This window comes from Lytechinus variegatus, chromosome 1 (genome assembly GCF_018143015.1).
Source record: "Lytechinus variegatus isolate NC3 chromosome 1, Lvar_3.0, whole genome shotgun sequence".
In the NCBI taxonomy this organism is placed as follows: domain Eukaryota; kingdom Metazoa; phylum Echinodermata; class Echinoidea; order Temnopleuroida; family Toxopneustidae; genus Lytechinus; species Lytechinus variegatus.
In genome coordinates this window covers 81,083,687-81,146,994 of record NC_054740.1, presented here as the reverse complement: position 1 = coordinate 81,146,994, position 63,308 = coordinate 81,083,687, and the positions used below count along the sequence as shown (strand labels likewise).

Sequence of the window (63,308 nt, the reverse complement as noted above, 5' to 3'; positions counted from 1 at the left end):
GAAGGTATCGCGGTGTATGCCGGATGTGTGTGTTTTTGGAAGAGGGCGTTTTGGGGGGGGGGCGTGAGGGAGAGTGTGTGGGCACGTGTGAATTTGATTTGCAGAATATCCGTCCGAATAATTTCAGTCATCTAAGGCATAGGTTGCCTTTCAACACCCTCCCCCCCCCCCCCCCTCCAACGCGCCTTTATATTGGTTACTGTTCAAAATTATTTCTTTTTTTCATCGCCCCAAAACATTTGAAAATGAGTAAGAAAATGAAAAAAAAAACTACCCTGCATGATATTGTCCACTTTCGATCTCCTTACTACTGTGTTGAGCCAATAGACGCATTTTATGCGTTACGAAACTCCCTGTTTTCTGAAAACACTCTGGTGGCCATTAAACATAAGCAGTATCTTACTACTCCACGCACCTGTCCATAACATTCAGTGGCCGACTTAAAAGAAAGCCTTCTAGACTGACATATTTATGTTTTAGGGGTGGATCGAGAGTGTGGCAATTAGGAGTGAATGGGACCAGTGGAACTGTTAATTTGGCCGTCCCAGAATATCTGTAGGGTTTATGGTCATGATCGTACCTTGCCCTTTGTAAGGTACATTATATATCCCACGTGAATACAGCTGAATAGGCGATAGGGCAATGGAAATCGGGAAATTCAACCATGGAAAAGAAAAATAAATAGGTCGAGTCTGCCTTTGTTCTATGTTCGCATATCTATCCATCTTTTTGTTCATTGTTTTTGTTTGTTCATTTTTTTATGCGTTGATGTACATGTATACTTTACTTATTCATTGATTTCAAAGTAATGTTTGACCTATTTGATATTCACTCCGATTGATTTTTAATCATTGAACTGATAAGGTCCTGTCCAACTTTAGTACTCACGTTTACAAAGGGGATCCGAAATCAAATTGGCCCAATTTGTCGTGGAATAAATACAATATTTACTACCTGTAATGAAAAAAAAATGTGGCAGCAGTTTGAAAAATCATCATTTCAAAAACAAACAGTTTGTTTATAATATATTGAAGAAAAAAACAGAAAACGCTTTTATGTTTTAAAAGAGTTAACTCTGCTCGAAAATCACAACTTAGTATAAATCCTTGTTATGGAAAAAATGATAAAAGGATGAGCAGCAGAAAAGAGAAATACACCTGTCTCATCATCTGATCTGAACTGGCAGTAATGTAGCACCACTGATTTCACGTCAACTCCATTAAAAGGTAGTATTTCTCGTTAAAACAGTATTCATTCACAGGCAGTGTGTATTCATAAGAAAATAAGTCACTTCATATTACAATGATCATATTTTCTGATAATGACGATTATGGTTGATCGTGATGGGAAAGTAGGTGGTACCTTTATGCTTATGTTCTGACCCATTTGCCCACATTTTATTGACAGTGTGACACTGAACGGGCATTCATTTCTATTTTTTTCTTTTTATTTATTGATTAATTTATATTTTGTTTTTTTATTCGCACCAACTCTCTCTCTCTCTCTCTCCCTCTCGGTATTGGCGCATCCCTCTCTCCCCATTTCTCTTGTATCTCACTCACACGATCTGATCATTATCAAACAAGTATAACATCTCAACGCGCATAGAGAAATAAAAATTTGGCTTTGATTTATCTGAATCGGATTTTACAGTAATATTTTTTTTGCAATAAATTCATCGGCAGATAACTGAACGAATATAATCATGATAATCATTTCTCCCATCATGTAGCGTGAACTACCGATGATAGCCACCAGAAAATATCAATAAGTAATCATTTTCGCCTCCTTCCTAGAGTTTTTGTGGAGAGGAAGTATATTTTCCTAGAAACTCATCGGATCCGGATTTAAATCTATATAAAACATGTAGAATGCCCCGATTAATCAAATGCATATTTATTTATAACCAGCCTTTAATTTATCAAATTTCGGTTTCATATTACGATAGTATCACCGGAACACTTGGGGATAACTATACGAGTTCACTGAACGGGTAAATGAGGCAATGATCGACATACTTTCAATTGGTGTTTCCAGTTATCACCGCTGTCATCCTTGCTTGGGGGAAAAGCATGCTGTAATGAACAAAATTTTCATCATTTTTAATAACTCTTGATTTGATGTATCTACAATATAAAAGTCCAGATACTAGTTTGCCATTACGATTGCACATTGCTTAACGAATGCTAGCATCCAAACACACACCCACCTTTACCATCACTCACACCCTCACTCACCATCACCCACACCCTCCCTCACCATCACCCACACCCTCTCTCACCATCACCCACACCCTCCCTCACCATCACCCACACCCTCCCTCACCATCACCCACACCCTCCCTCACCATCACCCACACCCTCACTCACCATCACCCACACCCTCCCTCACCATCACCCACACCCTCCCTCACCATCACCCACACCCTCCCTCACCATCACCCACACCCTCCCTCACCATCACCCACACCCTCCCTCACCATCACCCACACCCTCCCTCACCATCACCCACACCCTCTCTCACCATCACCCACACCCTCTCTCACCATCACCCACACCCTCTCTCACCATCACCCACACCCTCCCTCACCATCACCCACACCCTCTCTCACCATCAACCACACCCTCTCTCACCATCATCCACACCCTCTCTCACCATCACCCACACCCTCCCTCACCATCACCCACACCCTCCCTCACCATCACCCACACCCTCTCTCACCATCACCCACACCCTCTCTCACCATCACCCACACCCTCTCTCACCATCACCCACACCCTCCCTCACCATCACCCACACCCTCTCTCACCATCACCCACACCCTCTCTCACCATCAACCACACCCTCTCTCACCATCACCCACACCCTCCCTCACCATCACCCACACCCTCCCTCACCATCACCCACACCCTCCCTCACCATCACCCACACCCTCTCTCACCATCAACCACACCCTCCCTCACCATCCCTAGTCTTTTGTTTTCCCTCAAGCAAGAGCACAGTCAGGTATTTTTGCAGTAATCAGACTTATTTCCATTAGGAAATAATGAAAAAAGAACATTGGCATATTTGTCTACACAACAATGAAATAGGTATAAAATTTTGATATAGTTAGCATATGCGTGTATATTCATATTTATGTATTATATAAATGTAAATTAAGATATGATAAATGGAGTTGTCATAAAATGTTTTTTTATCATCATAAATATTTTTATACGTAAGCAAATCAATGAAGTTAAACTATAAGGGCATATCTACAAAGCGATTAGCGTTTGAAGCCTTATACTCATGCACTTTTGCAAAGTAATAATGACAAATATATCCGTGCACTTCGGTTATTGGATTTAATCTCATCAATAATTGGAATGATACTGGAAGGACGGTATAGTTAGTTTCTACTATAAATCTAAAGAAGAGACCGAGGGGCATATCCAGTGCACCCCTTCCATTCAGGCATACGGTATAAAACGTCTAATATTGGTATGCTGCAAAGTTAGATTAAATGTTTACATTTTTTAAATTAAATAATTGGGTTATAATATGAATAATGGACCATTTATTTTGCTGAATCATAAACGGTTTATTCACAGTAAAAAAAAATAGCACATTGTTTAAGTCGGTAACAACAACCTGTTCAGTTTTTTTAATTTGTTTGAACTTTTAAAACGACATGTTTAAAAAGTCAAAACAGTTGTTTAAAAAGTTTAAACAACAGTTGTTATATTGACGGGCTTAAGCAACGTGCTTAAAATTTTAAACAACGTTTTTACAGTCTGTGTTCAATGTCCAACTTCGTAAATTATTTTAATTAAAAAAAATTAAAGCCCATGTAGGAACATGATGTCCACGTTCTAATCATACCCATAGATAGATATAGGTTCTGTTTGAGTAAAATTTGGGGAAGAAATTGTCCATAAATCATTAAGTAAACACTGATAAATATACAAGTTGTCTATGACAAGAAATTTGTCCGAACTCTATTTTTCTTTTAGTCACTTTAACTACAAAAAAAACATGTGAAGGGCTCCACATAAATGTTCAGCACTATATTTTCAGCTGTATTTGGCGTATGAAGGGTTAGTCGATTTGACAGTCTCATAGGCTCAATACACCAACCTAGAAATGTTCTTTCCGATGAAGTTTTTTTCTTGATTCGTGTTCCTATGGGGTCCTAGAACAAATTCAGCTTGGTTGCCCAAAGTTGCCGTTTGGGCAATTTTGCTAATTTGCATAAATCCAAAATGGCCGCCAGATGCCATCTTGAAAACCTAACTTTTGAACCCCTGTCCACAAAATGATGAGTAATAACTCGTTTTAGGGGTTTAGAGATGTGTAGAACCGATTTTTGTAATCATTTTTGCAATATAAGGTCATCTTCAGGTCAAATCCAAGATGGCCGCCATATGCCATCTTGAAAAATTGACTTTTGTTCCCCTTGCTCCAGAATGACGAGTAATACCTCTATTTAGGGGTTTTGGGGTGTGCAGAATCAATTTCTGCTTTCTATTTTGCAATATAATGTCATCTTCAGGTCAAATCCAAGATGGCCGCCATATGACACCATCTTGAAATATCAACTTTTGAACCCTTTGCCCCAGAATCATGCGTAATAACTCTATTCATGAGTCATTAGGTATGTTGATTCAATTCATGTAGTTATTTTGCACAAAGGATAATCTTCAGTTCAAATCCAAGATGGCCGCCAACCGCCATCTTGAAAACTTACTTTCCGAGGCTTATACGTGTTAGAACTAATGTAAAGGGATTTCAGTAAGAATACTCATTTCTTTTATTAATTCTCAAGTTTTTGTCCCAGAATCATGAATAATCCTTCTTTCGTGAGTTATTTGGTATGTTTATTCAATTTCTGTTCATAATTTTGCAATATAGGATCATCTCCAGGTCAAAATAATCCAACATGACCACTAAACGCCATATTAAGAAAAAACTACTTCCGAGACTATTGAACCTTGAAGAAGTGCTCTCCCTAATAAGGTTGTTGTTATGTATTGGAGCTCATGTAAGGGGATTTCAGTGAGAATGATTCATTTCTTTTAATCACTCCATTTTTAGTTCGAGGTCAAGTCATGTCTAAGATGGTCAGATGGTTGATAGATTTCGTCATTAACCGCTTACTTTAGAATGAAACCATTCAAGGTTTTGGCTATGATTTCGGGAGTTTTTATCCTTTTTTTCAAATTCTGTGCAACCATACTTTTCCAGTGAAATGACTTTAAAGTATTATCTAGAATTAAGAAGTGATTTCTCCGTAACTTTTTTTTTCAAAAAAATTGATTTAATTATTAACTTCCTTTATAATTATTATTGGACTTTTCCTCCTGACAAGAGCCATTGACTTGGTCAGCAGGAGTGCACTCTTTAGCCTCCTGCAGAAGATAGGCTCCCCAAAACTGTTCCACGGTCAGGATTGTTCTCATTCGTGAATGTTTTACGGAAACGATGTCGCCCCTGCCTCTCAAGAAGTGGGAGTACAAGACCTAGTCATACATAACAGCTGCCTGTCCTGTGCATGTAAGGGGTTTGGACCATCCATCAGACTTTGAGACAGTCAGAAATCCTGATAGACTCAAGACACCGACTGTCCTCCAGATATGTATATCAACAGCACACACTCGTCTGGTTGTGGTGGACTCCTCATCTACCTTGGACCGACTATATGTCTCTTGCCCCCTTTCACAGGACAAGCATATAAGCATCAGGATTGTAAAATCTGTCACAGTCATGGCCAAGCTCCTGCACGGAAGTAAGTCCTGGAAAACGTACGCCGACCAAGAAAAGTGGCTAAACACCTTCCATGTCAGCTGACGTATCATGCACGTTAAATGGCAGGACAAAGTGAAAAATACAGAGGCCCTTCAGCGTACGTGCTGGCATCAAAAGCTTATTCTCGCTCCTTAGTCAAAGGCACCTCAGGTGGTTGGGGCATGTTTGCCGCATGAAACCTTGGCGAATCCCTTCTTGGATTCGCCAAGGTAAGGTAAGCTGTGTGATTGGTCTCACCCCATCAATAGATCACACCATCGTTATAAAGACACCTGCAAACGTGACATAAAACTTGCCGGCATAGACACTAACACTTATGAAGGTGTAGATGATAGTCGCCATTCTATGGAGAGCTACTAAGTACAGGGATCAAGACGTCAGAAAATAATCGGAATGCTAAATTGGCAGACCAAAGGCCTAGGAGGAAGGCTAGGGCAGCATCTCTATATAGACGTGTCTCAGCGCCATCCTCCTTCATCTGTAAAAATTTGCTCTAGAGACTGCCACTCTAGAGTGGAGCTCTATAGTCACTCTCGAAAATGTAAGGCCTAGCGCTACACCATCGTCTTTTAAGGCGAACTGATGCCTACCAATCATTGGACACATTGATTTAGAAAAAATATTGATAAAACACTTTCAAATTCAAATAAGACCCTAAAAGCCTCTTCAGTACAAAGGTATGGATGGACCTTAAAAAATACACTCGAAATGGATCATAGCCCAAACCTAAAGAGGATTCATTCTAAGTTGAGCAATTAATGTTGAAATCTGACATCTAAGATGTAACTTCACCTTGACCTTGAACTTGAGAATTAATAAAAGAAATGAGTATTCTTACTGAAATCCCTTTACATTAGTTCTAACACGTATAAGCCTCGGACAGTATTTTTTCAAGATGGCGGTTGGAGGTAATCTTGGATTTGATCTGAAGATTATCCTTTGTGCAAAATAACTACATGAATTGAATCAACATACCTAATGACTCATGAATAGAGTTATTATTCATGATTCTGGGGCAAAGGGTTCAACAATTGATATTTCAAGATGGCGTCATATGGCGGCCATCTTGGATTTGACCAGAATATGACATTATATTGCAAAATAGAAAGCAGAAATGGATTCTGCACACCCCAAAACCCCTAAATAGAGGTATTACTCGTCATTCTGGGGCAAGGGGAACAAAAGTCAATTTTTCAAGATGGCATATGGCGGCCATCTTGGATTTGACCTGAAGATGACCTTATATTGCAAAAATGATTACAAAAATCGGTTCTACACATCTCTAAACCCCTAAAACGAGTTATTACTCATCATTTTGTGGACAGGGGTTCAAAAGTTAGGTTTTCAAGATGGCATCTGGCGGCCATTTTGGATTTATGCAAATTAGCAAAATTGCCCAAACGGCAACTTTGGGCAACCAAGCTGAATTTGTTCTAGGACCCCATAGGAACACGAATCAAGAAAAAAACTTCATCGGAAAGAACATTTCTAGGTTCGTAAAATGTCAAATCGACTAGGTGCTCACTGTCTTGAAGTAAATCTACCATATTGTGCTTTGAAGAAAGGAAAGTATTTGGAAACTTACAATAGTCAACTCTTCCCTTCTCACAATTAGTTCTCCTTTAATTATCTTTAATTATCGAGCGCATACAATATCTTGTAGTACAAATAAAAAAAACTTCATGCTATATAATATTATAACAGTAATTGTAAGAGAAATTATGTTCATTCATTTAGTTATTTTTTCTTTCAGGATAATGTGAGAAGAGAATATTCCAGAATGTCTCAGTTAAGTTTTGCTATTAGTATTACGCATATTACATGAGGCAGAGTAATGCCTGGTAGTTTTGTAATGTACAATCTTGGCAGACAATAGAGAAAACTAGTGAGGAAAGGGACAATAGGATTAGCTATGTTGTTTACATTGTTAATTTCACTGAGGTCACTGAAGAGTCGTCTAGCACAAGTAGAATTGGACTGCTCTCGAAAAAGCAGTATGCACTTTCTAAAGGCAATACTACAAGCTTCCAGAATAGTGCAAATTTGTATATTAGCTAAGAGGTTTCTTCATCTGATCATAACTCAGGGTTTCAGGCTAGATTTCATGTCAGAGTATAGTTTATCTTCACCTGGAATACAACATTAATTTGTGTGAAAATATTTGCACACCATCAATGAACTGTTTGCAGTTTTTAGAGTGTAATTATAATTTCTTATCGAGATCATCAACCTGTTTTAAAGTAAATTTGTCAAACCATGTATTACTGAAATCGACTGTTTGTCAGTCTTCACGGACACTTCGACTCACTGCAGTGACTCTAATTTTCCATCGCATTTCGACATCAATTTCATCATCGCCAGCTTTGTGGACTTGAGGAACTCATTGCCAGCTAATTCGAATTATTTGGATTATCATAATTGTTGATTTATCAGAACTGACTCTTCAAGATATGTAAGATAATGTCTTATTTTGTCTACCTTTGATAACGAAAATCAAACTTAGAAATAATCTAACTTGTTATTTGTTGCATATTAATTTTGATTAATATCGTAACGCATGGTACTTTTCCTGTTTCGGCGGACATTTTTGTTCACATATCTATCCCTGTTATTTAACCTTTCTTTGATTTGTTTTTTAAAAAATGAAAATCTGTCGATTTTCTATTTCCCTCGGACAATATTGGATTATACCTCGGTCTGTGATCTATATCTTTTGAAAACTTATATTTTCGTTCATTTCTTTATCACTTTTCTTACAAAAATACACGGAATTTCCCGCTGGTACTGTTAAGAATTTGCCACCAGCTCACCATCATATATATGTTCCTCTCTCAGATTTCATGCTACAAAACAAGAATCAATAAATCCTATTCGATGGCCAATTTCTCAAGTTCCTTTTCTGAAAACCTGCATGGCTTCTCGCCGGCACGTAGCAAAACTCCATGGCTATGTTTTAGGTGTTCAGTTTCTCATTTCGATAGGTAACGGAGGTAAACGACATATGAGTCGTTCGGGAAAATGTAAAACGGCAAAGTTTGATCGATTGAATCTCATGGCAGAATGCATTTTAAGGGCATTTCTAATTTTTGGTACCAATATTGCCATCAGAAGTATTAATAGGACACTTCAGTGTTTCTTCTGTTAACTGGAGAACCCTATGACTGTATTTTTTTCCTTCGAAATCTCTCCTACTTAATCGGAAGATGGGAATTGTTGTTTAGGAATCCAAATGGACTGTATTTCAACATTGTTCAGGAGGTCTGCTAAAAGTCTACTCCTGGAAGTTAAAAAAGTCTTGACATGGTATTTCCATCTTTGAAAGTGTTACCGTATTAATCAAAATTCAAAATTGTATCCATATATCTCGCAGAAGTATATGCCAGAACAAGTAAGTCTTGACATGGCATTTTCTAGCTTTGAAAGCCTTTATGTATCAGAATTCAATTTTCATGTATTTATCTTGGGGAAGTATATGCCAGAAGCAACAGGTCTTGACAATGTATTACCCATCTTTGAAAGCATTTTCTTATCAAAATTCTGAATTCCATCTATTTACCTCGCTTAAGTATATGCCATCAATACACCGTCAATCGTTATTTGTGACGAATTTATAAAGGGATCACGATTCAGTGATTCTGTGCCATTCTTTATTACCAATTATGATATTAACATGGGAAACGTGGGAAAATAGAACAATATATTTCACTTTAGAGAATAGCGAGTGATTTATCAACCTTCTTCGTCGGTCAAAACTCGAACAAAATCAAAAGAACTAAAAGTTTTCAAATCATTACGTTGTCTGTAGTCATGTATTGATATTTGAAAAATGAAAATCAATATTCTGGATGAAGTATGGAATATTCATCATAGTCATATGTAGTGACATTTAAATTACAGCTTATAGCAATTAAATGGTGTATTTTGTAATAAAGGGGACATTTATAAACTCCAGTTCCTTGTAGGCCAAACCGTGCAACTTACCTCAAGTATAAAACTCACCCATTTTTCACAAAATAAACTTTCTGGCAGCACAAAGCGCGTTTAAAGGTCTCCATTGAAGTTTGGTTCTCGCTGATGTAAAGAAAGAAGGTACATGATACATATTTTGAAAGTCTTACGATTGCAAATGAATATATGATGTCTCACAAAGTTGGTTTCCGTTGATGTAAAGTGAGAAAGTACGTAAGCCTTCAAGACGCATATTTATGCTGTCTGACGTTTTGCGACTTTATAAACAGGTTTCACAAGTTCTTCTTTTTCAAACTGAAAGTTACCTCAATACTGCTAACTACCTCCTTATACAAGGTAAAAATCCGATTTATTCAATTGTAGAACTATCAATGTAGTGTTTCCCGGTGTAGCTCCCTCGGTAATGCCCGAAGACCACATTGCATCCCAGTATGAACATATCGATCAATGCTATTTGAGTAGAAGATTTCAGCATGTTTCAGGTAATCACAAGAAATACATTTTCAGTAGAAGACTAACACCAAACTAGCTATTGGTGTTCAATTCCTAGTCAAAATACCCCCTTGCGATGATGCAAATAAGATGTAAAAATAAAATATGAAAAAAGGCCGTTGAAGAAGAGCTGCAACACAACGTACGCAATGTATCCACCCAGAAAAAAACATGAAAAGGTATTTTAACACAGCTAATCATACCAGGATTATTTTCTTTTTCCCAAAACAAGCATCACCTTTCCTTGCTACAGAACATGAACTTACAGCTATTATCTTGTTTCTAGGGGTGAAATGGATTTCTATTTACTAATTTAACACGCAGTGTCAAAAAGGTTAGATCAACTATGCCACAACAGTACAAATATACTTTAAACGCATATGTAAGCATCGAATGTTTCCTTTAGTAATGAGCTGCTGCAATTAGAAGTGACATATCGTATGCTCACAAATATATTTGGGCAAACACGGGGAGGTATATATTATAACGCCAGAGAGAAAAGATGCGATGAATATGATACGCTGAATTAAAACTCACCATGTGATGTGAATGTTATGGGTGTCCTATTTCCATTTGTACGAACTCCAAGAGGTGAAAATTGCACGTATGCTTTTGAAATGGAATCGATTTCTTTATTTTATTTCATTTTTATTGCTACCTGTTGTTGTTCGATTTTCATTATGCGTGTTCAATAAGTATGATATTAAATGAACTGGATATGACTTTAAATTTCGTTGTGTATCTGTTTTTTTTTTGCAGGGACATAAAGCACAACTGAACAATTAAGTTCAGTGCATAACTGTTACCAACATGGGATCGAGTCAAAATTTTAAATACAATGTTAAACTTCAATTTAGCTCAACATTTCTTGGAAGCGTTTCATTAATATTTGTTATCCGCCAAGTTGTCAGATTGACAGCTTTCCTTGGATTTCATTGGGGTTGAGGCACAGGTGTCTTACTGTACTATGGTAAATGTTGGTAAAAAAAGACTTTGCTGGATTTTAAAACAAATCCGACAAGTCCTTGCGGGACTTTCGGCACTCCCATATAACACTGTATATAAAGGCCTACATGTGACACCGGGGCCGCAGAACGGTGTTTAAAGTGGGGGTTGACCCAAAAGTGAGATGGGGGCTGACCATGTAAAATCACAATCAGATGGTTATTTTTACGTTTTTGTACCCAGTTTTTGGAGAAAAAAAGTAGGGGCTGACGCACATCTAGCCCCCCTCCCTCCCATTGTTCAAGCGGCCCCTGTCTGTGATATATACCATGTTCTGAAATATAATTTAAAAAATATGTCATGTTATTCAAGCTCTCTCCCTTTGAGTTTTAAAATTGCCTTTATGGTGGTTCTTCGCCGTTACATATTCTCGGTGACATTGGTAATTGCACGTAAAACGAAAGTCATCGCAGCATTCCTGTATTGGTCCGTCTATTACGTGCTTGACCTGGCAAACGGACCATCCGATTGCGGATGGACAAAAGGAAATCTAGGAGATTGCCAACCGACGAAAATAACCGATTGATAAGCTGAAGAAACGTTTACAATTGAGTGAATAACACACCCACCTTAACTGCCTACATCACTCAGCCGAGCATTTTCAATTATTTATGTACTCATACACCCAAAATGTTTGTATGAATGACATTCAGAATCAATGATTCGGATGTAAACGGGCAAACCCATCCCATCAATGAAAGGAAACGTCTTTAATTCACTTAAGTCTTTAATGCAAAATATCTTGTTAAAATGCTGCTGTGAATCAAACTGTCAAAATGTATTCAGCGAAATAAAATGCAACCACGGCTCAGTCACATATCACTTGTCTAATTCGATTGATTTTTTACGCATTATATTTACGTTGCGAACATTACCTGACTTTGATCTCGGTGGAGAGGAACACACCAAAACAAATGTTTCGCTTGCTGCCTGCTACGAAAGCTTTAAAGTGCAAAATTTTCTTTAAGAGATGGAGAGCTATTTTGCTACTGCCTTGTCGAGTTAATTGCATTGTAATGTCGACAATGAGACATCTTGCCAATTCTACCAAGTTGTATATCGACATGGGGTGTGACGAGCTGTATCGCGAAGTCGACTTTACTTTTAATAAATCGACTAGGCAACAATATCTTGCCATATCGTTACATAACTTTAAACAAGTTGACTTAGCAAGATAATGTATTTTCCCTGTCGACAAAGCAAGATATTGTATCGGCATGGCAAGATGACAATATCTCCCCATCTTGCCAAATGAAAATATTAAAGAGTTAATGAAGGTACTATAATAATGATTGTGGTGATGATGATATGGTGAGTAGGTGTATAAATAGCTCAGTTGGTAAAGCGGGGGTCTGTAATCAAGTCACCTAGGATCGAATATTAATACGCTCGTTTCTTCTGTCAATGGATTTATCCGCATTATACCTGGCTCCTCGGAAAAGATATTACAATGTCGGTCCTCGATCCTGAATGCTTACCAACAAGTAATAATGCTTTCTTATTATTCAGGTAATTCTGATTATGAGAATAACCATACTGGTTACCAGTATAATAACGAAATTTAGAATTTTTACTAATAAACAATAAAAAGCGTCCATGCAACATGGAGACGTTGCGAATGGATGTAGAGATTTGCCTCTCTGATGGTGACGTTAACGGTAGGTCCCAGACGTTAAAACTTGAGTGGTACACTTCTCCAGCTCAAACTCAATCACAATAAAATCAGGAAAATGATAATAACGAATATTAGTAGTATAATAATGACAAAAATCGGAAAGGAGAGGAAGACGAGATGTATCTTGATTAATATAATGCTTCCATAACGTACAATGCTACAGACACTTCCTGTACTGTGGATGCTTTATTATAGACATATAGGCCAACATGATTGACTTCTATACAAAACATGCATTTTTCATGTCACAAACGTCTTTAGAATATAACATACCCTCAATCGAAGGTAGGCCTATTAACCTTTGGTCGCATGGATATAGACGAAGAGTGCGGTAGCTCGCTTCTATTCGATTATTTCGTTTAGTATCATTTATTACTTGTGGAAAATATAATAGGCATCGTCTATTTTCTTTTCTTGGAGGGTTGTGGAATAAGAGCGTGTATTCCCGTTGGCCAAAACGAAACAATGCGAATTAAAAGTGATATCTACGGTATCCGCGAGTGATCTATAAAGCGCTTATGGAGACGTTTTATAACCTCATAGTTGGCATGGTTGGTATTAGAAGATATTGCGTCCTCGCATAATGTCATCACACTGACGACAATAACAATAAGCAATATTGGGTAAAAATGCTCCATGAGGGTAATTATGTGTCCAACCAACATTGAGCATTTCTTTGGGGCATTTTTTGAAACGATGATTCTTTGAGCAAGATTCCGTCTACTACAAGGATATATATATAGAAAGAAATATGAATTTAAAAAACATTTAATTTGCCAAAAATGTGAGGTAATGATTAAGTCATTAAGAAAGTAATGCGTAGAATGAACTTATAACAGTTCTAAACAGTGCAGCTGAACTTCCCCATACAAAATCTGTGCTTTACAAATTTAGTCTTATAATTATAATTATTTTATGAATATCGATCTCGTGGTGAGTATTTTCAGATGTGAAATTCCAAGTCATGATTCCAATGTTTATTTTCAAAAATCATAAAAATCGTAGGCCTATAAGTCCTTTGTTATAAATTCCTCAGCATTTTCAGACATTTTGCTTTCACATCATCAACAATTGCCATGCATTATCCTTCACATCCATCTTATGTAGCGTGTATATGCCCTATCAATCAAATCTCTCGGGCATTCGGTGTATCCAACTGGAAAGACAGGTAAACCAAGCATAAACTCAAAATGCGGAAACACAGAAATGGTTAGTGAAATCATCGTTGTATAATGTTTACAATATTAGTTTTCGAGTCAGAGGTCGAGGCGAGTACTTTGTGAAATATGCAAACGGACGAAACAAATATGAACTAGGGGCGCGAAGAGAAATAATTTGTTAAAGAAATGAGATCTTTTTGGTTCGGAAGTGTCTGGAAGAACGTTCGGCGTGGAATAGCATGAATATTAACCGAAATTGAGACATGTTATTTAGGCATTAATAGGTACTTAGGGTATTGATGGAATGAACCTCGATGGAAAAGGAGAGGTGACCTTACCGTTCATGATAAAAACGTATCTTTAGGTTTCTCCAGCTACAAGTAACTCCAAGCTAAGTTTCGACAGAAGAAAATTATAACAACACCAATGAACACAGTCAATGAGGTACAAGCATACTTGGTTATCAAGAGTCAGGCAATTTTTGCAAAAAAAAATCTCCATCTATAAATCGATGTATGTTTTTGCATATTTTGAGACGGAGAGATAGAAATAAAGAAAAAAGGTCGTATGGGAGATTTAAAATTAGTGGAGGAAGATTATGTACAGTTATGATTGTGGGCAATTTTTCAGGATGCACCTGAACTATACCGTGTATACAACAAGAACAAACATGCCAGAAGATTTAGATCATTACCATGGAAACGCACAACTCCTGGTTATAACAAAAACACAACGACTTAAGTCAAGAAGCAGATGGATTGGTCTCACAAACCTCTCCGCTGGCGGTTTGGTGCATTAGGGTCTAAGCAAGTATTATCCCGAACTTTGCTTGATGTGTAAAGATTGGAAGTGGTGGCTAGTTTATTTTACCAGGCTACCCAGAAAGCATGGAGGCAAGCCACTAGAGGACCCTAGGCATTAGGTCCTCTCCGAAGGACGCTTGATCTCGAACCCCGGTTCTCAGGTGACGAATGATTCTTTACCAACTGAGCTATATAAGTCGGTCGTCTTAACAAAAGGATGCCGTAAATGGTAGATATCTAATCGAATATGATTTGAGATTTATGCCACTATTTGATTTGTGGCAACTATGTGGAAAGCTATAGTAGACAACTTGAGATAAAATGCACTCTATGTTATTGGCATTGTGTCATCAACGCGGAAAGCTTCACTAAAATCCACACTAAAACCAAGGAGATATATCTCCTTGCTGAAACTTCAATTCGACACTACGGTTACAATGTCAATCCACACTGAGGTAAGGCATAGTTCAAACAGGGAGCAATATATCCACCGTTTGCACATTTATAGATGGACATGCTAATGTAATGTTATAGTCTATTCGGGTGATTGGGGATTGTTCCATCAGGTAGGTATTCTACGATTCCATTGCACCATAAAAAGGTACTTTGAAATGAAATACGTCTGTTTGGGTGAAAGATAAAACTAGCAATGACCTTCAAGCAGATCATCAGAAGTTCCAGTAATTCTGATTTATCTAGGGTATCTGTAATTAGGTTAATAAATTTCTTAAATCGACTTATTTTGTTTGCTATCAACAAGTTTCAGTGTCAGAAATTGTGAATCGGAAAACAAAACATGATATCGTAATTGCTTCACCATAGTAGATGTATTATCATGTAATCGAAACTGCCTCCCACACACAGGCGTGGTCCATTTGTTACTCCCCTGTAGAGAGAGCCCCCCCCCCCCGCCAAGACAGTACTGAATGCCATTTCTGAATGATGGCACGCAACCACCCCCCCCCCCCCCCCGTTCACCCTCGCCCCTTCCTTACTCAAATCCTGGACTGGCCCACGACGACACCTGCTGGTAGATTATCATGTTTCTAAGTAGGCTTATTCATATCTTCTGTGTATCATTTTCCTCGACTTTCATCATAATTCCAGTGGGTTTTAGTTTTCAGAAGCGCTTTTTGACAGGTTTCAAGTAAAAAGAGGATGATATCGGCTTGAGTGGTATTGTTACAGCGCCTTTGGCATTTGTTAAAAATTGAAAATGGCACTGCATAATGTTTCAAACACTTCTTTATCATTTCCGTTTTATATATAAATAGAAACATATTGCGATTTGATAGGAACAGTTGACATTTCCTCAGCCCCACCAGATATCTAGCTTTAACAAATGTATACCATACACTGATTTAAAAAAACTGATTTTACAGGGGAAAAATGAATATTTTTGCAGAAAGCAATAACAGAATCATTCCGTAAATTCATAAAACGGGAATTTTTCTGCAATTTAACAGAACGGGTCTGTTTAAAAAGGGGGAAAAGGTGTTTTCTTCAAGGAAATTTGTCAGGTTCCATACATCAAATACCAATTTCCTGTAAGATTACGCAATCTGGCAACATTACAGGTGTTCTCGAGACTCTGCTTCAGGAACTTCTTTTATTTTAAGGATAAATTTTCTAACAGTGTAGGCGGACCCAGGGGGCGGCGGCCGTGGTCGTATTCCGCTATATTTAAAGCGAATAATTCATTTTACGCTGTATTTTTTTTTATAGAAATCATATTCATGACATAAAAAATTAATATTTATCTACATCTCTTTTTGGTCCCCCTCCCTCTCTCTCTCTCTCTACCCATTTCTCTCTATATTTTTTTCATATGATACTCTGTAATTGAAAATATATGCAGAGCACACAAAAATCCTGAATTTCCCTGAAGCCTGAAGAGTGAGAGGGAGGAGATATTACACACACTCACCCACCCACGCACACCTACACATACGCACACTCACCTTTCAATCGCATCGAGGGGTATGTACTATCAAAGGAGCGCAGGGTGGTAAGCCAATAAGGGGCGGCCAACATAAGGTAGTACGGTGGTATGATTATCATCTATGAGAGAGGGGGGGGGGAGAAAGGGGCATAAGGTGGTAAATATTTTTTTCATTGTCATTAAGTTGATACCTTTTTTTAGGCCTATGCCTATAACGCTACGTCAATAATATGAAGTACTCTATAACATTTCATCAAAAGTACGGTTTGTATTCTTCGAAATGTGTGTTTAATCTCGAATATATGCCCCAAAAATGCGAAATCTAAAATAAATCTGAAGTTGTTCAACCAAAAATTATTGTCTCCCTCGCTTCACTCGCTTGTTAACTCACCGAATTTCCGGACAATATCCAGATCTCGACCCTTTCCCAATGTTTCCTCTTAATTTATTTTTGCCCCACTGATCAGACCACCTGCCCCCCCCCCCCATTGCCCCCTGGTTCTACACCACCAGGGGGTACTTTGTTTGACAATAGTTCCCGGTGTGCCTCTTTAGTATGATTGTCGCTTCAAGCAACATCAAACAGAATGACAAACAGGGATGGTTGACACACTGAATCGTGATGTGAAATCTATCCGTCAAGGCTTTCAATCCCTTACTCATGCCTTTGAACTGAAATTAAGAAATCTATTCCCCGATTCATTCAGCTCTCAAAGTTTTCCACTATTTTTCATGCTGGTATAGTAAGGCTCAAATCATCAAAACATTTTCTTGTCCCTGAAGCATTTTCCGTCATAATGAATGGGAAAATGTAATAAATAGTTTTCCAAAAAACAAAACCTAATCCTCAAATCTTAAAAAAAAATAATAATAAATGGATGTAAAGTCATAATAATTTTTTAATAGTTAGCCATTTTATGAGCCTACTTGAACAAAAAATAAGGTTTTATTGATAAAAAAAGGGGGCTGCACAATAAATACAACTTAGTTATAACCCCCTTCCCAAAAACAAAAGATATCACTTTCAAAGTATACAGACCATTTTTGTGGGGGGTATCATTCCTTTTTCTGGAAAACACAAAATGATAATAAATAAACATTGGAAAAGAATGAAAATGAGGAAAAGGGAGATGAAGAAAGAAAGAGAGAAAGAAAGAAAGAAAGAGAGAGAGAAAGAAAGAGAGAAAGAAAGAGAGAAAGAAAGAAAGAAAGAAAGAAGTAAAGAAGTAAAGAGAGAAGTAAAGAAAGAAGTAAAGAAAGAAGTAAAGAAAGAAATAAAGAAAGAAAGAAAGAAATATTTTTTCATGAAACTCTCCGCCGAATGTGAGACTATTAAATATGCCCTTTGGAAAGGGCCTATTTGGATAAGTAAAATTGTTTTAGTTTGCGTTTGAAATATCTAGGCTGAGATATTTTTATACATAATTCCAATACCATCTGTGTTCGATAAAGTTAAATAATGAATAAAATTGCAATACAGATCACAGTATACGTTACGCCAGTTGGGTTTCTCAAATCAATGTTTGATCTCATTTCCCCCGTTTGTCTTTTTTTTTTTGCATTGACTTATCTTTATTTCTTTCTTTCCCTTCGCTCTGGGAGGGTTCCAAGGCGGGCAAGGCATCTCAAATGTTTCTCTGACCTGGTTTGTTTGAAGACAAGAAAGACATCGGCAAGATTGGTCACATTTTTGGAGTTCACCTTCGCTTCGACGGCCTCTCCCGTTCAAACAGGTCATGGCTCTCTCGGCCTAAATAATGCCCTTTTCACATCTATAGAATTGCCTGGTGTTTTTTCCCAAGAAGTGTGATTTCCCTGCCGAACATTATTTGAATATCGTCGTTTGCGAAATATGAAATTGATGAGTTCTTATATTTATGCACTGACAGTAGTGTGTTCCTAAATCATGTGAACACACAAAAAAACTTCAAGGATGGGACAAATAAATATGCTAAAACGACGAATACCATACCAACAACAGATTGTCCTCGACACAGAGATGATTCCAGTGGCCGTGGCCGAGGCATTTTTCTTAGATATGTTTTTTTTTCCTGCTAGATCGACAAAAAATGAATAAAGCGACGGAGCTATTCCGACGATACTCAGCAACAGATCGAATACAGATATATAGAAGGAATAAAAAGACGGATCAATGACGACGACACCCGGTAACAGATCCACATCGAATCGACAATAATCTAGGTTTAAAAAGTAAAAGCAATAAAGCGAGAACAGGCAAACTGTATGCCAACGTTACACTTAGCACTATAAGTAGTTACCTGTTACGTGGTAAACTGACTCATAAAACTCAACGATTATTCATAGTTACACGACATCTTTGAATAATTCCCCCGGGGACCAGTATTGACATTGTTAATATGAAAACTTCAAATGAATATGACGTGGAATCTGACACATTTGAAAATACAAAATTACAGAAATATTCAGCCACCCCTCACTTCCTCCATCCCCATTAATTGTGTTACTCTTTATTCCAACCTCACCTACATATTAATATATCGAAGAAAAAATATGTTAATATCAAAGAATAAGGTAAAGTCAATGTTTGTGCATGTGATTTTATTTTGTTACGATGATTTTAATCAATATTCAAGAACTGAAGTAAAACAAATGTTTTATTCGATGCTGCTATTTTGCATTTTTAACATTTCCAAATTTCTCCATTTCAACATTTACGTACTAGTTTAATATGTTCCAAACACAATTTCTAAAAGACTCTTGACAATTCTAGCTTCATGTTGATTAGGAGATTGCAAAGATTCACTCTCTGAAGCGCGAACCAAATCAACCACGAATGAATCAATTATGTGAAATTGTGCAGGCAATATATACTTGATTATGATTATTTTAGACCCTGAGCAATGATCTTCATTCTGTCTCGAGACTGCTTGAACAAAGACAAAGACAGAAGATATCAAGAATTCAACTTAAATCGCCTTATCTCATCAGTTTCTTCTTTTATTCATATTAGCCTCTTTGCTGAATGAAAAAAAAATCTTTGGTAATCCTTAACGGTAATTATGCGCTGCTATGCATGTGCAAATCACTGTGATGCACTGACTTGAATTCAATGAAAAACTCATCACCGCGAAGATTGTAATGCAAGTTACCGCAATCCAATCAATCAATTTATTTGCATGTGAAGCAGACCCGGAGCCTGGGACATTTATCGATTCGCTGCGTCCCACAGGGAGCATCAAGCGATAGGATTTGCTTATTGACTTTGAGGCACGAGCCATCCCAGCGAAAAATGACGACATGCGCGCGGGATTGGGATGGCCAATAAGCGGATAACGGCCACAAGTGAGCCGGGGGATTCGATTTGTGTGTGCCCCCTCTGTCCCATCTTCCTATTTCCAAGTCTTATGTTAACGTTTGACTTACCCCTTTTTCATTTTTTAGAGGAATGTAGTATTACTTTGGATTGCATCGTCGAGACGACGGTCAACCCTCCACAGTGACAGGTGGGTTGATATGGAAGGAAAATAAAGAATTTCGAGCGAAGACGGAGCCAAGATAAAGCGATTTCGATGATTTGGCTAACTGGATGAGGAGAGCTAGCAAGCACGGTCTCGGGAGTTTTGGAGTTGGGTTGATGAAGGAGCGATGCATGATGCGATTGAGCAGGAAAGAAAAACAATGTATTTCTTCTGGATGAAGGCTTGATACTTGATTGACAGATCGCAGGTTTGTTGTTGCAATGGCCAATAGAAGGGGCCCGTGACCAGGGAGACAATTTTGTCAAGTTTAGAGCCCACACGAAGCTTTGTATTGTTGCGTATTTCAATCACAATATTGCAGAGCACTATACATCTTACGGTGACTAACCAGTCGAATAGATGTATGGGCCTCATCCTCTTTTCTGAGAACTTGCATCCACCCCTAGGCTTACCATCCTCCCTCCCAACATCGCTCCCCCCTCCCCTTCCTCTCGCTCTTTGTCTCTCTCTCTCTCTCTCTTACTGTTTTCCTTGGTTTGTTTTCAGAGGAACAGACATACACAGGAAGGGGGAGAAAAATGAATAGGGAGGGAAGAGAAATAAAATCAAGGAAAACAGTTATTGCTACCCCGAAAATGATGATACATGCTTATTTGCCCCTTTAATAGTTCAAAAGGAACTCTGCTGCGACCTAAACATCAACCAAATCACTCGAAAGCTCTCTCCTGCAAGGGTTACAGAACTTTCTACTTGCGGTCAAGAAGTCGTTTAATTAAGCTTACACACGCGTCTTGCTAACGTCGATCATCCCCGAGTGGCAGCTCTCGCACCGCGCACGTGACCAAAACAAACCAACCAATGACGAAAGGGATTGATTCGTGCGCGTTTTCTATCAGAGAAGAGAAAGTTTTGGCCCCCAACTGAAAGAAAGTCCAAAACCATGCTTAACTGTTTCATTTTATTTTACAATCGTATCGATTTATTGTGAGTTAAGCTCACAATAATATTACATTATTTTGTATACGGCTAAAGGCCACCGCACACCTTACGACTGTTCGCGATCCGATTTTTGGAACAAATCGCATTTTGCTAATTTTCTGAAAATTTTAAGGGAACATATAATTTAATTTGAGGTTAAAATTACGTAACGTGTGCGGTCGCCTCAATATCGAATTAAATATGGATCAAATTTTCATCTATTGTTTTTGTAATTAAATGATTTCTGAATAATTTCGAGAGAAAAATATCTTTTAGTTGAATCCACATTCTTGATTTTCATTATCAATATAGTCCATCCACTTACACCCTCACGCCACCATATCAATTTATCATTAGTGCTTAAATCAGAGACAGCAGCACCAGTAAATAGATAAATTGTTCGTTTTCTCTCGATTTCAACACGATGTTTTTAGATGACCCTTTTCTATATTTTCTTTTTTTTTCTTCATTTAACTCAAATATTGAATTATTTATTTGTTTGTTTACTTATCTTGTTTTGTTTTGCTTGTATTTTCATTTTAATTTAACAACTCAATAATTTTACTGACATCATTTCGGGGACTAGCCTGTGATGGGTTCTTGGCATTTACCATTTTCCTCATACTCTCAATTGCTACATTATCATTTTATTGTGTAAATTATTTGTTTTGTAAATTTCGATTATTATTTCATGTTTTTTATTCAGCTTATGGATTGATGAATTGAATTGAATAAAGGTTTTGCGTAAATGATCTTGAATGAGGATACTTTAAATTCCACTTCTAAAACATTTCTTTATCAGTGCCATTCCTCCATATTACATGAAAATCAAAGGGGTAGCGCCGATCCAGGTTTGAATGAAAAAAGTTCATCTCATTACCCCCTCGGGAAATAACCTCTTGAACAGATGAAAACGGAAACAATTTAAACTGGGAGGGTATGTAGCCATATTGGTAACCATACGGGGAATAGACGATGGGGGCGTGAGTATATCTCGTGGGAGATCCATCCAATGCGAATATGAGTATGAAATCGAAATTAATCTTCACTTTGTAATTTTCCTTTTAATCCAAAGTGCAGGGCTTTCCAGATGTGGTTCCAGTCTATTTTAGGATACATGAAGTGGAGAGGCTCGGACAAACACAGCACGTGATTTAATAACGTTATGCTACTCGGAATTTGTCTTGAAAATAATTGACCATTCCCCGTTCCACAAATGATCAAAAAATATAATTTACAAATCAATTTTGAAAAAGTAGGGTTTAGTTTAATCCAATAATCATGGTATGACCAAACATTTATAGATTTGTTATGTTTACAGGACACAGATAAGATCAAACCATTATTTTCAAAAGGAAGTATTTGCTTCAAAAGCATTTAGGCCTATTTGGGGGATTTTTAAGCACTTTTATAAAAACTAAGTCTATATTGCATTTTTTTCATAATGCTTAATATAATTGTCCACTTGGCCATAACCATTATGACCGAATGTGTTCTAGTGTTCGATATCGGGACCCTTTTTTCAAAAGAAGGCAAATTACATTTCTTTCTGGAGACACTACAGTGCTGGAAACAGTTCTTATTTAAGAATCATGGTTTAAGTATAACAAATTACACACTAAGAAATGTTTGAACCCTAATGAAGCACTTGTACCAACCTTTAGAGGTGTAATCTTGCACCCTAAGTGGCTAAAGGTGAAAAATGCACCTTTTATCATAAAATGCACCAAGAAATAATCACTCGCACCCTGTAGGTGCAAATATGAACCTGTTAAGGTGCATAGTACTTGACATAAAGGCCTGGTCACACCGCCCGAGCGTTGTTGGAGCGGTCGTGGAGCGGAAGGGAGAGGGGGTCGAATTTCGCTCACAAAATTGGGGAAAAAATCAAAAACAAAAATTGAAAACAAAATAAAAACAATCGCAATCGAAAATGGTGAACGGGAGCGAGCGGTGATGATTTTTTTTTCTCTCCGCTCCACGGCCACTCCAACAACGCTCGGGCGGTGTGACCATGCCTGTAAAAAGGGTTCAAATTTGAACCTTTAGTACATTGTTCAATTTCGCACCCTATATGGTACTTAACATAGCTAAATGCACCCTCAAATGAGCATAATTACACTCATTAGCACTCCTTTGGGTGCAGCTATTGTACCAACCCGGAGGGTTCAAATTTGATCCCCTATTTCTTAGTGTGTATAACATTTAATTCATTAAAATCCATTTTTTTAAATTAACCCCTCCCCAACCAACCAATCCAAAAATCAATTAATAGATAAATGAATAAATAGATAGATAAATAAATTAACAAATAAATTAATACATTAATTAATAAATAATTTATTCATTAATTGACTAATAAATGATTTGATGAAAAAATTGATCTTTTAAATAAAAGTGAAAATGAAGATAGAAAATAAGACAGAAGAAAAAGTTGTATAAAAGAGGGCGGAGTCATAAAAACTGTAATTAATCCCCGAATTATTGCTGATTATAAATAAATGACGTCAGTGTAGGTCGCGCCTCTCCCTCTATTGCAATTCATTCACTTTGCCGCTCATTCAGTTGCTTGTTTACCTTTAGATTTTTTTCTCTACGTCTTGACTTGACACTGAAAACAAAATAATATGAAGATGATCCTTGTTATCCTGAATCGAACTCAACGACTACAACAAATCAAATCGTCGCGGCGTATTGGCACCTACTAGTGATCAGCGACAACGAAACAAAATATATTAATTGCTTCTTCCGGGTTTCGGAGAAATCTTAAGGGCGCCCAGAAAAATGAATTGTACAAGGGGGGTAGTTATATGTATCGGTTTATGAGAAAGCAAGGAAAGGGTTTCTTTTTTTTATGTCTGTTTGATGATTTAAAATCCTGTTTTGAATCGATTTTCCGCCAAGAAACAGTGAAAATAGTGAAAAAAATATGATAAAGTGACATCTTGAGCTTAGATTAAAGATATACTGAAATATTTGCAGAAAGTTTTTAGTTGAAAATGCTTCGTTAGAAATAATCAACTTTAAAGTGAATACCATCAAGCAAGTATGATTGAATTAACGTTCCAAACTTATTTCTTGATAAATCTCCTTTTGTTAATTATTCAGTGTATTACCGTTATGGAATTTACGGTGGCGTATCTACATAGGGTAATTTTCTGGTACCATAATGAAGTAAGTGGGATACACAGAATAAAATCATTAAATCGCTATCACTCATTTCAAAACTAACATCGAGCCCATGATATAAACACAGGGAACACATGATTTCCACAAGCCATTATGAGACAACATATATTTACGTGAACACACCGGCTTGTATTCTGAACTCAATTAAGTCAATCTCTGGTCTAAACAAGTTTTGGTTTAACTATGGATAGCAAATCATGACACATTATCAATAGTTATGGTTCCATATGTCAGCATATTTTGTACTCAATACTTAAATACATTTCAAACTGTCTTTGAATAATAAATAAAATTACTTTTCTTCACCATTAAAACAGTGGAGTACAGATGGGGGCTTTGGGACGGTTGCGCTCCCCCCCCTCCCCCCTCAAAAAAAACATGACCAAGGAAAAATGAGAAAAGGAAATAAAATAACACATGCGGATGTGGAGAAAATACGATCATCAATTATGCATTGTATAAGTTCTTGATTGTGCACTCAATCAAATTTAGATGTTATAGATTATTACAAGTGCTTTATGATATATGTATTACTAATTTGGAGCTCCTCCCAAGCTTTAAGAAGTAAGACCCCATTAATGTTTACCTCATGATAAGTCAAACATCTGAATCTAACTTGTTTTCATCTCTCACCACGGCATTCATTTGAACGTTAACCAACCTCAAGAATAGATTCGGACAAAGTCTGGATTATGAAGCCAATATTGCGCCTCAAAACATGAAGCGAAAAAAACTACCAAGGTAATTATTTTTCTATTGGAAAGACAACGTTAACCTCACCACGAAATTTAAGAGCTTACAAGAGATGGTCCCTTTCGTCTTCCTTCGTGGAGCCCGACAGGTCCCCGAGAAGCACCTGCTTCGCAATTACCAGGGGGAAGAAACAGGTCTCCTTTCCTCGATCGAAACGTCATTTTACTCCTCACCGGTTTTCCATTACCACTCCTCTCCTGTTCTTATTGAAATTAGAGACTCTTTCTTCACTTTAAAAGGAAAATTTGCGCGGAGGGAAGACAAAAAAAGAGAACCGGAAAGGGGGATCTTAGCGAAACGACAATTATATTAGATGAAGTAGAGTTTAACTTCCAAAGCTTTGACATTTGTTTGAAAAGGTATTCTTGTAGTTTGGCAAAAGTAACTTATAAAGTCAGTTTAAATGTCATTTGCATTGTTTTATAAAGTGTTGCATTTCTCGTTATATTTCGTATGATAATGCTTGCTCAGCAATTATTGGTATTTTCCCTCTATCCCATATCAATAATTACTACCATGGACGATTTTTATTTTCTTGCTTATTGTGTATCAAGCATATTTATTATTTGTTATGCTTAGACTTTTCTAATTTGGTTATTTTATCAGCAAAACAAGACCAAGTAGGATGTTCTTGGTCTAATGCACATAGGCCCAAGATGATTTTTTTCACACAATCATGAATCCCAGTTTTTCACATTAATTAAGCCTTTAAAATCAAGAAAATATTAAATATAAAACTACATCACAGCAAATTCATTTGACTGAATATGGGTAGAAAACTCAACTAAAACACATTAATGGTCACATGATACCAAATCCGAATAAATTGTGAACACAATATTCATGTAATCATTTATGAATATACATACAAAAAAGTCGTTCAAAAACAAAATGTGCTAATCTAGTGGTATATTCTTTTCAGAAAAAGGGGAAAGCATCAGGTTCAACACATGAAAAGAGACAAATAAGACGGAAAAGGGATAAAATACGATCGATGTTGAATGAAAACCAATCCCTTCATGTAAGATGTAATTAGTGCTATGGCGAGTTAGTTTTCACCTGTTAGTGGTTGATGTGGTATATACGATTGTCGGGAGTTAACATAGGCGCCATAGAGATTGGAGAAGTGATCCGAAAAAAGCTGACCCATCATCACACCTTTGTTTTTTGTATCTTATGGAGTAGGTCAACATCTACGTGATAGCATACTTCTGTATCTTTCTTTCGCCCTTCCTATCTTCCTTTCTTTTTTCTCTCTTTCTCACACTATCTCTGATCTATTTCGTTTTTTTGTCCCCCTCTAACCCCATCGCCTTCTTTTAGCCCCCAACTTCTTCTTTTTTGAGTCTTTGATATCTCTCGTTCCCCCTTTCTATATTCTATTCTCCATTTTCCTATCTATCTACTCCACCCTTATTTTCTTTTTCCCAATGTTAAACTGTTGAGCTTTATTTTGCAGATTATATCGCCACTCCATTGACCATGATTTCTTAGTGATTACATTTTAGTTTTAGTGACGTGATTTTCCTACATTTGTAAAAAACGATCCCTGCATTTAAATCTAGAAATCGGTTGTATTCATTTTTCATTTTAAGGTTTTATTCAATTATTTATTAGGTTTTGCTACTTCCATTTTTTCAATTTCTGTTTTCATTCATACATTCGGCTGCTAAAATACGTAAATATACAGTCTTAAAATTGTAATGGGAGACAACGAATAATGTAAAAGCGCATTTGATGTAGGTGTTCCCATATGAATGACACGTTGTCCGGTAAAAGTAACTCCCAATCACCACGTTTATTCTTATGTTGAATGATCTTCTCTAACATAACCACAAAGAAAAGTTAAAAAAAAAATCGTCTCCATCTCATGGGGGACTCTTGCAAAGCGAATCAGCAACGGGTCATGTGACTCACCTTCTGTGTCATGTGACACGACCTTTAGGTGTCACCTGACAATTTATGCCGAAAGTCTAGAAGTAAAATCCAGGCAATGCGCGATGTCCTAGAATATCTGTTGACATTCTGATTTCTTGTAGCGTGAAATGTCAGACTGACAGAAACAATATTTACATCTTCAGGTCATGATAATCGATCTGCTAACATGAAGTATTCGGGATATTGGCCCTGTCTCACAGAGGGGTGTCATTGATCCAATCAATCTCAAATATGGGCGGCCGGCTGGCGAAAACATCATCTAAAATGCACATGATTATTATTTTCCCTTCCAAATTGAACTCTCTGAATAGATATACCCATGTATGTGTCACTGTTTAGGTCCATCAACTAGATCCCTTCTTTTAAATGCTTTGGAAAAAGAAGTATGGCGTTTCAAGCTTTCCATTTGAAATTGATCAGACCCATCACATCCCTGATGTGTAAAGGCCACCTTATGACTGTTTGCGATCCAATTTTCCAACAAATCGCATTTTGTTTTGTTTGAGGTTGAAATTGATTGAAAGAATACTAATATAACCCTTTCGTAAGACTGTAAGCCTTTATTTTGGAGTAAAGGCAAAATTAATTTCAAATCGTAGCCAATCGTACGACTGCTATGACGTCATTACGACTAGATATAAAATTTGATTTTATTCTAAGAAGGATGTGAGCATAGTCACAGATTTGAACATAGGGATTCGTACGATGATTTCGAAGAGTACACAGTTAGTTATTTCAAGTCTCAATATTAGCATCAAATTCTACTACATTTTATTCCAAAATTGAGTCGCAGACCAATCGCAAGGTTTGCGGTCGCCGTATGACGGTGCTTATGACGACTTCGTTGGCATACTCACACAACAAAAGGGAAGAAAGTGCTTGAAGTTTCACAATACAGCTGTTCTCGATAAGGATATAAAATATCTAGAATGTCACAATGACATTCTGCTCCATACAAACATTCAAGTGTTGATTTCTCTTTTACACCCACAGGGTTAAACACAGTGCCGGTCGGGGATATACTTTAGGAAAAGCATTCGAAACGTATAGTAATACATTATATTCAAATGGTTGCCCGAAAAGGATAAAAATAAACCAAGTCAACAACAATTCTGAGAAATTCAATTATAAAAACAAATTACACATTTGTGATGCTTTAATTCGGAGTTGATCAAGCCATAGGCTTTTTTTCTGTGATCAAATTACATAGATAGACCTAATCTCATCTCATTCCAAGATGGCGTCTTATTTCTTCACACGTTTTTTTTAGTGCAAAAGTCGATATCTATAAAACAGTGCCAAGTGTTTTATTAACTTGAGATTTTGCACTTTTGGTGTTACCATTTCTTTATGAAAAATGCTGTTTACTTGTATTTACGTTATAAATGGGCATCTTTTTTTTACTTTTAATCGAATATCGGTATTTTAGGGTAGTATTGACGACTTGATGGAAGAATATCTCAATAATGCTGGGTGCAATGTAGTTTGCACAAGCTACATGTGGAATTGATGTATATAGTAATGTAAAGGTTCTAGGTTCGAGCCCTAGACTCAAGTAATTTTGGTGGCGACGTTTAAGTTCGGTCCCATGCGTAAATAATCATATCTAATTGATAAATAACTAGATAACTCACATCATTTTATTTACTAAATAAATGTTATTACTAATAAACGCACAACACACACTCACACCCAACCTTTTCGTGCGAAACGAGTCGAGGTTCGGACCCGAACACACTTAAAAAAACCCATTTTCCTTGACCAGCGATACATTGACATCCAGATGAGTGCATTTAAAACAAATATTTCTTGTTAATCTGCATCTTTTTATATTTCCGACTATTTGCCACTGTCACATGGTAGATCGTCTAAAGATGAATACCGTCTGAACGGCGGGAAAATGAATCCTTACGCTAATTTGGACTTTTAATGTCAAGATGACAGACGGTATCATTTTTAGCGGCAGTATTTGACAAAGCATTCCATAGGCTCCTGTATCGTGTTAAGAAAAAAAAACAATATGCATCCCAGTCATGATTCCGTAAGGTAAGGCCCCAAATATTGCATTAAGGTTCTAAAGAAGTGGATTATGAAATTATACCTACCTCTGAAGTTAATGCTTGATCTGGTCGTGGCTGTGTAACGCCCCATACCAATCTTTCCGTGATCTTCAGGCGATGAGATGTTCCCGAGCACGACAGGAGTTTTGTGCACAGCGCAGAGTCCTTCCCGTATTTCGGTGGTGTTTTCGTTCTCTATTGTTGTGGCGCCATGCATGTTTAGTGATTAGTTCTGATCTACGGTTGATCGCCTTTCCTTTGTTTGTGGAAGTGATTATCTTTGGGCTTTTGTCCATGATCGTACACAGGATTTTTTTTCGGGGGCGGGGGCAAGGCGCATATATACAAATTTTCAAAGAAAATGAAAGTGTCATGGAGGCGTTTCGCATTATCTTAAGTGAAATTTTGTGTTTCCATGCACACGTTTGGTGATTTTTTTTCTGTAAAACCCCGCTGCGTGCACCCTTGCACTTTTTATCTTTAAAAATCATAATCATATCCCATTTTCAAAATACCATAATTGTCTGACGTAACAAGTATGTGCTAAATGATGTTTGCAGGAGTATCCCTGCCCTAACTATATTATACAAACATCTGCGTGAAAATGTGATTGACTAGTCAAGTCATGCGTGAGTGGACATATTTTTTTTAATGTCACAAGTGTCTTCCATTTAATATGTCTAAACACTAGTTAATTAATCGAATTTTATAACGTGTACTTATTCATCCATGGCATGGTTACAACTCTTACATTCGTTCAATAAGTGAGGATAATTTTGGAAATATATGATTTTATTGAAAATTTCATGATGACGAATTTAATGCTACTGAGTACTACAACTATTTAAGTGTCTGCAGGGGCGACATTGGGAAATGGTATCGGGGAGGGGGCTAGATATACTGAAGGTAATGTCTTTTATGGTGGGATTCTCAATTGAACTAGGGGTATTATAGAAAGGCAAGACGATCTTGATGTGACGTCATATCATTTTTTTCTCATTTGAGTTAAAGGTATTATGTAGTAACATTGCCTGACCTAATGTTCCATACTCGTCTTATCTTTCTTCCTTCCATTTCCTCCTTTCCCCTTTATACTTGAAAAATCACGTGATCATTAATTATGAAGTGTTTTGAAGTCATCAAAGTTGGCAAGTAAACGAGACCGGATCCCAGGTGATCATGATTACGAGTTATCAGTTTCATTCCAATTTTCATTCTCACTACAGAACCCTTTTAACGACAATCGAAAGGTTCCTAATACTGTACCCGATAATTCATCTTCAAGACTATGTTGTATGTACATTGAGATATTATTTCGCTATTCAATCGCCTTAAATTCACTTTCTCTGATTTTATAGAAAATTTCAAGATCATTTCAAATAGCACAACCTTACAAAGAAGTTGGATTAAATTGTCGAATTAGGATGGATGTTTGTCTCAAGACTTGCAAATTTTAGGGGGAAAAACGCCAATAAGAGGGCGCACTGCAATAATAAGCATTAGATGAGACTGAGCAAGAGAATGTATTGTCCACTTCCTTTTGCTGCAATAATTCTCCTTTATTTTCTCCTCTTTAATCATTCTATTTCGACATACTTCATATTGTTTGGTAGTGTGTATGTTCTTTTTGCATTTGTGCATATTTTACGTTGTATGCGAATATGCTTTTATTTATAATACGTAAATATGTATGCGAATATGCTTTTATTTATAATACGTAACAACAACAAAAAAATCAAATCTAAATGAGAAAAAAATGTGTTTGTACGACTCCCTTCATAAATAACAAACTAAATGAACAAAGAAAATGGTAGAAATGTGTGTACACGTAAAATAAAAACATAACATTAACTATGTCATCGGTAATTCTACGCTATATAATTTATGTTTGTACTGTATATTGATTTTATTGTCATATTATATGTTCCATATTTTTTATCTATTGGATGTTGCCTTTGTAGGCCAGCCTAGCATCAGAATAACTTGGTGCTGTCTATGACTAAATAAAAAAAAACAAATCTAAATGAGAAAAAAATGTGTTTGTACGACTCCCTTCATAAATAACAAACTAAATAAACTCAATCATAATTTGCAGCATATCTTTAATTCAGCATTCCACTCTTATTTAAAATGTTCACAATAATTTGCATTGTTATCAAACGATAAAATATCAAGATCTGTAGTAAGAAAGCCTTTCGTATTTACAATTACAAAGAAATTCGAAATTGCATTTGAATGAAACAGTTCGTATATACTCTAACTAGACAATGAAATAAAATACAATTTAGAAATTTAGATTCCGAAAACCGAATTATTTATTGATTTATCTTTTCCGTTGGGAGTCCCTTGTAAGAAAATAATAAGTAATAGGAACTTTGACTTTCAAAAACTAATAAGAATGTATGTAATATAGATAAGTCATCCAGTAGATTTGTTTCTCCCCCCCCCCCCTCCCCCTCTCTCTCTCTCTTTATTTCTTTCTCTCCCTCTGCCAAAAAAGGTGAATTTCTCTCTAAAGAAAATGAAAATTATTAAAACATTGTGCAAATCATCCTCCTTTGAAATTTTAATTGTTTTTAAAAGAGAGCAAACTTTGTGCTTTTCTTTTTAATACTTTGGTATGTTTTGTTCGCCATTCAATGGTGTAGCTTCTAACAGCTCATTTTTGCAGACATTCATTGCTCATATGGTATTCAATAAATATCAAAATTATATTGGGGTATTAGTAGAACTACCTAAAACTGTGAAATGCTGGGATTTTTTGTGCGTTGTTGCTTTTATGTATGCTTAATATTGAAACATGTATTATGTAATTGGTACGTCATAACACATAAAAACATAAAAGAGAAATGAAATAGAATAGAACTCCAAATAACCCAAGAAAACGCAAACACAGACAAAACTTTATACATCAATCATTCTCATAATAAAGTGATGATGGAATGTCATAATTGTAAAAATGTTTGTTCTTTATGAATATGATAACGATGATATTACAAAAAAAAACATATAAATATTTCGAAAAGGAACTGATCTAAGTAACAAATGTGTAGGCAAGGAACAAATGGTAAAAATATCTATAAATTTTAATGGTTAAATTATTGGTTGATTTCGATTAGTTTTTTGGGGGGTCGGACACAATCTCATCAACGTATTGGTTATTTTACCCACCCTTATTAATAAAGTGTGTGTAATATCTTTTTTTTTCTTTAGACAATGTACCATTACATAATAATATCACAGATTCAACATAAAGCTGAAATAGAAAATGTGTAATCACTCAAATTGCACTGTGTATTATTTCTTATGAAGCCACTTCGATTTGCAATGATGAACTTCACGCACACACTAAGAATGATAATTCCTTCATGCATTACTGGGGTTCGTCTCACAAAGGGGTGTTATTGATCAATCCAATCAATCCCATTTACGGAAAGCCGACAACGTCATCACTCAAAAGGTATACACTCATCCGATTGTATAAGGGTCATACTGCGATACTGATTGATCAAAACAATCCGCATTAGGTCATATTTCAAGGACATGACTTCTCAGAGCACGAATATGAATCTGAACAAGTGAGTCAAGAACATGTCTCTTGATGACACATCAACGCCAGCTTGATCGACCAAGTCTGACGCAACGTGTGTCTGTAGAATGACCGATCGCGTATACATTCGTAATTCCGAAGCTTCGTTATTCCGAAGGTTCGTTAATCCGAAAACGAAATAAGGTTCGTTGTTCTCGTTTTCGGACTAACGAACCTTCGAAATTACGACTCTTATTTCCTTTTCGGATTAACGAACCGTCGGAATTACGCCACAAATGTTCGGATTAACGAACCCTTTTCGTTTTCGGATTAACGAACATCAAGATATAGGCAATTTACGAGTTTCGGAATTACGAACCTTCGGAATTACGAAGTGTAACCGACTGAATGAAGCTGTTTTAGTCTTGAATTGAATGTTTTCAGGAAATGGCTAAACTACCAGTTGAGAAGGGGAGGTTTTTCCAGTTCCTTATAGTGTTCACGAAGAAAGAATCCTGAAAAAAATCCTTGTTGCGAACCCGGTTGCAATTTTGATTGTCTCCTCCTTATAGATCCTGTATTCTGTTATTGACCAGTCCGTTATTCGTCTTATACAGCATGCAGAGACCCGGGTTTCTTCTTCTTGTCTGAAGGGATCCCCAACCAAGAACTCTTAGTGCTTTAGTGAGTGACAGAACCCTCTTCCCTACGATAGTCACCGGTACAAAATCTGGCGGCTAGTCATTGAACTCTTTCTCATGATTGGATGTTTAGCTCGGTGGATGGGTCCTAAGCTGCTGATGCGTACTCAAGCAATGGTCTCACCAGCATCAGGTACATCCTAGATTTTGGTATCACTGGCTTCCCATATTTGAGACTGATTGGATCAATCAAATTTCTTTGTAGAAAGAATCCCCGGTCATGGTCTCACTTAACGAGAGGAATAATTTCAGTCACAGGTGAGTCTTTTGATTGCACGTGTCTTTTGACCCAGCATGTAACGTGAGATACAGTGAAGGCATCAAAAGATATCTCTATTAAGGCAGACGAAAGACTAAAGGTGACGTTGTACGTGCAAATTATGAGACAGGGCACATATGGTAAAAATATGATAAAAATTAACAAAAAATAACTTTTCTTAAAACTTATCATTGTTTTTTTTTTGGCAAACTCTTTTACAACATGATGAAAAATGCGAAACGATTTGGCTCCGTCCTTTTACTCGCTGGAGTATTCCAATGGTTTCCAGATCTGCATGCCACCCTTATCATCAATTCTATCATGGAACAGGCAGCAATGAATTATAATTTCTAATCTGTCATATTTGTTATATCAAGTGGCAACTCTAGGGGGGCAATGTGTCTTATGCCTCTGTCGCAAGGGAATCTTGAGGAATAAAACGAAAGAAGAGGGAAAGGAAAAACCACTTACAAGTGTAGTATCAAGCTAGTACTGGCGTAAAAATTTGGAACTGGTGCAACATCACTGCTAACCACTTCGTCAGAAATTGGAAGCGGCGCTGTTTGGGTGTCAAGTATCTTCACTCTACATTTAATATTACGTCAGTGTAACTCCATAAAATATCAAAGTATCAATGATCACAGAGGGTTGCCTGTTCCGGTTGTTCCTGCTGGCATGGCATTCGAAGGCATTTCTTCGTCTGTCTGCAGCCATACTATACTCCCGTAAACCTCGTTTAGCAGTGGACTAAGCTCTGCCGGCAGGTGACCATTGCATCGCATCTTGATCTGTTTCAACCGCTCCACGTGGTCTGGGACCAAGGTGCGTAAGGCTACAGCAACATCCATGAGTTTGGCATAGAGGTTACCTTGATGGTTCTTCTTGACCTCCCGGTATAGGGTTTGGGCAAGGTGTTCCTGATGATGCTCCACTACCTCTCTGTCTACGAGACCTTCGCGATCTGTACAGGAAATGAAATAATTCAAGAAATGTGTCATGAAGAACTATAGAAAAGAGAAGATGATTGTGAAAGCATCTTTCATGCACCATGCAGAAAGAGACAAATCATCCCCCCCCCCCTTCAAACCGGTGCCAGAATATTATCATGCATGATTCACAACCAAGCGAGTCAGAACAAAGGAAGGCCTTCAACAATTTGGATAAGAGCTAGAATATGTAATTTACAATATGACGATCTCTTCACTGCTTTTTAATGACTACGACCGTCTTGGACTGTCGCATAAAATCTCCCTATTTTGTACATTTTACCTTACGCTTGATTCATATATTTTGTTTTGCACCTCACACGGTCAAATCAATTAAAGATTAGATAACTTGTCATCAATAAGGCAGATAAAGGATCACACTTTTTAAAGAAAATACAAACATACAAATCGATCATTGGATACTAGAGCAAATTGCAGATGGTTATCCTTTCTTCAGAAATTGGCAGATTTTCCTGGAAACTTTGTCATGTTTGTGGCTAGAGCAGGTAAGATCAATAGCTTATTACCTGGAGTGTAAAGAAGGAATGTGCAGAATATAGCCTTCTCTTTGTCCGTCAATCCAAGATCGTTGAACATCTCATAGAACACCATCTCTGTCGTGTATGGGGTCACCTTCCCAAAGGGGGAATTCTCCGCCACGTCTCTTCGAATGTACGTGTTGATCTCTGGGAATCTAGTATTAAAAAAACAATGACAAGTGTTAATTGTACTGTGTATCAAAGTTTTACATCGGTTGTTAAAACATGTATAGAACAATACCGTTGATGAAAAAAATGTTTGGCTTGCTATGACCTACAAGTTCAGGGCTTACTTTCAAGAATTGTATAAAGTAATATTTCTAGGCCTAAGCATTGACAAATGCCATGTTATGCCGATCTTAATTGACAACTGTGAATAATTCACGGAAATACAGTTTGGTCTTGGTCAGTATCATCATTGCCGAATTGTTGCCATTTCTTGTTAATAGTCAATGATTACTTTTGGGTTAATGTTGGAAGGATGATAAGCGTAAAGACTGCAGAATCAATCAAGTCACTTTTGAAACAATCGTACTAATGATAATTTCCTTTTTATATAGCTATAATTCATTCGAGACATCTCTAACCGATCTTAGATTCATTTGATTCTGGTATGATAATAGGCAACTCAAGTGCAAGGATGCCCCATTGTTGAAGGGCTTTCTCAGGTACTAAGTAAACATCCTTTGGCGCACTCTCAAGAGGCCTACCGATCCGGCTCACCCACACCAACCCGAAATCGCCGTCGGATGTAACAAACTTTAAGCACGAAATTCTCACCTGTAGACACCATGGTAGTACCTACTGGAGTTTAAAGTGGCGCACACCTCCAAGGCAGCCCCCTTGAACAGTGTCAGTTGGTCCGCGGAGGACAGCCGTCGGAACTCGGGAAGCTGTTTAGAAAATGTTGCGAACTTCTCGATGATGACTTCCATACTGACGAAGCACTGCTGAGCCATTTCAGCTCGGCTGGTGATCTCCCGAGGTGGGCCGTCTTTGTCCAGTTGCATCCCTTCAATGACATAGGTACCCGAAGGCATGTGAGCAGTAAAAGGCTAATGAGAAATAAAAGCAGAAATACACGAGAATCAACAATATTAGTTATTGACTACAGAATGGTTTCATGTGAACCTCGATCAAGATATTTTATTATATTAAATTTTTACAAACATTTCATCGATTTAATGATTCCATAGCCATTTGAAAATATTTAACATGGATCAGGACAAGTGTTGCATTCATCTATAATATTGGTAAGAATAATAATAATAATAATAATAATAATAATAATACCCAATTTTTATAAAGCGCTTTTCCCAGAATGGCCCAAAGCGCGTTACAGCATATTATTACCCCGGTCATTGGATTCATTTCAATCCCGCACGAAAAGTGCACAATTTCCACTCCCTGGGGAGCATTCCTTGCATTCATCGCAGCCTCATTATGGCGCTGGCAAAATCAAACATACAATATCTTTCGCATCCTACCGGGTACCCATTTAGCACCTGGGTCGAGAGTGGCAAAGTGTGGATTAACGCCTTGCCAAAGGACGCTAGACCGCGGTGGGATTCGAACACACGACCCTCTGTTTACAAGGCGAGAGTCAGAACCACTACACCACGGCTCTTCCACATATAAGAATACCTTCGTTTCCCGATCTTTGTTCATCAGGTTTCTTACGCCGCAAAATGATTGTTTCTAACAAAGAAAAACATATCCAGTATCTTTCAAATTACCCTTGAACATCTCTTCCAGAATTTATCCAGGTCCTGCTGTGTCGTACCACAGACGATAGCATTAAACTGCTCCGTAAGCGAATCGACAAATGTCCGATGTGCCTTCTGATCTTCTGTTTCATGTAAGACATTGTCTTTTTCGTCCAGCTCCTCTTTGAGTTTCAGGACTTCTTGCTTCGGAACACGTCCCATCCGAACGGCTGATTAACAGTAAAAAGAGAATGGACTTGTCAAATTGGTTATTTCGGCAAAAGATTTGTGTTTTTTTTGCAGGGGGGGTGGGGTAAAACTTTGTTTAAATCGTCCAGGATACTGCGTATTAGAAAATTGAAATTTGGCATGCTTAGAATCTAATTAAATGACTGGTTGAAATCTATCACATGACCCGTCATTTCCATGTACTTTAATCTTCTGATGACTGGTATTAATTAAGAGTTTTATATACCGGTCATTGTTTTGAGATGAGGATGATTTATCAAACTACATGAATCCACATTATCGCTTTGTTCGGGTATTAGAATAATTATCGACGCCTGATACAAATGAAAGAGTACAAACGTGAAAGAACTTTTCAAAATCGTGGGCGTAATTCTGACTAAGGCCATCAGCGATGTGTATTAATTGTATATTAATAATATCGGTTAATGGGAATTTATTACTTTCTGATGAACTCCGCTATTTTATTCCTTTGTGAAAATAAAACCAACACTATTAATTTTTTTCGAGCATTTCAGTGTCTGACACGTAGAGAACCCGAGAACCGACCAATGTTTAAGATAATCTCAAGTATTATCTCATCTTAAGCCCACAATAAACAATTGATATCATTATCAATTTATTTATAAATGCCTGAAAATTATCTAAAGGCGCTCATTATAATCTACAAACTAGATAAATAAGAATGAATGTGTGGAATTCAAATTCGTTTGAGTATTTAAAAAAATCTTGAAATTCAAAATAAAAATCTTACATCCCTTAAGAGTTACCACTTCACTTTAAAAGAAACACAGTACTACCTAACCCCCCCCCCTCCCACTCGCCTACTTTGGGCACCTTTGACCAAGCTGCTATCTTATGCAGAGTATAGCGACAAAATGTTCAAACCCTGCTTTCCCATGCACACATTGAAGCCTTTAGTGTTTGGTACGATATCAGCACCACAAAAGGTGGTAATAAGTGTAATTATGCTCATTTAAAGGTGCATTTAGTGACATTAGGCACCTGAATATAGGGTGTAAAGACGAACCTTGTAATAAAGGTGCAAATTTTGGGTGCTAAAATGTTATAAAAGAGAAATGCCAGTAGTTGCAGTAAACACTGATTTCATGAAAAAGTCTGTAAAACTAGGCTTAATTGTTAGTATATCATCGAGGATCTATAGATCTGGTAGAGTTACATAAACTGAACTTGTGAAATCTTGAAATCTACGCTGAAAAATGTTCACACTGAAGATCACCAACACAGATAAGCGCACGTGGGACAGTGTATTATCATTGCTTTGAATGTCGGCCCGACGCTTGACCCGAATCCTGTGCTTATCTGCTAATTTCTATGCAAATTACACAATTTCTTCCAGAATCCTTTGGCACATATTGTTTATTCATTCAAAGAGACACTTTGGTCGCCATTTCAGTGGATTCTGCACGAACACATATTGACATCGTCACCACAACTTGACTGAGATATTAAAACTCTGCCCCCATACCACTTTTTTTAATATCGCTCTTTTCCATTTTTATTTTTCTTTCTTTTTTTAATATACATTCAACATGATTTTTGCTCAAGACAAATTGTCAGTTATGTTTTACTTTTATTTGGGGGTTTACATTAAGAGGCTGCACTCTTCAAGTTCCATTTTTAGCAGCCTCCTCCATTCCCAACCTGTTTGTATGATTTATCTTGATTATAATGTACATAGATATTTTCTTTATCTTTTTATATTTCCTATATATATATTTCAAGATGTATGAATCAAAACCAATTGTAAATGTTGAACTGGAAATGAATGATATGGAATGAAATATAATGAACTAATAAAAAATCACATAGGGGCCTACATGTCTTAAAAAGAAAAAAATACCAACTCCACCCCAACCTCCTCCTCCCTTTTGGCCCTCGCCAGGAACAAACCAAATTTCCCAGGGTCTTACCTGTAGAGGACATCCCAAGCACAAGACATTTTTGGTATCTGCAGTATTGGCACTTGTTCCTTGTACCTATGTTGACGATACACCCATCGGGCTGCCCCCAGTATGGACAAGGTTTATAGTCAATCTTCAATCGCTGCGTTCGCCTGAAAAATCCCTATAAGAAATATGACGAAATATAAAATGATTATCGGTCAATCACTACCGTAAACACTCAGATCGAAGTGAATCAATATTTGGTCAAGGTCAATGAATTTGTGTTTGGACAAAGCTATCGTAGCAATGGAATATAGGCAAAGTTCCACAAGTTAATTATCATCACTTGACTTTCTTGAACTTTGTTCAGTTTGGATTCAATAAGAAATTTTGCAGCTGCTCTCTTCTATATGATCCAACTGTATTTTGAAATTCATAAATTTACACACTCATATATTATATTATATAAAATCTATACTTGAAATATCATTTAATAATCACTTTAGAAATTTTCCACTTTACGAATACAAGTTCAAGACGGTACATATATATATATATATATATATATATATATATATATATATCCATTTTTATTGCAATCTTTCGGCCATCAGCGGCCTTCATCAGGCCTACAAAAAGGAAATCAGAAGGAATGAACATAGTATTTACATATATATAAATAAGTTATAATATTTCGTATAATTTAGCATGTGTTCATGGCTGAAAGCTTGCAATAAAAAAGGAAACCTGAGAGCTACGTCTCACTCGTCGTTATTTCTGTCTTCCAAATTTGTCTACACTAAATGATGAGTACCTGCACTACTCGTTGTGTTGAGGGCCCCCTCACATTATATACAGGTATATATATATATATATATATATATATATATATATATACATATATATATATATATATATATATATATTCGAATCGAACCCGGAACCCCAGCTTTGAACGCCGGTGCCTTAACCACTAGACCAGAGACGGGTTAGTGGCTAGGACGACTCCGATCCGATTGACCGTCAGATTAGACAGATTTTCGACACTATACCAATTATAATTTCCTTTTTCGGATTTTTTAACAAAGCTCTAAACAAAATTCTGGGTCGTCCCCCTCCTCCCCTTCAAAATACCTTATCTTGGTGACGCCCATGATTGTAGAGAAAATGTTTGTATATTCAGCCCTACAAGTTAGTATTCCATAGCTTGTAGGGATAAATCGATATCAAGACTTGGATTAAATCTTGAAAGATTTTTTTTTGATGATTTTTAAAGTTGCTCACCTTACACCCTTCACACGAATAGACACCATAATGCATGCCAGATGCTTTATCGCCACAGATCTGACATCGGATTATATCTAGTCATGAAAAAGGAAATCAATACTTAACAACGTTACCAATCCTTTGATTTTTAACATCCTAATATCTAGTTTCATGCGATGGAAAAGAATGGTAATCAATAGCTGCCATTGTAAGAAATGTGGATTAAGCGTGTGTTTTTACTGGTACATTCGTTTAGGATCGATGGGGATCGTGTTTGAAAACCAAGTTTTGTAATTAATAAAAAAAGTATAATCTTTTAAGAATCACTATAGTGACTTAAAAATTTGAGCTCATAATTTGAATCGAATCTCGTCAAAGATCAGACTGATTTGACCTTTTGGCATCCCAGAGCAATATCGAAATATTACAAAAATATCAATCGCTTGTTTTGTTATCTCGCAAATTTTCATAAATCCAAAACTCAACCCCATAATTATGTACACTGTTTGGTACTGCGTACCTTTTTGCCTGAAAAGGAGTCCCCTAAGTTTGATTCAATTTAATTCTATTTCATTTCATTGTATTTCTGCATTCACATCAGAGTTGAGTATGCAACATGACATAAACAAATGAAATTAATACGTAACAAAGTAATAATACAATGGTGGTAAAATAAGCAATGAAAATAGCTATCGACAAAATGAATTTATTATTTAGCAAAGTAATAACTTGGATTGAGATAAATGCAGGAGACCATCATCGAGAGCGATTAGATTTGATGATAGCCGCCTCGTATAGGTAGGCCTACATGTATTTTTCCATTGATCAAGTGGGTGCAAGGGGTTAGTTATTAAAATAATGTTACCAGCAAGTATCCACATTGATGTAATTTGAGGTCCACTTTGCAGTGCGATACCTGAAGTGCCAAGTGACGTTAATCCAAATTATCCACTGACATTTCCCCTGATTTTTGATCAAATTTCGAATAATGTCGTTCAAAACTCATAACAAAAATATTATTTCCAATGGACGCATGTTTTCAATAAGAACATCAAATGCCAATGCATATCTCATCTATTTCCACATTACTTTGTTCCAGACGTTCCTATTAAAAAGTTTTCCGTAACTTCACAAACAGCTTAGAGAAACACAAACCCACAGAGAACTGAATGAGCCCATTCCCCTCCCATTAAGAAGGGGCACAGTATGGCCGATGAAGCAAATTCGCGAGCGATCAAAAATTTGCACATTATTTAAAACGAAATTCTTATTTCGTGATAAATTTTGACTTAACAATCAGCAAATTATATAACATTTCCCACTTTTTCTATCCTCCTTTTTTTGCCATGGTCGTAAGACTCACGGGGGTTAAGTGCCTCCAAGCCGCCCCATCTATACGCCCGTCACAGGTGTGTTTTAATCATGCTTGTACAATGGGATAACATATACTGTAAGACTGCCCGGTTTGCCCCCAATATTTTTATCCTTCAACCTTTCTTTTATACTGAATATAGTAATTATATACCTGAATACACCGGGTTATCTCCCTTGTTTCTTTCCTTTCTCGGTTTTCTTCTACACGTCGGCTTTGTTTCGTCACAAGAAGATGTGCATTTTAATCTCTTTGTACGAATTGGTTCTTTCTTACACTTGCATCTAACATCTTCTCTGCAAAAGAAAAACAACACAAATTGGTAGACGCTGATTTTTGCTCATAAGGCCACTCATTTTGCATGGTGAAAACATAAAGCAAACGACAAGCAAATTATAGCCTTATGCAAAATATGTTCGAGCTGATAAACATTTTAGTATATATCATTACACTGTTGCTATCAATTTCTTGCTTCTTTTCAAATCAGTAGAATTCAGAATTAAGAAGTCCCTTTTAATGCAAAATACCAAATTAATATTCTTCGAAAACCAAATCAGAATTGAATTCAAAACTACAAATTAATGCCCGATTTTACCTCTGTTGAAATGGAAATTTAATAGGATGTAATGATAGCTCGAGGATCCATTTTCTGGAATTACAATCCCATTGTGCAGTTTCTTAATTGGATTGAATATCGTATCATGCTCTTGTTTAATCAATATTGGATACAGAGTGTTGGGTCTTCACATTACCATGGTAACACATAATTTAAATCGATCTATCTATATTGTCTCCCTTCTGCCCTACACATTTCATCCTCCCTCCCTCTATCTCTCCATCTTTCTTACTCCCTTCTCTCTCTATGTCTATTTTTATATCTCCCTCTCCCTTTTGTCCATTCTGTGTTTCTTTCCCTCCCACTATCTCGAACTCTGACCGTATCCCACCCCTATCTGAACACTTGAATATTGCGAAACAAATTCATAAATAATAGTTATCGCTATTGTCATCATAATTGTGACGTCATTTATATACTCCAATAAATATATCTCCTTTTAAACCATTATGATCATAAATCTGCTTGAATCTACAACAATTGTAACTTTCTAAAATGCTTTCAGAAGTGGATTACTTATTGTTAATAAATTTACCAAAAAGGGCCCCCGTACGACTTAATAAGTCGACGATCCCATCGTAACCAATGAAGATCATGAAATAGGCCATTAAGAGCGCTAATTTATTTTTACCAAATTAATCATTTACAGAATTCCCCACCTCGACACGAGTATACATGTACCTATTTGGTGATTCCCCTCTCGAGCTTGAAACATTCCAAGTCTGCGACGGTAGTTCAGCCTTCTCCGTCATCATCGTCGTTGTCGTCGTCGTCGCCGTCACTCTATCAGACACAATTTCCTTTGTGATCGAGTCATCCGAACTCGATGACGGTGACGAAGCATCCATATCTTCGACATCATTGTCCACTTCGATACAGTGGTGCTCTGGTTTGACGCCTACGAAGAAGTCATTGGCGGTTTCAATGTTATTCATTTCGGATTTTCCGGTTCGGTCTTCTTTACTTATCCGGAGACCGTCACACTGTACCGTAATGGCGTCCATGGGTGTGTTAATTTATATTGTAAACGATCAGTCGTGGCTAATGACAATATTCATTATCCCTGTGAAGTCATCAAATTAACTTTAACTCTCGTTGCCTATACGATCAAACCTGTCATCGGGTCCTGAAATTAAGAAAAGTAGAAAAAAGGGAATAAATAAGAGACATTCATGATTGTTTTTTTTTAGTTAAGCAAAGGTATTCCTACAATTCATTGGGAATGGAAGTTGAAGATTTGACGCAATATGCGAACCTGAGGTCATTGTTAAATCGTTATGACTGAAAATGAAACCGAATCACTTTGCAATGCTACGGTGACCCATCAGTCGAGCTACTGATATATTATTGGAAGTGATTATACAAATTATAGATTTATACTTTGGGAAGTTAATGACAGTCATTAATATTTTTAATCAGCAGGCTAAAACTCGGCTCCTGAATTGCTAGACGGAAGTATTATGGAGGGTTCGCAGAATTTCAGGAATTTTCCTGAATTTTTCCTGATTTGGAACTGATGAAGTCTCTAAAAAGCAAGATAATTATTCCAATTCATTTCCAGAGTTTCACATGTTTTCGTAGACTCTCATCGAAACAACCCAAGCCACGGCTCTCTGACTAATGAACCTTCGGAATTACGAACCTCACTTCGTTTTCGGACTAACGAACCTTCGGAATTACGAACCTTCGGAATAACCGAACCTTCGGAATAACGAAGCTTCGGAATTACGAATGTATGCGCTTTGGCACATCCCCTGTCTCACGGAAACTGATATCAATGTGACCTTAAACTTTGACCTGCGAAATCTGAACTTGACCTACATTTTCATTTTAAGTCATCTACCAAGCCTACACATCAAAAATATTCCAAATTCGCCAATCATTTTTTCGTCTAATTTTAGAACGTTTTGAGCAAACCGACCTGCGGATTCCGAATTCAAACTAGACTTATACACGTTAGTCGCGGGTGGTGGTGGTGGTGGTGGTTGTTGTTGTTGTTGCTGTTGTTTTGTTTTTTTATGGTTGTCGGAACTGATAGAATAATGCACCCATATTTTAAATACCCGTTCTTAAAATAAGCCTACTATTCAACTTTGTTTGAAGGGACATCTATCCATCTCCAGACAGAGTTCACACCATATGCACAATATTTTAAATCACCACAATTAATTTGTATATTAATTAATCAGTATCAAAAATTACAACAATTGTTTGATAAAATGGAATACAAGATCAGTATCTATCTTCGTTAGAGATTTTACTACAGTTGCGCTATGAACTTGGGAAACCACAGTTCTTTCATTTGAGTAGCATAGGAAGTCGGCGTAGCATCTAATACAATATGGATTCGGATTATGTTTACATCTGACCTTGAACGCAAACGCAATTCATATTTGCTCAAACGTCATAGGCGCCACATTGTGAAGGATTTGTAAAGAGCTATGGTTATTAAAGGGTATCTGTAACTTTATCATGCTTTGGTGATTATTTCTTAACAATTCTTTTTTATGATTGTGACATCGACATATGATTATGTTCGGGTGGATAGAATATATCATTATCAAAATATCGATTTTTAATAATGTAATTCATGTTATGTTCACTGGGTGGCATTCCCTTTGAATAACAGTGCGTTCGTTGTGCAACGTGAAAAGGGCAAGATAATCTGGTAATTATGGGCACCGTCTCATGCATGAAAGTTGTCTGCACTGACAAATCGTCTGACACATGCCATAGTAAATGTCAGATATAAGTATTTCTCAGCCAATCAGCAATCGCGAATCTAATCAGCGCTGACGGCCAGCAGATGGTCACACCGCCCGAGCGTTGTTGGAGCGGTCGTGGAGCGGAGAGAAAAAATCATCACCGCTCGCTACCGTTCACCACCGTTTAACCAAAGTTGGCCTCCGCTAAGGCAACGCCGAATACACTCGGCCACCGTTGATGGTCCCTCCTACCGCTCCGAAAGTTTTGAGCTGCTCAAAATATTGCGAGCGGTGAGGAGCGGGCAATTTTCCGCTCCAGCAAAGCTGACTACCGCTCTAACAACGCCCAGTCAAAGTTTGGCACCGCTAGACAAAAGTTCGTGAACGCTTGGGTCCGCTAGGCCAACGCAGAATTCTTGAAGGCTGGACAACCGCTGCTTCGCCAGCGTTGCCCAGCCGATGATTAAACGGTTCACAAACTTTGGCGGAGCGGTTGTAAGCGTTTTCCGAGCGGACATGGGATTGCTGGAACGGTGCATTCATCCATTCTTTGTTAAATACTAACAATGGAGGGATGTACTTTTGTCTACCAGAATAATTGTGGCGAGTACAATGAGTAGCTGCATAAATAGCACACTCTCTTTGTCATCATGATCATAGTGTCAAAGGCATGGTCACACCGTCTGAGCGTTGTTGGAGCGGTCGTGGAGCGGTAGGGAAAGAGGGTCGGATTTCGCTCACAAAATTGGGAGAAAAATCGAAAAAATAAATCGAAAACAAAATAAAACAATCGAAATCGAAAATAGTGAACGGTAGCGAGCGGTGATGATTTTTTTCTCTCCGCTCCATAAAAACGCTCCAACAACGCTCGGGCGGTGTGACCATACCTTAAACCCCGTCGAGCCGACGCCCGCATGCACAGAACTCCACTCTATCAACGCTCGAGTCACCGCTAAACCAACGCTCGCCACCGTTAATCAACGCTAAAGAAATCGAAAATGGTGAACGGTAGCGAGCGGTGATGATTTTTTCTTTCCGCTTCACGACCGCTCCAACAACGCTTGGGCGGTGTGATCAGGCCTTTAAGTAAAACAGTGTATGAATCAGACCAATATCTTAAGCTACATTAGGTATTCATATGAGAACTCGTGCGTTTTGTTCCATCCATTACTGCTTCTTCCACAGTCATGAATCTAGTTTCGAGTTGGAGAGCGTACACGTGATATCATCACCATTATCATATCATGGGTAATAATGGTCGTACATCATGTACATTGTACAGTATAATTATACCCAATTAACATTGGTAGAACTGCACATGACCTGCCTTGCGGCAATGATAAGCACAATGGGAACTTGCATACCAGTCCTCAGAATAAGACATAAATTTGTCTGTCCTCATGCTGACCAGAAATTGGTCACTATTGAGTTCCTACTATGGTTTTCTTCTTTTTTTTTTTTTTTTTACAAGTTTGTGGCAGAATATACCTATTCATCAACACATGTTTTGGCCAATCCTTCGTAAAATTGAACAAATCATGTTAAAATATTATAATCCTTCCATTATGGAGGTGTTTCATGAAAGTTGTCAGCACTGACTTAGTGAATTCCTTGCTTTTGATTGGCTGAGAAGCTCTGGCCACTGACTGTTACTATGGTAACTGTCGGAGGACATCTTATAGCGCTGACAACTTTCATGAAACGGTCCCCGGTCTCATGATGTCATGCATGGTCTAACCCTAATTCGTCTGCAGTTCGTCTACTACTGCTGGCAAATTGGTCTAATTGCTATTTGACCAATATTCCCTCCTTTTTGTTCATTTCAAATTAGACTTTTGCCTCCAATATCCACTTGGTCTTAGGCTACTTAGCTTATTCGGTTAAGTGAATTATTTATCAACTTAATTTTCATTGCACTTCAGAACTATTTCAAGAATGAAAAATATATCGCAGAGTCAAATTGTAAAATGGTAAAGTTTACAAAGAAATGGTATCAATTACGTGCCATGTTTACATGAGGTGATCTGTTCAGTTCCCTTTCCATGTACAATTATACATATGAATATTATTGTTCATTTACTCCTCGCTTGTTTCTTAAATTGTTTACTATTATGTGAACCTGACAGTTCAATTTATATATTTGTTGCAATTACTGTTGTACTGTATTTCGTTGTTATTAATTTGATTTGTCATTGAAAAGATATCTTGTTATGTTTGAATAATAATAAAATCCCTGTGGAGGGGAAACAAATTGAAAAAAAAACAAAAACTTAATTTTCATTTGAAAAAGTAAACCATGATGGGCGGTATTCTGATAGGCATGGTTTAGTTAGATAAGGTTGAACTAATTGATTTGAAGTGTATTCTTGTGAACTATAATGAAGTAATTTTGTAAAATGGAGGAAAATAAATGTTTATTTGAATTGAAAAAAAATAGAAATGAATTGAAAATTATATCAAATCGAACTGAAACATAAAAATAGAATTTTTTTGGTCGAATCGAATCGAAATAAACTAAACTGACTTGACATGAATAGAGGTTAATAGATCTAAATTGAATTAGATTGGATGAATTGCAGTTTTGCCTATCTGGGCTGAATTTTACAACATATTGATGCACTGCTGTCCTTGTAACTAGCTATAGCTAAGTATGTTTGCTTCATGCAAACATAATGAACAAACATGGATCTTCTTGCAGCCGTGGAGCAACGTCACCAATCAATGTTTTGAAAAAGCTCATGCCTCTTATAGGCCTAAGAAATATACACCTTGTTGTTAGAAATGAATATATAGAAATGGGAGAACCCATACGTGCATGACAACTATATGCATTTACATGAATGATGAATGTTCAGGTTGGTATCAAATGTTATTTACACCAACGTATGTGGACAGTGGATACACGTTAATTTCCTCGTTATCATGGTTATGATAATATTTAAAACACGGAAACGATTAGTAATATTATACTTACAGCATGTGCATGAGAACAGACCTATAATCATCCTCTTGTATAGATCCGTGTCATAATATAGTCTCCGTGCATAAAGATCAATGAATGTCCATTATATTAATATAATATTTGCATGAAAATGATACCAGCGTCACTGAATCATAACGAGTTCATCTCATTGCCGTTTGTAAACAAGCCCTGTCGTTGGCTACTGTTGGTGGTTTCATTCTCGCTTTCCTTACTGTGCAGCCGAAAATAATGTTGTATTTCTAATTAGTACGGATATCGCTTTAGTACCGATGACTAGGATAATTTTTTGCCCTGGTAACCTCTCCTCAGTGTTGTCTGAAAAGCAAGTCCAATGCCATAACACGGTGAAAGCCTGGAGCCATAGTACGCAAACATGACACTCACCGCGAGGGAGAGCCGCGACATTGGTATAGCAAATGAAGTACTATTTTTAGATCACCATTAAATTACAAATGTTGCAAATTGCATGCGATCGTTATATTATATCAAATACTTATACATTTCAGCAGTGGTTCATCATTTATAGGTGGCAGTTAATACTGTACCGAGATATAGGTCCACGCTTGGTTAAGTTTAGCAAAGAAATACACCGGGTGGGTGCCTTCGGATAATGACGACCTGTCTTGTACTATGGGGGGAGGGGCCGGGGGAGGGGTGGTCGGGAAGAGATTTCTTTGGCGAACAGCATACACAGGGAAACAAAGATTGGGAGAAAATATGCAATTAGTGATTCCCTAATTGCAAATAAAAATCGCATGACTGTTTGTGGTGATAAACATTAGATTCAGCAAGACAACAACATTTATAGGGGTGCATTGTCGTCATTTTTAAAATACATTTTCATGGTAAAATATACAAGTGAAATAAAAAAAATCATTACAAAGAACAGGGGAATAATTATGTTCATATGTTAAAGAAAAAATTAAGAGATAGGGTTAGGAGTGGCCGGGGAAAGGGGAGAGGTTGAGAGAATGACGATCAATATGTATGAACGTGAAGAGAAAAAGCACAGGGAGGCAGAAATCCGGAAACAGAAAAAAGAGAGACACATGCAGAGAAACACTATAGTATACCATGATACAGTAAAATGAATTACAAGAGAAGAGAGGGAGTATGGAATATGAATGAGTTATTGTGTTGGGTTTCTTATTGACATAAAGCAAACGAAAGATCAAAGTGCTTGTTTGGGTGCGAACCAACGACATTGAATTACTGAAAGACACGGTGATGATACAGCAAAAAAGGAACTTGCCATGCTTACAGAGCCCTGGTGAATGTTACAATGTTACAAAAAATAAGGTATGGCTTTCCGGTAACTATCATTTAACCTCTGAAAATATGATGTACTATTAAGGTTGGCCAGACTTAATGATAATGTGCAAACTGGGAACTCCTCTCAAACTAAATGCAGGGGCTGCTAACACGGGCGCAAGATGGGAATAGCCCCTCCCCCCCAAAAAAAAAAAAAAAAAGAAAAGAAAAAGAAATACACAAATGCAAAATACACCAAAAAACTATTTCGGTAAAATGATATATATTTACAATAATAATTTCCATCGAATTCCATTGATTCCATTTGGCTGTTTCGAATTTTAACGAGAAAAAATAACTGTTAAGCCTGAATTTTTATATGCCTTGGCCATATATTTCAGTTTTAAACCTTTGCAATGTCATAAGAAATAAGAACTGGTCAACAAATTGTTGTTGGTGGTGGTGGGGTGGAAAGTAAGAGATACGGGGGTTCCAGACACCTTGAAATGTTTAATTCAAAACGATATTAGTATTAACACCCCTCCCAAATAATAATGATAATAGTCTCAAATGGTAAAAACTTACACCAGCTACAAAGTATCACAGATATTCTGATAACGACATGGTGATTTCACGGTTCTATGAAATCAATAGAGGATTGAGTGAAGAGGGCCAAAAGCGCCCTCTACATGTGTACTCCATTTGTAGTTGTTAATTTAAAGGACAAGTCCACCCCAACAAAAACTTGATTTAGATAAAAAGAGAAAATTCAACAAGCATAACACTAAAATTTTCATAAAAATCGGATGTAAAATAAGAAAGTTATGGCATTTTAAACTTTCGCTCATTTTCAACAAAATAGTTATATGAACGAGTTAGTTACATCCAAATGAGAGAGTTGATGACATCACTCACTCACTATTTCTTTTGTATTTTATTATATGAAATATGAAATATTTTTTTTTCTCTGCATTGTCATGTGAAATAAAGTTTCATTCCTCCCTGAACACGTGGAATTCCATTGTTTTAACATTTTGTGCTTCAGGCAAGGAGGTCCTAATTGTCAAATTCGTAAAAATTGAAATATTGTATAATTCAACCAATAAAAAACAAAAGAAATAGTGAGTGAGTGACTTTAAGGTCATTCTCAAAAAAATGATACAATTCACAAAAAACGTGTCTCGACTATCTTATGGCCGCTAGCTTCACAACCCTGAACATTTTCTACAAACTTTTTATCAAGCAAATGACAATAATAGACTAGCTTCACAAAGCATATGCGACCAGTAATTTGTAAAGCTCTAATTTTATTACAAAGGCCTTTAAGTTTTGCTTTTTGTTAGAATAGACACTGTCTCGGGTCAGTTTTAGATTTTACTATCATTCTCTTTTATAATTACTCTGTATTTCGAACCTACATTAATGTCTGGTGAGGGCAACATGGTGTAAACGTCTGACATACTGTGTGCTTATCCTAGTATTTGATGATCATTTTGTGATTAATTTCACGTTGGACCTTAAAGCATAAAGACGTTAACTTCCGTAACGCATTAACTTCCGTAACATTTTTTCTTGAATATGCTACAAATTTGTGCTATATTGAATCACTCCGGATCATACAGATATAAATCATATAAGGTACCCTCCACCTACTTACCCATAAAAATGATAGCTCTTCGTCCTTGTAAAATTATTATTACACACCTTATATTTAACATCACTTTTTAAAGAGGGAAAATTGCCAGCGAAAACAATTTCCCGAGAATTATATACGATATTTAATGCTTTTGGAATTTTATATAATTCATACTACAAATGTGGAATATTGGCATCTTCTTTAGAACTTAACATTTCTAACTTCTTTGCTATATAAATTGCATTAACTTCCGTAACAATTACTGTTACGGAAGTTAATACACTTCTTTGCTGTACTTTGCTGAGATTGATAGTACGATTCTAGTTCCAGAACAGGTGACATGGCTTTGTCTAATGCTGAAGTCGGCAGAAAAGGTTGAAAGAAAGGGAAGAAGGAGAAACAATTAAGCTTTCATGGATAAGGGCAGAGAAAGAAAAACTATTTGCAATGACTCATGACAAGGGTTATTTAATGATCAAAAATGTGAGCGCAAAGCGCGAGCTAAAACTTGTGTATAGTCTAACCTGAAAACTTGAGATTGTAGCATTTTTTTTTTTGGTAAAAATGATCAGGATGATATCTGAATAAACTATTGATGCAAGTACAAAGTGCTAGCTGATTTTTTAATATTCTGACTGAAACCTTGACATTCTAAACAGTGTTTGTACCAATTACAAGGATGGGTATCTTAATTGATGCGACTGTAAATTTTTTATGTTTTGATCTGAAAACAATCATTTTTTGACGTTTTAATTTGAGAACAAGATATATATCCAATAAACAATTATTGAAAAGGAAAAACGCGCGCTTTTTGAGGTTTAGAACCCAAAACGGGACATTCTATTAACTTTTTGTAATCATAAAAAGGATGGGTGTCTTGCTAAGGAACAGATGCGCAGCGAGTGCAAAGCGCGAGCTGAAAATATGTGTCATTCCAATATAAAAACCAGACATTTTAAGCACGCTCTCAAATAAAGAGGATATATGAATTGAATAAAAAATAATTTCATGCAATAGAATACAAAAGAACAAGTGGGGGTTACATGTACGTACACCACCAATCAACTCTTTCAATATTCATGAAGATGTGCATAGACCAAACTGTTTCACTAAAATAATGCAAATCTTTAAAATGGCATAACTTCGTTATTCCTTGTTCGATTTTGATCATATATGCAGTATTTTGTTTGTCAGATTATTATCTGTTCAGAACATATTTTTTCAGACTGAATGACCCCTTAAATGCGCATGAAAATCGCTGAAATATTTGATATAGGTCTACTTACATGAAAACATAAAAAGGGGTATTCAAACACTCAACATGCTCAACGTTTGTTGGAATTTATTAATGAAATACGTATTTCGATAATCAAACATTTTGGCTATTCATCATTTTTGTAAATCACGAACAGGATGCGTAATTGTGTATCTCGATGAAACAAAATAATGAAACAAAAATCGCGATTAGATCATATAGATTCCATTAATAATTTATGTATTTGTGATTTTTAGCCTCTTGTTTCATTCACCTCACTTTATTATTATTCGTTTCCCCATGACCTTTTTAGATGTTTTTTTCCTTTTTTTTCTCTCTCTATCTTTTTTGGCTATTGGCAAGCGGCGGGATTCCTCGTAACCCAGAGAACTCATCCTGGTTACGGGACTACGATTGTTTTATTTTTTTTATTGCCAGAAAATTTGTAAGATGAACTGCAATTTTGTGGCCCTGTTATTCGGTTTTCTCATTCTAACTTTGAACAAGAACGACAATAAAATTACAGTTTCCGTTTCCTGTTATGTTTTCACATTTTTAGGGGGTGGCAAATTAAGCTATGCGCTCCACGTTTATCTTTATTTATTAAAAAATGTAATACGAATACCTAAATATGGATTTTCCTAAGCTAACAAATAAATATTGCATTTTGTAACTTGATTTAACTTCCGTAACGAAGATTGACAAAGTTAAATGCCATCGAGACGATTTAATGGTAGACTATCTTTGGATTCCCAGCATTGGTCATGCATTGCTTAGGATCTCAGGTTATGGAGGAAACTTATTTTAAGGTTGCCTCATTCAAATTATGAACATTATACTACTGAACGAAAGATGTGCAATGATTTTTATGGTACTTTTTGTTATATGTTATTTGGTAAAATCCTGCTTCTGAACAACAATATTGAATATTTTTCCATCTTGCAAACATTTTGGCTTCAGAAATAAAATTGTTGATACCACACTTAAACTAAATTGTGTGCATTTCAATTCCAATCATTTCAAAAGTGATTTAATTGAGTAACATAAGTGGGCAATGCTAACGATTAACCTCCGTAACGTTGATAAACAGTGCCTGAGTTAATCCGGTCAGTACTTCAAATTGACGCAACAGCGACTTGCCCCTTTTCTGTTGCCACTTTCTCATACATGGTACTTTCACAATATGCATCTTTCAACCCATTCTATAGACTTCACTTTTACGATTTTTTCCCCCCATCAATTGTTGCATTTTTCTGAGAATGACCCTTCGACTCTCTCATATGGATGTAACTGGTTCGTTCATATAGCTATTTTGTTGAAATAAGCGAAACTTTGTAATGTCATAACTTTCTTATCTTACATCCGATTTTGATGAAAATTTCAGCATTCTGCTTGTCTGATCTTTCTCTATTGATTCAAATCAACATTTTTTCTGAGGTGGAATTGACCTTTAGATATGGACCTGCTTAAATGGGAAGTTCATCCTGACAATGAGTTTGTAGTAAAATTAGCACAAAAAAAATGTTTAAAATATTGCTGCAAGTTTGAGGAAAATCCATTAAGCATTAAGAAAGGATTAGAATTGCATTTTTTTTTTTTGTTACGTCATAAACGAACAGCTGCCTCATATGTTATGTAATTATAATACATAAACTTCTCTTTTTAATGGTGCGAGATGACTTCTTTTTCTATTTTCTTTTTAGGAACGCGTGTGAAATGATTGGTGAATTGATATACTGAAGGTAAAATAATTTTTTGTTTCAATTTTCTCAGAAAATGACATTTCATTGATTTTTTACCATACGATGTGTAGAACAGCTGCTACGTCACAGGTCGAATTATCACAATTCTAATAACTTTTCTATTCTCTCATGGATTTTCATAAAACCTTCGTCAATTTCTTTTTTGCTATTTTCACAATATTTTTTTTTGTCAGGGTGAACTTCCCTTTTAATAGAAGACAGTATAATATTACCTAGAATCAGTAATGTCAGGAGTATTAGCATTGATGAAATGTATTTATTTAATAAACATCACATGGCATCCCAAAAGGAAGATGATTTACATGAACGTAACATTTGAATAAAATATGATTACACATGTACATTGAGGGTCGAATTGTTAAAATACACAAAATATGAAGTTATTGTTTCATCAAAAAAAAAATTCTGACAAGTTGTCAGATCTGACATCTTTCATTTGATTGGCTGAGAGGCGCTGTTGCTAATGGTAACTGTAGGATAAAACAGGACTTGTCGGATAAAATGTCCTACAAATCCTTTCATGAAACGCTCCCCAGAGCTGGTCATTTACAAAACCGTATTGTCCTAGATTTAATGTCGGGAAGGGATATTTGTATTTTTGACAAACCTGATACAATAGAACTCTATTCTTAAAAGAAATATCTCTATTTTAATGATTTTTCTCTAGATATCTGATTTGGTAATTAAAATATGATAATGAAAATATTGACTGGCTCTTCTTTCGGGGAATATCGGGGAACCCCATTGCCGTCGTCTAAAGACTTGGGCCAATATGATTCTTTTTCGGGCAATGTATTTGATGTTCCCTTCCAGGCCAGTCAATAATTATGTCACGAATTAAATTTTAATCTGGATGTGAATACAATGTCACATGGGCCAATTAATCAATCAATGTCAATGTTTTAACAGTTTCTTCATGGTAACGACAACGCCATCACTCTCAACGGCCTCGTCACCCACTGCCACTGGCACGCCGTTCGGTTGAGTGTAGTAGAGTCCACTGCTGTCCGGCAGACGCTCCCACCGTCCACTGGATAACAAGTCGTCTAAAACAGCTTTAACGTTAAAGTTTTCTCGTTCCATGTCGAGTCGAGATCGGCGGATGAATATCATCAAGTATCCACCTGATCATAATTTTGATTTAAAAAGGGAGGATACAATATATATTGAGACTGATTACTTTCATGAGCAAGGACGATTAAATGAAAAATACATGAGGTTAAATATGAGAGATAAACAGTCTTGAATAGCAGAAAGTGATTATTCAGTCATACTATCAGTGAAAGTGTCATTACCCTCAAATATCCAAGAAGCTGTCAATTGGACGAACACAAATCAAATGGTTTAAGTGGACTGAAAAGAACTGTATCTAGCAGTGGCGTACTAAGGTGAACTTCAACCCTTCATTTTTATCTGGCTCAAAAGGACAAAGGTGAACTTTAACCCCTCTCCATATTGGTTACAAGCGTTACCCATGCGAAGTGATGACGGAATATGTGCATGTTAATGACCTCACTCGCATTATGGCTCATAAGGACAAGGTAAACTTCAACCCCTCATTTGCATGTGGCTCATAAGAACAAAGGTGAACTTTAACCTCTGTCCGCATAGGGTACAAGCGTTACCCATGCGAAGTGATGACAGAATATGTGCATGTTAATGACCTCATTTGCATATGGCTCATAAGGACAAAGGTGAACTTCAACCCCTTTTCCACAGTCCGATTTCGATGCAGGAGTGCAGCCCATGGGTTTAAATTGTCTGAAATACAGCAAGCGCGAAATCCATGAATCGCGAAACTTGTTGATCTGATTTATATTGCTTTGAGTAGCCTATAGCTTTGTGAAATAAAGTTGAGATTGAAAATGGAAAAGAAAAAAAAAGATACTAGCCCAAGATCCTGAATTGCTGAAGAAGTTGGAATGTAATTTTATAATGTTATTAAATTGTTATTACCTGGTGACAAAAGTCCGTCTAGCTCGTATAGTGCAGTGGGGCTGATGGTATTAGGACCAAGTATAGATATCGCCATGATGACATCAAATGAGTCTGAAATATGATATATCAACATGCTGATAAATAATATATCGCGGCTAGGCTGATCAAACCTCCGTATCTCAAAAATTAGATATTTTGATGACAGCTCCGAATAAGCTAGATTTTAGAGTAATGACATGGTTGGCATCCTCCTTTGATCATCCTCAAACGAGTTCTTCACAGGTATCAGGAGACTGTTTTCAGACAATATGAGACTGCCACCATTGCTATATTTTTGAAATACAGCCTTTCCTAAGCTGCCCTCAAAATTTTACAATTTTGAGGTACGAGGTTTAATCAGCCCAGCCAGGATATATCAAAACAATCAAGTCAAAGTGTAGCAAATTATTTCCCAGAATATCATTTTCCGTAAAATTAGGCCTGCTCTCACCTTTGACATTTTTTACACAATCATAATGAACAAGTTTTCAAAAAACCCAATCTATTGTTGTCTAAAAGAAAAACAACGAGATTCGCTGGAGGCCGTTGTGTGCTTTTTTATTTTTTTTTATTGGGGCATAATGAGAAACACAGATCTAATCCATGCCCATGGGAAGCGCCCCCAGCTCCCCCAAGATTTTCCCGCGGTGCTGTGTGTGTTATCCTCCTTAGGCAGCAAGCCTTGAAAATCTGGTAGGTGTGGTTAATGATAAAATGTAACCAAAAACGAGCTACATTTTGTAATGAAATCATTTTTTTTTTGGGGGGGGGCTTGTCAAATTTCGCTGGACCAAATTGACCTTCCTTTTGTAGTGAAACCCTTTCATTTTGCATGTCAAATTCATACATCAGCACCCCCTTAAAAAAATCTTGTTTTTTAATCTCGTTATCCTTACTGTCATTTCATATCACTGACATTTTGATCATTTATACTTGAACCATGCTTCAACAGGCAGACGTCAAATCCCTCTCACAAAATACTCACACACAAAATTATCATAGATATTGATATTTTGGTACGTACTGTCACTGTAGGGTAGCTTGAGACCATTGCCGAATCTATGCTTTTCAAGTTCCAGATATACCCCTTTCTCACGACTTTTCTCTAAGAAAGAATCACTTGCGTCCACGCCAAATATGTTCATGTATCCCAAAGACCTAAGCTGAAAAAGCGAAATTCATCGAGTATCAAAACACGAAAAGCATTGTGTTAAAGCTGGATGGGATGCTGTTGAAAATTCAGGGGATAATACGGAAAAATATTTGCTTCTGTTCTACAAACTCACTTAGGTGATTATATCACAAACAAATTACAGCGGAATGCCATCGATAGATTATTTTTTTAATCGGAGACATGGAAGTGTTCGCACTGTGACGTACATAGGATTGAAAAATATAATGTATAATGCACTTCAAAACCTTCATGGCAAAGAATAACCTAGAAATCTTTTTTTTCCGAAAGTTGAATCAAATAGCATTTTAGTCCTTGACTCTTGACAAACTACTAGTACTTTTTTTTGGAGAGGAGGTTGCAATTTTACTTCAACTCCTAAATTTAGGACGAAAACTGCTAGTCCGGTTCTGTGGCGTACCTAGGATTTTCCACAGGGGAGGGGGCAAAACCGTCCGCCAAAGAAATTGACAAGCAAAAAAAAATGTCTTCAAGCTCGTCAGGGGGGGGGCAATGAAGGTATTCAAGCTCGTCAGGGGGCAAAATGTGTTTCATGCTCGTCAGGGGGCAGGGATAGTGCTTTGCATGGGTTGTGACTCGTCGGGGGGCAGAGTGCCCCCCCCCGTAGGTACGCTAGTGCCGGTTCACCATAGAGATGTATATTATTGACACTAGAGGGACTTCATCAAATTGCTGTGATTCCATGTTCGGGGCGGCCGCCATCTTAAAGAGGGCAAGAGCGCGGATTTATAACACACGGCTCTATGGGAGAATATCACATATTTCACTTTTTTACATTATATTTTCAATTTAATGCTGTATGCAACGTTAAAATCACTAGGCAAAACATTTTTATGTTAAAATATATGATAACCATGCATATTTTATAAAGGAGATGGACTGAACATCCAGAAAACGGGGGAAAATAGGTTGCTGTACGTGCATTACCTATGATGTAGATCAGGGCTTGGTCTGAAGTTTCCCCTCCTTTCAGTTAATTTTCAGGAAATCAAAGTAGAAATCATATGGTGAATCACTGATAATCCCATTAAATATAATATTGGAGACTATGCGACGTTATAGCTATATTTAACACCACGGGTGTTAAAGGACCTCACCATCTGGTGTTGGAGTTACACTGCCACTGGTGTATGATTACCAACATTTAGGATGTTAAAATATATCAACACCAGTCTTGGTGTTCGATTTGAACACGAGTCGGAGAATGTTATGAAGTTAACACCATTTGGTGTTCATTTGACACCCTCGAACACCTGCAGAAACGAACATTTAAACGAAAGTTTAAATCACCCATTGGTGTAAAAAAAAAATACCAACACCAGCTTTGGTGTTGTTTCACGGTTCGGATTCACACCTTGGTGTCCGATTTCAAGTCAGTTTTAACACACCTAGAGCCTGACGGTGTATCTTAACACAAGGGTATTTTTTTAAAATAACCCAACAACAGACAGTGTTGAGTTACTCCAGTGAAGTGTAACTTCAACAATAATTTTTGTTAAAATATTTCTATCCAACACCTGTCACGGTGTTGTTTCAACACTTCTGAGTATTTGGTGTTAATTTTACACTCTAAGTGTTGTTTCAATACAGTATATTGCTTGAACACTGAGTGTCAATATATGAGCACCAAAATACCAAATCAAGAGAACATATGAACACTCTAAAGTGTTAAGTTGACCTTATCTGACACCCTTGTCACGGTATATGCTATATGATGGCTAATATATTGAATAACTACTACTCAGTCGACCTCGTCGTTTTCCCCCGTTTTCTGGATGTTCAGTCCATCTCCTTTATAAATATGCATGGCTATCATATATTTTAACATAAAAATGTTTTGCCTTGTGATTTTAACGTTGCATACAGCATTAAATAGAAAATATAATGTAAAAAAGTGAAATATGTGATATTCTCCCATAGAGCCGTGTGTATAAATCCGCGCTCTTGCCCTCTTTAAGATGGCGGCTGCGCAATACATGGAATCACAGCCGCATTACGCGCGCGTCAATGCGAGCGATTACTCTAGTGTCAATATACATCTCTATGCGGTTCACAAATTTTCGACAAAGATTTCGCAGATGTCCTTTGTCAACTGACGGCTATGTTCAGTACGTTTACTGTGTTCCCGTATCTTATGTAGGGTAGTACCTTCTAAAAATATAGCTACCATATTGCCCCTTCTCTTTGAAATAAGTTATACTTTCTTAGATGCGTAATGCTAAGTCCATCGGCCAGTTCAAGGCCCTGTTTAAAATTAACTTTTTTAACAAAATGATACATAGCTTTTCAATAACCAGGTTTGGGTCGGTGTACTCAAGCTTTTTTTAAGAATTGTTTCATAAGTTCGTTTTACTACTTTTAGTATGATTTTTGAACATTTTGTTAGCATGTTTTCATTTATTTGCAGAAAACAGTACATTAGGAAACGCCCGTATTATTTGCCCTGTAATAAGTTTTGCCTTATATTACCTTTTCGCCAAAAAGGCCGGTACCACATCCGACATCCAAGATCTTAGCATTCTTGTTTGTTACAAACTTAATGAGGTTTTTCCCCATTACATCGTATCCTCCATAACCTAGGGTAGTCATGTCCTTAGTAAGAATGACAAAAAAAACATAAAATTACAAATAAAAGAAAGAGAAAAGAATAACTATTTACAAAGTGGAAAGAAAAAAAGAAACAGAGAAATGAAATAAAAATTAATAACGAAAGGAAGGAAGGAGGGAGGGAGGGAGGGAGAAAGAAAGAAAGAAAGAAAAGAAAAAAAAGAAAGAAAGAAAAGAAAAAAAAAGAAAGAAAGAAAGAGAAGAAAAGAAAATAAGAAAAGGAAAGAAAAGAAAATAAGAAAAGGAAAGAAAAGAAAAGAATGATTGGGTATGTGAAGATGTATGCGCTTGGAAGGGGGTTGGTGTGTGTCCCGGGGAGCCACTTCCATTCACGAGTGGATACCATGCGCGACCATGGGGTCTCGAAAAGCACCCTAAACACGTAATTTCCATATTCTGAAAATGCACCCCTTAACAAGTATTGGCGTGTGAAACCCTACCCTTAACAAGTATTGGAAACAAAACGATACTCTTGGCAAATATTCCCTGAAATGAACCCCTAAACAAGTACAGGAATGTTTTATTGTTACGGGTCCTTCGGTCGTCGGCTTTACCTTATTTGGTTTAGTACGACCCCAGCTTCTACACCTCGCGCAAATCGGACACTAAACACGAAGTGTTGGGGCAAAGAGGACATCCTTTATAAATATTTTAATTTTGTTTTATCATTCCCGCAAATTCGACCCTAAACACGTAATTTTCCTAGCGAAATGGATACCCTTTTTTCATTATTTTAGTGTTTTTGACACCCTTATCACGTTACGTACGTAACGTACCCTATCGTGAAAAAGACATCCTTTTTACGTGTTTTTTTGATCGCCCATGGTATCCACTCGTCAATGTAAGTGCCCCCCCCCCCCGGGTGTGTGTATGTACGTACCAGAGTGTTTGGCCAATGAAAAAAATTGGGGAAAGGAATAATGAAATCGTAAATTCGTATTGACGCTCTGGTGAGTTTCATTCAATGAAATGGCGATAATTTTGGATCAGATAATTGGTAGGGCAGTGAACCAGAAAAGAACGAAGGACAGACTGATATTTACACAACAATCATGGATGATAATGTGAAATGGACCCTAACAAGCATCTATAATGCCCGAGATTTGCACTCACTTTTTTTTGTACGGCCCCGATTTTTGTAACAGCAAATTATTTCAAACCATGATTAAGACGATACGTATGTAACAGGGGCCGCGAAACGGTTTTCAATGTTTTTTTTTTTGGGGGGGGGGCTGACCATGCAAAGAATCACAATCCTATTGTCATTTTACGTTTTTGTACACGGTTTTGGAAAAAAAAAGTGGGGGCTGAAACTTCCCTCCCCCTCCAGCCCCCCCCCCCCCCTTCCGCGGCCCCTGTATAAGCTTACCTCGTCAAAATATTGTGCCCATGCGTCATAAGCTCTCTCTGTATCCTCGCCTCGAGAAGCAATAATATCATTTATTCTTCCCCTAGCAGGGCAGACTGGGTCGTCAATTCCAAGATGACTACTGCCGGACATTATGTTTGGGGTGATATGGTGTTTGATCAAGGAGATATCACCTCTATCTTCTTGGTAAGATCGACTTTCTAACGATAATGGTGTTGGTTGTGGTGACTATGTGTCGGTAATTTCAGCAACGCAACGGGGTTTCGAGAATAGAGTATAACCAATTCACCAATTTTCGACGAGGCTTGCAGACGTTCTTTGTATTTTGAAGGGTATTTAACAATGCATTTATCTGGTTCTTGAATCCTCTGTTATGCTGCTATTATACACTACGAATTTTTGTTCCCGCTTTGATTCGATCGTGCAAATTCGTGACCGCTTGGGGCAGTAGCGCCTCAGTAGTTCGCGTGAGCGGATATAGGAGACACAGTTTTGGAAAGGGTGGGGGCACAATATTAAATGCCCCCTGCACACACACAATATTTGTTGTCATCTATGATGAAAAAAAAACCCATATGATTCAAAACTAGAAATAACAAAGTCAAAGTGCTTACATTCGCCAAATTCTGCATTATAAAAATGCAAAAAAAATATCGAATAAACTGGCGTAATTTAGGGCACGTCCTAGAATCTTTGTGGAAGTGGGGGATATATAGGCATACCCTATACTTCAATGAGTTACGATGAGTTACTGATGGCAATGACCAAATCAATGCCGTTGATAAAACACTGGGGGAAGTGAAGACAACAAAATTACTCACACCGTTTACAATTTCATCCTTTTACCTTATAGGACACTTTGAATCACATTTATTCCATGACAATCTAATAAATATTTCACATATGAATTTTGTTCAAGATTTTGAATGTTACATCGTCTCACAATATAATCTTAAATATAATTCATAATCTTTTCTTTCTGCAATATTTTTATTTCAATTTGCATCACTTTAATATTTTTATTGTTTTTTTTTAGTTTATATTGTGGCCTGTGATGGCCTTACATCATTTCATAAGCTCCCGATAATAATGATCCCATTTTTAGATCATTCATATCTCACCTTTGACCAGTAAGTAAATGAAATTTTAATTGAAGAAATTCTGGACTGTTTAATCCAGTTTAATTTTCCTAAAATTCACGAAATTAAAAATTTACCGTTATCATCCTCTGTACTATATCATGCCCCCAAAAATCTTAAATAGTACTTCCGATCCGCAAATGCAGCGGGGGTATTTTCATAAAATATATTGAGCTATTCCGATCTACCAATCCGATAATGAAGCCAGAATCTGCGCATAGTATTATTTTGTTTCCTGAATTCTCCCCTCTTATTGTCTGGGCTGTGACACGGTCTCATATTAAAAGAGAATTGAAAAATATTATTTGACTAATTTTATACCAAACAATATTTAAATAGGATTCATAAAATATACCCTTGGTTTAAAAAAGTGCAGTAAATAATTGAGTCTTATCATAAACTGGTCGATACCCAACACTGGCGTAAATCCCGGGGGATGGGGGGATATATCCCCCCACTTTTCGAGGAGGGGGGGATGGCCTGTACAAACATCCCCCCCCCCACTTTTTACGAAAGAAATGGAAAAAAAATCACAAGAGATAGTTGCTTTATTGGTAAAAATTCTTCCTAAAATACCGCTTAACAAATAAAACAATATTATTGAATCATAAAATGCAAATAAAGAGCCAGTTCACCATTTCCAAACGAAATACTTATGTCCTTATTATAACATTGAAGAGAAACCCTCGTTTCTTCCAATTCATCAATGTTGGGGTCTTTGGGAAGGGATTAAGATGGAAAGTCAAATTTTTTTAATGTAATCTCTAATAAAACCATTGAACCATCATGGGGTAAGAAAAATAATAATATTGGAGGGGCATTTGCCATATGGACATACAGTGTCGTAACTACGGGGGGCACATACCCCCCTCTCCATCGGCTGACCCCTAAAAAGGGGAAAAGGAGAAAAGAGGGAGAAAGGAAGAGAAACGTAGTGGGAAAGAAGAAAATATTATTCATTTTTATGTTATATTATATTATAATTATGTTATGTTACATTACATAAGAAACATTTTCATCATAACTTTATGAAACATAATTTGCCCAGGGCCTACGTCTTCATTGTTCCTGGTGCTCGCATTGTCTATTTAA

At 36.9% G+C, this 63,308-nt stretch overlaps 2 protein-coding genes across 4 annotated transcripts; both read right to left on the bottom strand.

Moving 5' to 3' along the window:
• Window positions 1-33,847: 33,847 nt before the first annotated feature.
• Window positions 33,848-48,845, bottom strand: LOC121424856 (peroxisome proliferator-activated receptor gamma-like). Of its 2 annotated transcripts, none has more exons than XM_041620685.1 (9): window positions 48,019-48,845; window positions 43,021-43,465; window positions 41,877-42,019; window positions 40,370-40,446; window positions 39,113-39,266; window positions 36,963-37,162; window positions 36,007-36,281; window positions 35,215-35,381; window positions 33,848-34,662 (listed from the first exon to the last, which is right to left on the bottom strand). In XM_041620685.1, the coding sequence occupies exons 2-9, from the start codon at window positions 43,341-43,343 to the stop codon at window positions 34,340-34,342; spliced, it is 1,662 nt and encodes a 553-aa protein (XP_041476619.1). In that variant the 5' UTR covers window positions 43,344-43,465; window positions 48,019-48,845; the 3' UTR covers window positions 33,848-34,339. The 2 variants fall into 2 exon arrangements, with proteins under 2 accessions (XP_041476619.1, XP_041476629.1); XM_041620695.1 differs by having other exon boundaries at window positions 43,021-43,452.
• A 5,329-nt stretch (window positions 48,846-54,174) lies between these two features.
• Window positions 54,175-61,515, bottom strand: LOC121406573 (methyltransferase-like protein 27). Of its 2 annotated transcripts, XM_041597582.1 has the most exons (5): window positions 61,078-61,513; window positions 59,571-59,693; window positions 56,934-57,072; window positions 55,889-55,981; window positions 54,175-55,056 (listed from the first exon to the last, which is right to left on the bottom strand). In XM_041597582.1, exons 1-5 carry the CDS (start codon window positions 61,207-61,209, stop codon window positions 54,827-54,829), a joined length of 717 nt encoding a protein of 238 aa, XP_041453516.1. In that variant the 5' UTR covers window positions 61,210-61,513; the 3' UTR covers window positions 54,175-54,826. The 2 variants fall into 2 exon arrangements, with proteins under 2 accessions (XP_041453516.1, XP_041453517.1); XM_041597583.1 differs by lacking the exon at window positions 59,571-59,693 and having other exon boundaries at window positions 61,078-61,515.
• Window positions 61,516-63,308: the final 1,793 nt, after the last annotated feature.

Coding starts and splice junctions, on each gene's coding strand:
- LOC121406573 (XM_041597582.1), bottom strand. CDS start 61,209: ATGTCCGGCAGTAGTCATCTTGGAATTGACGACCCAGTCTGCCCTGCT. Junction 59,694..61,077: donor GGGCACAATATTTTGACGAG/GTAAGCTTATAC, acceptor ATTCTTACTAAG/GACATGACTACCCTAGGTTA. Junction 55,057..55,888: donor AGACGGACTTTTGTCACCAG/GTAATAACAATT, acceptor AATTATGATCAG/GTGGATACTTGATGATATTC.
- LOC121424856 (XM_041620685.1), bottom strand. CDS start 43,343: ATGGACGCCATTACGGTACAGTGTGACGGTCTCCGGATAAGTAAAGAA. Junction 40,447..41,876: donor AGATAACCCGGTGTATTCAG/GTATATAATTAC, acceptor TTTCATGACTAG/ATATAATCCGATGTCAGATC. Junction 37,163..39,112: donor GCTTGGGATGTCCTCTACAG/GTAAGACCCTGG, acceptor ACTGTTAATCAG/CCGTTCGGATGGGACGTGTT.